Genomic DNA, 72,089 nt, shown 5'->3' on the forward strand with positions numbered 1-72,089 from the left:
ATTGTATTATATAACACGCTTGATTGGCTCCCAAACTTTGATATGTCCATTTAGCTATAAAAGCCTTACATGAAAGAAGTAATTAATGATTTATTGATTCTGTGTTGTCCTTAAACTTCAATACCTCAGTTACACTGACGTGACCAGATGACACGGACAAAAAAAAATACATCACCCCGAATAGCCAAGGGTTAGTCGATTCGGAGTTAGTTTTGTGTTGATTTGGCGGTGTGACTGGTGTATAAGCATGGTTAGTAAGTGCAGTTGCTATAGATCGAATCGAATTCGGTAGGAGCTGACGGCTCTGGAATATTTTGGTCAATCGCATCATAACCTTCCTCCTTGCCAACATTCCTATAGTCCAAGTTCGCGTAATCGTCTTCCGTTTTAGAGCCACCGCTGGAAAGACCGCCAGTATTCTCATAGATAGGTTGTTCTTCATCCAACGAAATCTGGAGGCCAAACTGATTTTCGTAGACGCCTTCAGCCTCAGGGATCTGTCCATTTGATTTCGTCTCGTATTCTTCATCCGCAGAATATGGTGTGTCATCTTTCTCAAACATCTTCAACGTCTTCTTCGATGTTCGGGATGCAACGCATCTGCCTTGTCGTCGGCTACCATGTATTTCAACGTGACCACCGTGTTGTGTAGTCCCTTCTTTCTTCCCAAAATCTTGACAGCTTTTAGATTTCGATTCTCTGGTTTTACGGCCATTATTTTCCAAAGGACCTAATTGCCCACCTGTGTGCATTCGGGATTCTGGTGCCCACCCGTCTACATCAGATTCCATTTCAGTTAAAGTACCATACACGTTGTCGTTATACATGGTGTCGTTTGCTGGGTCAGACAGATGCGAGGGCCTTTGAAGATCTAGAGCACCGTATACGTTCTTTCCAGTTTCCTCATCTGCTTGTCCGAATGAACTTTGGAGAGATCTTTTTGAAAGCCGTGATTTTAAGTCCGAGGGCGACCTAAAGTTCAATGAATCATATTCTTCTTCATCATGGAGAGTAATGTTCCTATCCATACTTTCACCGTTACCTTTCTGTTTGTATATCAAGCGATTCCATCCGAGCTCCCGGTCTACCGTATCACTTTGAGGGGCGATGTCATCATTCTGGCATTGATGGATGAATTCATCATCAAGTTTAGTCAGTCCGGATTCGCCATTAACTGGCGTTGAGGATCTTTTTAGGCACTGTCGTGTTCGAGAGCTGCGTTGCGATTCCCTTGCGGAGCTTTCTGCAACGTCAGGTCCGTTAAAGGAAGTTTCACCAACTTCTTGATAATCAGCAAAGTTATCATCTTCACCATCCGCCACTCGCGATTCAAGCGTGAAATATGCAGGCGTTTCTATGTCATCATCAGGTGACGTAGCAGGGTTGTTAAAGTCATTTCTATTTAATGACACGCGTGTGTCATAATTGGGGATTGCTTTAGCCACTGCCTCATATTCTTCGCAATTCTTTCCCTGGGCTGGATTCGCGGCGAGAGGATTGTATGGACCTGGAATCGGACTAGATATCTGGGTCTCATGCGACGCGTTGCAGGGTAAAGACATCCCACCAACGGCACCGTCGAAGCGGTTTCGACCATCGTCTAATTCCTCATATTCGTTGTCAAGAAAAGGCTCTGGTATGGGACAAATTGTTTCAGGTCTCATGTATGTATTGGGCCTACTCGATGAAGCATGGTGACTTGTGAGGAGATCTGGAGTAGGAGGTTGGTGATTCAATGCTCCGGAGTCTCGGCTGTTACCCCTACCATTGTTGTCAGCATGTGATACCTGTGGGCGAGTCCTTTTAGATGATGACCTATTGGTAGGATAACAGGTATTGGAAATAAAACATCGAGTTTTTATGCGCTGTAATATAAAGTGTTACTTATTATCACTGCGTACACATTTAAATGATAAGATGTTTCTAAAGGAAAATTTTGCATACGACTGTCGTTGATTTCTTTTGGAGAGGGAATGATTTGTTTGTATTCGCTCCTTAAAATTCCCTATGAAGACAAGGGCCTTGGTTTTGTTAACGTTAAATGTAACGAAAGATGAGGTGTAACGTACACAATGAGACTAATATATTTTCAGATAAAATGTGCATCGCACTATCTTCACCTTTTCCTCCATCTGATGTATCCAGCAACGCACACGCACAGAAGAACTGCCACTGCAACTAAGGAGATTGCCAACACCGGCTGATGAGACCTCGGGCTCTCTGTAAGATTCACAGCGAATTAGAAAGAGAGTGAAAGAGAGAGAGAAAGAGAGAGAGAGAGAGAAAATGAGAGAGCCAATGGAAATAAACTAGGCAGATATGAATGCAAATTCTCAAGGGTGACAAAGTGGACATTGCAAGAGATTACAACGGAAACAGGTTTATTATCTAATCATGTTAAAGGGATTGTGCTTCCCGATGAGCATATCAATTCAGATATTTCTCAGGAATGCTTATAAACATATGAAATTATGAATAATTTTTATTGCAAATCTTTCACTGGTAATGGGAATAAGTCGGTCTCATTTTCGTATCATTTTGCCAGTGATACATAACGCTGTCGGCTCACTGTTAAAAAGTCAATAACGCCATGTTAGTAATGTCATTTTGGCGGTGAGATGACGATGTCATGATAATAATTCACCTATGCTCATTCCTGTCTTATATTGTGTCTTAAACACTTTTAGAAAAAATATTTTGTATCAGATAGTTGCAGGCAACCCCGAACAAGGTTTTGTTAAATCTACAGGGTTCGTCATTCTGTGTCGACCCGTGTGTCTTTGCATACAGGCACAAACTTTCACACCCCTGCATTTATTCCCCTTGCATACGAGGTGCCATCTTGTTTACGTAGGACTGCATCATCGAATGATGTGGTGTTTGTCGGACCACAAGAGAGTAATTTTGGACAAAAAGTGACTGCTAGCTGAGCTGGCCAGATATTTCTGTGGTTTATTCTGTTTAGCCTATACTTTAGCGGACAGGTTTGATTAGCGCAGGTAACGAAGCAATCAAAATGATGCCGAATGTGTAACGTGCCAATTGTTTTCAACTCACTTTTCGAAGCTGATCCAACTTTTGTTGACGAAGAAGCAGGCTTAGCAGTTACAGTGGTTGTGTCGGATGCATGAGAAGGTATGTCGCTCGTTGACGCAGGTGTAATAGGTTGCCCTTGCGTTGTAGTAGGATTCGTCGTCGAAGTCAATGTTGTTGGCACTTTGAGAGTTTAGAAAATAAAATGCAACGTTATCGGAAACAATTATAGCAAATGGGTATTTGGGAGGGGGCTTTGGGGAGGGGGGGGGGGGGGGAAATTGTGCCTGTCTGGTCAAAGCCAACCAAGTCGAGTATAAAATAGAAAATGTACCCTATTTCTGCAACGCAACTAATTGAGACCCGGAAAGATAAGAGAAACAGTGAACACTTTTTTGGAGGGGTATATGTGTGGTCGTGTGTGTGCGTTTATGGGCGTGTAGTTGTGTGTAAGTGTGTTTTTTTTTGCCCCCCCTACCAGAGAATGCTGGATGTTCTAAATATTATCATACGACGAATAGGATTTGCAAGTAAGTTATATCCGTCATCATGCATGTTCCTTCACAACATACTTAAAGAGGTATGTATGTGTGTGTTCGTTTGGGGGAAAGCGTTGGATATGAGGACCTTTTAACTGATAATGTTATCATTTCAAGCAGAGGCACAGTAGTTCGCGATATAATGAAAGGGAACCTCACCCTAAAAAATAAAAATAAGTGCCCGTTGATGTACAAAACCCCTTAAGAAAATGTACGAGAGAAATAAATAACCAATGAAGACATTCTTGGCATGATGTGATGTCTTTTAGCATGAAATGGGTGCAGTCATTTTCTTGAAAATGTGACGTACCAATTGGAGTGGTATGTGTATCCTGCATCAAGCTTTAGTTGGAAAGACGTTTTAAATCAATAACAAAATCTTTAATTTTCAATGAGGAACAATGATAGCAGGAGAAGTTAGAAATTATATTTGGTGAAAAATATATGAGAGGGGAACAATAGTAACTAATTCATATACAAATACTGGAATATATCAGTTGAAAAATCTATTTCAAGAGAAACCTTCATCCCAGAAGAGCACCAACTTATTTATGCAATTGTATGCGTTCTGGCAATTGTAGTACAAAGGATAATAGCATGTGAATGAAATACTTCAACACCGCACACACATGGGAATACTTGATAACGACTTCACAAAGTACGTCACGTTATCAAGAAAATGCTCATGTCGTGCTGAGAAAATTTACAATATTCTTGCTTTATTCTTCTCTCATACATTTTGGTGGATAACCTTGTAGACTAATGGGCAAGTATATAATAAACCTCTTAAAAAATATACATTTTTTTTATTGGGTTGAGGTTTCCTTTAATCATCAATAGATCACTAAATCGGCAAAAGTATATAAGCTGCACGCAATTTAAAAGCCAATTATAGTGGACTAATTTCAGTTATTGTTCAGTCGCAAACTGAAATGTCAAAGCAGTGACCAAAGAATGGAAGGAAGAACAAAAAGAGTAAATACTTTCATGCGCCTTTCGATAAATCTTTACATTTGTGAGATCCTTAACTGACCTGGCACCGGAGTAGAAAATAACGAAATATTGAATCCTGTGTATCTATAACCCCCTTGTAATCCGTCATCACTCGTGAATCGAATCCAGAGAAATGGGCCAAGAGTTGTGATGTTGTGTGATGAATATGTTCCAGAAATATTGGGCCTTCTTAGAGTGGACTCCTCATATACCGATGTCTGCCCCTCATATAGATAGAGAAAGTCCCTAAATGTCTCGACTGAGAAATCGACGAAGTGCACGACAACTTGGTGGTTCTCCGGAGCGATCGCATGCCACATGAGGTTCAGATTGGTGCCATATTGAGCAGGGTAATTAGGTGACTGCAGGTATTCCGCATTCCCGTGGTTTAAATAGATGACTGTGATTTAAAGACAGCAATAAAAGTACATAATAAATAAATATAAATAATTATTAAAAAAAAGATAATTAAAAAAAAGATATTAATAATAAGAAGGATGAAATTGTTGGTATTTTATCTTTGCAGTTTAACATTAAACAAAAATAATATTTTTTCCCTGAATGTGTGAAGAGTGAAATCAGAAGAAAAGAATTAGGCTTTTATTCTAAACAACAAAAATGTATCGCATTCTGAAATGTTAGATACAACCTGTTTTTTTCTCTTTTAGGAAAACAGAACGGTTGAAAAAAACGTTAGCTTGCTCTGATCGTCACATCGGGAAGGTTTTTGAAATTCCCGTTGTGTAAAATATTCCCGAAAGACATCTGTATATATTTCTAAAATCAATTCATTTTATTTTTTCTATTCATTTTTTTACGGATTGCCTAACCTTCAATTGACGGATTTGTGAAAGTACAAACAAAGAGGTTAATATATTGTAATTAATTTCACATGTAGTTTGTTGTATGAAATGTATGGAACTCACCTGGTATTTTTGCATTGAGCAATGCCTGAAAACCTTTGAACCTTCTTCCTTCATTACTGGCGAATCTTATCCATAGGTAAGATCCAATTGATGTAATGTTTTCAGGGATAGACCATCCAGACAGAGACGCCCTCAATGTTGACCTCGAGAAATCCGATGTCCATCCTTCAAAGATGTATACGAAGTCTGAATTCTCCTCAGTTTCAAAACGATGAAATAGAATATGGACTCTGAAGCCTGAAGTCGCTATCACTTGGAAGGCGATGTCGATATTATTGTCATAGTATCCAGGGACGTTTGGAATAGATACGTATTCCGTTTCAATCGTATCTAACATTATAACTGTAGTTTCGATAACAGACGAAAAAAAGTGAACAATAAAATATGAAAACATTTTTTTTAGGAATATCATCATTCTCCTTGAATTACAAGATATAATGTCTGCTCCCCAGTATTTGTTTGATATCTATTACATAATCCTGCACTTATTCGGAAAATTGTATTCACTTAAAGGTCAGGTGGCATTCAAATATAAGTTGGTTCCTGCTGATGTGCAGGCCCGCATACAACTCGTATTTTGTTATCAAAACATCTAAATATATTTGATAGTTTCATTTTTAAAAATAATTTTCTCAGACCTGCTAAGCTCTACCCTTAAAGGCCCGGTCACACAGGGAGGACGCATGGGGAACGCACGGCCAGCGCATTGGAAAATTTGCAATTTTGGCCAGTGCGTTGTCGTGCGCCCAACTTATGTCGAAGCTACAGCGAGCTCACACCAAATGCATAGCGTGTTGCTAGCGCGCTGAGCGCATACAGGGCGCATACAGAGCGCATACAGACCGCACACACATGATAACAACTTCCACGAATGCACCGCGTTCTACGACGCACGCATTGGAAATCGGAAAAGGCCGTTTGCCTAACTTTCGTCATGATTTTAGAAAAGCTAGCTAGCTGACAAAAAAATGTACAGCGTGTAGCTAGCGCGCTGTGCGTATACAGGGCGTGTGCTCCGCGTATGTCAAGCGCTGGCCTAGCGCTCTCCACGCATGTCTGGTGTGCCTTTGGCGTGTCCATTCATGCGTCGAGCTCCGCGCACACTTTTGAGCATGCTAAAAACCGACGCACACAGCGAATGACGACGAATGCATAGCGCTGGTCCAGCGTTGGTCCAGCGCGCTCGACGAACGAGTAACGAATGATGACGCACGCCTAGCGAACGACAACGCACTGGCCCAAATTGCAAATTTCCAATGCGCTGGGCGTGCGTCCCCCATGCGTCCCCTCTGTGTGACCGGGCCTTTACACAAATGCTCCAGATCTCGTTCATCTTGTGACATCATCTGTCAATCATTAGTGAGCTGACAAGAGAAAGTGATATGTAGTTTCAACAGAGCTGACCACCTGTTTAATACAATAGACCATACAATGCCAACATAGGAGTTGCTATCTTAAACGTGCGCCAGAAAAGAAAGGTAATGTGGAGGTACTGTATGAAAGAATGCAATTCTTTTGTGAGCATGGGCTGAGCTGGGGGAGGTTTCTTACCACTGTTTCTTGTTAGCTCACTAATGATTGACATATGATGTTACAAGATGAATGAAATCTGGAGATTTCTTTAGGGTGGAGCTTAGCAGGTCTGTGAATTTTTTTTGTTTTAAATATTAAAAATCTATTAAATTAATTGTTAGATGTTTGAATAACATAGTATACGTTGTATACAGCCCTTTATATCACATGATTCAACTTATATTTGGATGTCACCCGGCCTTTATACCATTGGTGTCACACTTGATCAAAGATAACTAAAACGTTCCATTATCGCAGAATGCAGATGCGGGTTATTGTCATTTTGTCATGTTGGTGGAGGAGAGTTTGGCGAAGGAAAACAAAAATTCCTGTTTGAAATTGAAAACGTACCGACGGATCACAAAATATATTCAGAATTGTAACACCCTCTTGGAAAACAAATTTATTAATAAATTATCCAATTCTAATGTAGAATATTCTCAAACTTTTACACAAAATATTATTTCACAAATAAAACTGCAATGCAAAACTTCTAACAGTCTTAATACATTTTGCAAATAAATTGCATAATTTATTCAGATACAAGCATTCATGTGATTTCTGATATGTTATCTAAAGACTTCTTAATCAGAAATATAACATGAACCGTGAAACGCATGAAACTCACCGGGTGTCTCTACGGTCGTTAGCATGGCTTTGAAACCTGTGAAGTCGTAGAAATAGCTATACCAATTATCACTAGTAAAGCGAATCCAGAGGTAAGCTCCAACCGTGGTGATATCCCTTGGAAGAGATCGTCCAGAAAGAGTGTCCCTGGGATCTGAAGACCGGTACACTGATTTCTTTCCGTCGTAGACATATACGAAATCTCTGTCATACTCTGTATTGAATTCGGTGAAGTGAACCATAATGCGATATCCCGAAGGAGCCCTCACATGCCACACAATGTCAATGTTGTTGTCATAGAGGGATGGAAAGTTTGGTGACGTGAGGATTTGTGTCTCATTTGTCTGTAAATTGATAACTGTAACAAAATCAAACATAATATATTTAACTTATGCAAAGTTATCAGCTTCATATTTTCACACTAATACAATCATGCCATGGTAATCCGACTCGAACAATGTTTTTTCTTTATCTAATATTATAAGAGGGTGATGATGTCACCTTGCTATGCCTTGCAATATAGAATTCAATTTGATTCGAAAAACTGAATAAAACGACTTTGATTACTTTTTTCTCATACATGTACCCGTCTTCACCAAGTATAATATATCTATATATATAGGCCTATATAAAGGTGCGATAATTCATAACTCTGACATGACAACGGGTGTTCCAGAAAATGTAGGCGTGAAGAAAATATATTTTATTTTATTTTCCAGATGGATAGTTCATACACATTATGCTCTTTAATAATATGTCCATTTATATTGCGCAGCTACTACATATAGGCCTCTATACTCTACTTCGCCTAATACAAAATATCAGATTATTACTCAGGCTGTAGCTGAGCCGCCATGATAAGGGGCTAAAAAAACATTCAAGGATATTCTCCTACCAGGTGCCCATTTACTCGTTTTGAAATCTTTTCTCCTAATTTGTCTTTTTTTTAACAAAGCATAAAGCGAAGCATATTTCAATAAGCGTGATTTAAAAGTATTAGTAATTGCCTGCTATTGAATCTTATTGCACATTATCATTTCCCCTAAATTATAGGTACGCAAGAAGAGAAATGAGATCTTTAATAAACTCACCGGGTATCACCGCATAAAGTAGGGCCCGAAAACCTGTAAACACATACATGCTATTGCTCGTGAATTGAATCCACAGATGTGATCCGGCTGACGTAATATTTTCTGGGATAGATTGTCCAAATACAGACGCCACCCATGTTGACCTTGAGTAATTCGAAGTCCACCCATCGCACAAAATTACAGTGTCGTAACTCTCCTCGGTTGAGAAATTGATAAAACGAAGTAAAACTCGGTATCCTGCAGGAGCTCTCACATACCATATGGTGTCGATATTATTCTCATATACCTCAGGATAGTTTGGTGAGGTAAGAACTTCTGTCCCTTCCGTAGTCAAAGTTATAGCTGCATCATAAAAATATACAAAACTGTATTATTGATGATTACTGGGGAAACTGCGAACTTGCGTTAATAGTATTGCGAGGCATCTACGTGTTAAAGAAAGCAATAATGTCAAACAAACAGTTGAATTTACGAAGTCAATTACCCGACGCTGCTTGAATTATGCTACTACCCGCTGTAGTAAGCTTTTTATATCAGTTTTAATCCTTATATTAATAGTATCAATATTTTTCTTGATATAATTTTCATTATGATTATTGCTATTGTGAGAAATTTTAATGTTGTTAGTATTATTACCGTTATCAATATCACTTTAAATGTTATCTTTATTGCAATGACAAAAATCGTCATTGCCTTGTTATCATTATGATGATTTTAAATATTTTTAGTAATATGCCTAACAGAAGTGGTAGTAATATTAGTACTTTTGACTCTATTTATGTTTTACTAGGTTCCATATTTTTCAGAAACAATTATATGTTTTTCTTTGATAAAATGTTAGATTATCAAGTGGCTCCAATTTTCATAATAATACGCAGAATCACATTGAATTTTTTTGCTTGATCTTCTTTGGACTGATTTATTTTTACAATAGCCTTATTTTGTGGGTAGTCGTAATCTCATACACTCAACTTGGTAAACACATATCTCACCTTGTACAGCACTTAGCAAGGCCCGGAATCCTCTACATTGATTCCAGTTAATATCGTTATCACTGGTAAATCGAACCCAAATATAGGATCCTTGTGATATAACCGTTACGTTGGTTGGGATAGACCATCCAGACAGAGACGCCCTCAAAGTTGACCTCGAGTAATTTGATGTCCATCCTTCGTGTACCGCTACGACGTCGGTATTTTCCTCGGTGGAAAAATCGGTAAAACGAATCCTGACTCTGTATCCTACGGGAGCGACTACTTGCCACATTGCGTCGATATTGTTGTCGTATGCATTGGGATAGTTGGGCGAAGTGAGAATTTCCGTTCCTTCCGTGTTCAAAATTATAGCTGCAATATCAAAGGATTTGGATGAAAGTATAATTATTTACATTTGTGTTAAAATATAACCAAAGGTAAACTAATTAGACTAGATTAGGTAGAGAATTAGAGAATGTTATTGGGTGAAATCCTGGGATATATCGAATGAAAATTTGATGAAATGATGATATATAACTCACTTTCTAAAAAAGGCTAACATTTGAAACATCTATAACAAAATAGAGAGTGTGATAGATACTTATTTTTTTCTGTTACAATGGATAGTACGATTGTTATAAAATCACGATGATTAGGTTATGGGATTTTTTTTGTTGGTATTGTTAATCAGTATAATGGGCGTAATTATGTCATTTTCACACTAGTCAGATTACCATCTGATTCTGTTTCCCTTTTACTACAACCCAAGTTTAGTCTGACATTGAATAATTGAAGGCGAATAAAGAGAGGGCACTAATCCGCTTTGATATATGTGATGTGTTTTCCCTACATCATCGACTGGTTAACCATAAATCTCTCACATTCGTTTACGTAGAAATGCCACGTAAATGAACACGCATCCTTTTGTCCAAGTATTAAAGTCGCACTTGAAATCGAGTTAAAACTTTAGATTTATTTTTATAATCGCCATAAATTATGTTGTGGGTAGTTGTAATCTCATACACTCAACTTGGTAAACATATATCTCACCTCGTACAGCACTAAGCAAGGCCCGAAATCCTCTATATTGATTCCAGTTCATGTTATCACTGGTAAATCGAACCCAAAGATACGATCCTTGTGATATAACGTTGGTTGGGATAGACAATCCAGACAGAGACGTCCTCAAGGTTGACCTCGAGTAATTTGATGTCAATCCTTCGTGTACAGCTACAACGTCGTCTTTCTCCTCGGTGGAAAAATCGGTAAAATGAATCCTGACTCTGTATCCTACGGGAGCGACTACTTGCCACATTGCGTCGATATTATTGCCGTATGCATTGGGATAGTTGGGCGAAGTAAGAATTTCCGTTCCTTCCGTGTTCAAAGTTATAGCTGTATAACATCAAGGGATTTGGATGAAAGTATAATTATTTACAATTGTGTTAAAATATAACCCAAGGTAAACAAATTAGATAAGATTAGGTAGACAATTAGGGAATGTTATTGGGTGAAATCCTGGAATATATCGAATGAAAATTTGATGAAATGATGATATATAACTCACTTTCTAAAAAAGGCTAACATTTGAAACATCTATAACAAAATAGAGAGTGTGATAGATACTTATTTTTTTCTGTTACAATGGATAGTACGATTGTTATAAAATCACGATGATTAGGTTATGGGATTTTTTTTGTTGGTATTGTTAATCAGTATAATGGGCGTAATTATGTCATTTTCACACTAGTCAGATTACCATCTGATTCTGTTTCCCTTTTACTACAACCCAAGTTTAGTCTGACATTGAATAATTGAAGGCGAATAAAGAGAGGGCACTAATCCGCTTTGATATATGTGATGTGTTTTCCCTACATCATCGACTGGTTAACCATAAATCTCTCACATTCGTTTACGTAGAAATGCCACGTAAATGAACACGCATCCTTTTGTCCAAGTATTAAAGTCGCACTTGAAATCGAGTTAAAACTTTAGATTTATTTTTATAATCGCCATAAATTATGTTGTGGGTAGTTGTAATCTCATACACTCAACTTGGTAAACATATATCTCACCTCGTACAGCACTTAGCAAGGCCCGAAATCCTCTATATTGATTCCAGTTCATGTTATCACTGGTAAATCGAACCCAAAGATACGATCCTTGTGATATAACGTTGGTTGGGATAGACAATCCAGACATAGACGTCCTCAAGGTTGACCTCGAGTAATTTGATGTCAATCCTTCGTGTACAGCTACAACGTCGTCTTTCTCCTCGGTGGAAAAATCGGTAAAACGAATCCTAACTCTGTATCCTACGGGAGCGACTACTTGCCACATTGCGTCTATATTATTGCCGTATGCATTGGGATAGTTGGGCGAAGTAAGAATTTCCGTTCCTTCCGTGTTCAAAGTTATAGCTGTATAACATCAAGGGATTTGGATGAAAGTATAATTATTTACAATTGTGTTAAAATATAACCCAAGGTAAACAAATTAGATTAGATTAGGTAGACAATTAGGGAATGTTATTGGGTGAAATCCTGGAATATATCGAATGAAAATTTGATGAAATGATGATATATGACTCACTTTCTAAAAAAGGCTAACATTTGAAACATCTATAACAAAATAGAAAGTGTGATAGATACTTATTTTTTTCTGCTACAATGGATAGTACGATTGTTATAAAATCACGATGATTAGGTTATGGGATTTCTTTGTCGGTATTGGTAATCAGTACAATGGGCGTAATTATGTCATTTTCACACTAGTCGGGTTACCATCTGATTCTGTTTCCCTTTTACTACAACCCAAGTTTAGTCTGACATTGAATAATTGAAGGCGAATAAAGAGAGGGCACTAATCCGCTTTGATATATGTGATGTGTTTTCCCTACATCATCGACTGGTTAACCATAAATCTCTCACATTCGTTTACGTAGAAATGCCACGTAAATGAACACGCATCCTTTTGTCCAAGTATTAAAGTCGCACTTGAAATCGAGTTAAAACTTTAGATTTATTTTTATAATCGCCATAAATTATGTTGTGGGTAGTAAGCGGTCATTTTTTTTTTTTTTTGGTCTCGAAATCTGAAAACTTGACATTTTTCTTCGTTGGGAGGGGGAGGGGGTAAGGTCACCTGTTTTAGGTTAGCCGTGGGCATATTTTTTTTTTTTTTTTAATTTTTTTTAATAATAATTAAAAAAAAAAAAAAAATAATCCAAAGGGGGGAGGGGGGGGGGGGGGGGGTTAGGTTTTTTAAGGGGGGGGGTTTACACACATAAAAATACCAAAGGGGGGGGGGGGGGGGGGTTTGAACCTCCAACCCCCCCCCCCCCCCCCCCCCCCCCTGCGTACGCCCCTGAGTGAGTCCCTTCGTCAGTTTTTCATTAGGCATTTCTGGTCAGTAACACTGATAGATAGGAAATTGGAGGATGTTGCACATTGGATTTATTAGAAGTATGCAAAAGGAAAGAAAGAAGGAAAGAAAGGAAGGAGGCCAGAAGGAAGAACAAAATAGAGAAAACCAGATCACAGCGGGGACCATTTCCTGACACTGGGCTTTGGTATACTTCGGGCACAATACGTTTAGTTAGCCTGACATAACATTTAAGGCAAATCAAGAGTGGGCATTAATCGGCTTTGATATTTCTGATGTTTTATCCCTACACCATAACCCATAAACCTCTCCCACTCCTTTATGTAGAAATGCCATTTACGTTTATATTCATCCCTGCAACATTATGTTAAAGTCGCACGCAAAAAGTAAAACTGAGGATTTACTAATTTCGTTTTATATTATGTAGAGTGAGTGCCTTCGTCAGTTTTCCGTTTGGCACATCGGATGTAAAATTGACAGTAATGATATTGAAGAATGTTAAAGAAAGAGAGAACGGAAAAAGAGGAAAAACAAACAAAGAAATAATTAAAAGAAAAACAGAGCACAGCGGCGATCATTTACTGACACTTGGCTTTGGTATACCGTTGGCACATTACGATTTGATGTTTAACAGAATCTTAGCATTAAATAACTCACTTCGTAACTCAGCACTTAGTCGAGCCCGGAAGCCTCTATACCTAGTCCAATAATCACTGGTAAAGTTAACCCAGAGATATGATCCTTGTGATATGATAGCGGCTTGAACAGAGCTTCCGGATAGAGATGCCCTCTGCGTTGATCTTAAGAAGTCCGATGTCCATCCATCGCGCACGGTAACAATGTCATTCTTCTTCTCAGTTTTAAAATCGACGAAACGAAGAATTACTTGATAGGCTTGAGGGACTTTTACTAGCCATCCCACGTCGGCGTTTCGGGGGTAATAGGACGGATAGTTAGGAGACTGAATAAATGTCTGCTCCCCAACCTGCAAGTCGATAGCTGTAAAAAAAGAACAACAAAAGAAGATATAAATAATAACTGGGCTGTCTAGCAGTGTTGTGTTCGAGTTCACAACATCTGAATCCGAGTCCGGGTCTGAGCTTAGCAATACCGAGTCCAAGTCCGCTTGGACTCACGTCACGTCACCCAACACTGTTGCATACACTTGCACGAATGTCAACAAGATTATACCCTTTTGCATAAAAAAGTGCGTTTAATCGCAACTTAAACAATTAAAAGCAATTCCCAAATACGCGATATTGATTCGTTGAAAATCAAATTGGGCTTTATTTTTGAGTTGCGTGTAAACGCTACTTTTTCGCAACCTTTTGTGAAAACATTCCCTTCATTCAAGGTTTATTCAAAATGTCCGGGGTAATGCACGTGCAATAAATTCCTCTCATCTACAAACGTTCTAGTCCAATTTACCCGACACTTTGTGACAACACTACACCAAATCTACAAAAGGCCGCATCCTCTTCCGCTTTCGGGTAACGCGACAACCCGACCGTACGCGATGACGCGATGATTCAAAATAAGCTATATATTTATTAAAAGCAAAATGGCCCTATTAGATCTACCTATGATTTCACATTTGACTTGATCAAAAATAAATGATACAACGAACTATTCTTCTACATGTAATAATGTGGACGGCACATTAGCTCACTATATTTTTTCCCTCGCACTCCAGATCGCCCCTTTTTAATTATGAAAAATCCCCCTTTTCATGAATTTTTAATAAGTCCCCTTTGATCAATTCTGATAACCTGTTCACTAAGTGCAAAATTATATACTTCAATGTATTACATAACTATGCTATGCGAATCTCCTTTTGAAATTATACATAATAAATAACATAGTAATGCGTTTTGATTGATGAACATTTATTAGAATATTTCCCCAAAATAACTTTTCTTAAAATGTGGCTAGGAAATGTCAACCACATGTCTAAATATCATGTTCCCAAATAATACTATGACTTCATGGTAAAACATTATACTCCTATAATAACATATTGACGGAGCAGAGAATACGACTTACTTATCTCTTGCCTGGCATGTGCAAATGGATTGCTCACACATGTTGACAGAATAACTGCACAAACAAAAGTGAATATTCCGGTCATATTCGTCTTGGTTAAATCCATGTGTTGGTTAGGAGCCTCTTTATCTTGTAGATTTATTCAAAATCCAATCGTCAATCTCAAAAGTTGACCTGACGGTAGGAATGCCGAGTTCAATGTCAACATAAACACGATCGAGAAGGAATCTCCAAACTGTTCGTTTCTAATACGTCCAGTTGCCTTGAAAATTTACTTCTTAACTTCCTCTTCAGCTGTACCTTTTTGTATATAGGCCTATCGTACTGAAATTTTCCTTACAAGGAAATGCTTTCTCTGTGCAAAATGACATATTCATATTCACGTTTGAAGTGTTTCCGGTACTATAATTGAGCTTTTATTGTCATTTGAAATGTTTAGGTTCCTGGTATGTGGTATGTTCCAGATATCCCTTGATAACGTTGTCGTTTGATCATGTGCATCCCTTTCACTGCACTAATCACAACCACGGAATTCATATGAAAACAGGGTAAAAAAGATATTAGAAAAATCAACTTTCAATTCAATGTTGTAAACAAATTAGCAATCATATCTGGATTACGAAATACGTCATTGTTACGTTCTCACATTGTTCAGATGAGAGATAGTGGTACTAAGGCAGTGATTTCAATGCTAGATGTACAATCAAAGATAATCTGAACATTTGAGCGAAAACGGATCATTATTCATGGTACAAGTTGGGGAAAACTGATCCGATCGATTCCTTAATTCTCCCAACTATATTTTTACAATTTAATTACATCTTAGGTGAATGAAAATCTCACAAAGCAATAAAATGGCTCTACATTCCATTCCAGACATTTAAGTGTTGACAGATTTGTTATAGCCTGTTTTTATGTCTTTTTTTATGGAAAAACGGTTGGGAAAATTCAAAAAATGGTTGGGAGAATGTAGATTCAGAAGCGCCGCACATCGACACCCGTTCGAAAACCCGTTGAACTTCGGAATTTTCGGATTTGGGGCATCGTAGTTGGATAATCCATACATACAAACATAATTTTACGTGTTTTGCATCCTGATACAACAGATTTGTGAAATCAACCATCACAATTTTACTAAGTACCTTTAAAAGAAAAGGGACTAGGTTTTTGAACTTACATCGCGTTGATTTTTTTAAAGTCTTTTCGATCTTGTTTAAAGTAAACACATTTCACATACTTTACATATCATCATGATCACAAAATTGTGAATTGTATTCAATGGAATAGTAATACACTAAATAGAGATTTGAAACAAATCCAATAACAGGCGCGGATCCAGGATTTTCCAATAGGGGGGGGGGGGGGGCCGGAAATTTGAAAATTGCGCAGACCGTTTTTCAAATCAACATACCAATACTGACAAGGTCATATTAGAAGCACCATACCGGTAATTTTTTTTGACATTTTCATGGGGGGGGGGGGGGGGGCTGAAGCCTCTTGCCCGAAAAAGTAATTTTCTGGTTTCACAATCGGCTAGTGAGCGAAGCGAGCGAGCAAAAATTTGAGGATAATATGTATTTTTTGAAAGTGTTATTTATCACCAAAATATACGAGAAAAGATATAACAAATTCATATTCGGGTAGCTCGCTGTCCCCCCCCCCCCTATTACGCGCGAAGCGCAGAAGCTTTAATGTTTCATGAAATTATTAGAGAAGAAGAGGATTCGTTGTACCATTCTCGACTCCTAATCCTTGTTTTAATTTAGTTTTCCCTCCGCTCTCCCCCCTCCCTCCCGCGCGAAGCGCGGAAGTTTTGACCTTTCATTAAATGATATTAGAGAAAGAAGACGATTTGTTGTACCATTCTCGACTCTTATTCTTTGTCTAAAATTCAGTTTTCCCCCTCCCACGCGAAGTGCTGAAGCATTGACCTTTCATAGTTTAATGAAATTATTAGAGAAAGAAGATAATTCGTTGTTCCATTCTCGACCCTCAATCCTTTTCTGAATTCAGATTCCCCCCTCCAGCGCAAAGCGCAGAAGCTTAAAGTTTCATTAAATTATTAGAGAAAGAAGACGATTCGTTGTACCGTTCTCGATTCTTAATAATTGTCTGAATTCAGTTTCCATACCCCCTCCCGCATGAAGCGCGGAAACTTTGACGTTTCATTAAATCATTAGAGAAAGAGTACCATTCTCGACTCTTAATCCTTGTCTGAATTGAGTCCTCCCCCCCCCCCCCCTTTCTCGCGCTAAGCGCGGAAGCTTTGACGTTTCAATAAATTATTAGAGAAAGAAGACGATTTGTTGTTCCATTCTCGGTTCTTAAGCATTGTCTGAATTCAGTTTCCCTCCTTCGCGCAAAGCGCGGAAGCTTTGACGTTTCATTGAATTATAAGAGAAAGAAGATGATTTGTTGTACCATTCTCGACTCTTATTCCTTGTCTGAATTCAATTTTCCCCCTCCCGCGCGAAGCGCGGAAGCTTTGACCTTTCATTAATTGATATTAGAGAAAGAAGACGATTTGTTGTACCATTCTCGACTCTTATTCCTTGTCTGAATTCAGTTTTCCCCCTCCCACGCGAAGTGCTGAAGCATTGACCTTTCATAGTTTAATGAAATTATTAGAGAAAGAAGACGATTCGTTGTACCGTTCTCGATTCTTAATCATTGTCTGAATTCAGTTACTATACCCCCTCCCGCGCGAAGCGCGGAAGCTTTGAAGTTTCATTAAATCATTAGAGAAAGAGTACCGTTCTCGACTCTTAATCCTTGTCTGAATTGTGCCCCCCTCTCCCGCGCGAAGCGCAGAAGCTTTGACGTTTCTTAAAATTATTAGAGAATGAAGACGATTCGTTGAACCGTTCTCGATTCTTGATCATTGTCTGAATTCATTTTCCATACCCCTCCCGCGCGAAGCGCGGAAGCTTTGACGTTTCATTAAATCATTGGAGAAAGAGTACCGTTCTCGACTCTTAATCCTTGTCTGACTTGAGTCCCCCCTCTCTCGCGCGAATCGCAGAAGCTTTGACGTTTCATTGAATTATTTGAGAAAGAAGATGATTTGTTGTACCATTCTCGACTCTTAATCCTTGTCTGAATTCAGTTTTCCCCCTCCCACGCGAAGTGCTGAAGCATTGACCTTTCATAGTTTAATGAAATTATTAGAGAAAGAAGATAATTCGTTGTTCCATTCTCGACCCTCAATCCTTTTCTGAATTCAGATTCCCCCCTCCAGCGCAAAGCGCAGAAGCTTAAAGTTTCATTAAATTATTAGAGAAAGAAGACGATTCGTTGTACCGTTCTCGATTCTTAATAATTGTCTGAATTCAGTTTCCATACCCCCTCCCGCATGAAGCGCGGAAACTTTGACGTTTGATTAAATCATTAGAGAAAGAGTACCGTTCTCGACTCTTAATCCTTGTCTGAATTGAGTCCTCCCCCTCTCTCGCGCTAAGCGCGGAAGCTTTGACGTTTCAATAAATTATTAGAGAAAGAAGACGATTCGTTGTTCCGTTCTCGGTTCTTAAGCATTGTCTGAATTCAGTTTCCCTCCTTCGCGCAAAGCGCGGAAGCTTTGACGTTTCATTGAATTATTAGAGAAAGAAGATGATTTGTTGTACCATTCTCGACTCTTATTCCATGTCTGAATTCAATTTTCCCCCTCCCGCGCGAAGCGCGGAAGCTTTGACCTTTCATAGTTTAATGAAATTATTAGAGAAAGAAGATAATTCGTTGTTCCATTCTCGACCCTCAATCCTTCTCTGAATTCAGATTCCCCCCTCCAGCGCAAAGCGCAGAAGCTCAACGTTTCATTAATTTATTAGAGAAAGAAGACGATTCGTTGTACCGTTCTCGATTCTTAATCATTGTCTGAATTCAGTTACTATACCCCCTCCCGCGCGAAGCGCGGAAGCTTTGAAGTTTCATTAAATCATTAGAGAAAGAGTACCGTTCTCGACTCTTAATCCTTGTCTGAATTGTGCCCCCTCTCCCGCGCGAAGCGCAGAAGCTTTGACATTTCTTAAAATTATTAGAGAATGAAGACGATTCGTTGAACCGTTCTCGATTCTTGATCATTGTCTGAATTCATTTTCCATACCCCTCCCGCGCGAAGCGCGGAAGCTTTGACGTTTCATTAAATCATTGGAGAAAGAGTACCGTTCTCGACTCTTAATCCTTGTCTGACTTGAGTCCCCCCTCTCTCGCGCGAATCGCAGAAGCTTTGACGTTTCATTGAATTATTTGAGAAAGAAGATGATTTGTTGTACCATTCTCGACTCTTAATCCTTGTCTGAATTCAGTTTTCCCCCTCCCACGCGAAGTGCTGAAGCATTGACCTTTCATAGTTTATTGAAATTATTAGAGAAAGAAGATAATTTGTTGTTCCATTCTCGACCCTCAATCCTTTTCTGAATTCAGATTCCCCCCTCCAGCGCAAAGCGCAGAAGCTTAAAGTTTCATTAAATTATTAGAGAAAGAAGACGATTCGTTGTACCGTTCTCGATTCTTAATAATTGTCTGAATTCAGTTTCCATACCCCCTCCCGCATGAAGCGCGGAAACTTTGACGTTTGATTAAATCATTAGAGAAAGAGTACCGTTCTCGACTCTTAATCCTTGTCTGAATTGAGTCCTCCCCCCTCTCTCGCGCTAAGCGCGGAAGCTTTGACGTTTCAATAAATTATTAGAGAAAGAAGACGATTCGTTGTTCCGTTCTCGGTTCTTAAGCATTGTCTGAATTCAGTTTCCCTCCTTCGCGCAAAGCGCGGAAGCTTTGACGTTTCATTGAATTATTAGAGAAAGAAGATGATTTGTTGTACCATTCTCGACTCTTATTCCATGTCTGAATTCAATTTTCCCCCTCCCGCGCGAAGCGCGGAAGCTTTGACCTTTCATAGTTTAATGAAATTATTAGAGAAAGAAGATAATTCGTTGTTCCATTCTCGACCCTCAATCCTTCTCTGAATTCAGATTCCCCCCTCCAGCGCAAAGCGCAGAAGCTCAACGTTTCATTAATTTATTAGAGAAAGAAGACGATTCGTTGTACCGTTCTCGATTCTTAATCATTGTCTGAATTCAGTTACTATACCCCCTCCCGCGCGAAGCGCAGAAGCTTTGAAGTTTCATTAAATCATTAGAGAAAGAGTACCGTTCTCGACTCTTAATCCTTGTCTGAATTGTGCCCCCCTCTCCTGCGCGAAGCGCAGAAGCTTTGACGTTTCTTAAAATTATTAGAGAATGAAGACGATTCGTTGAACCGTTCTCGATTCTTGATCATTGTCTGAATTCATTTTCCATACCCCTCCCGCGCGAAGCGCGGAAGCTTTGACGTTTCATTAAATCATTGGAGAAAGAGTACCGTTCTCGACTCTTAATCCTTGTCTGACTTGAGTCCCCCCTCTCTCGCGCGAATCGCAGAAGCTTTGACGTTTCATTGAATTATTTGAGAAAGAAGATGATTTGTTGTACCATTCTCGACTCTTATTCCATGTCTGAATTCAATTTTCCCCTCCCGCGCGAAGCGCGGAAGCTTTGACCTTTCATAGTTTAATGAAATTATTAGAGAAAGAAGATAATTCGTTGTTCCATTCTCGACCCTCAATCCTTCTCTGAATTCAGATTCCCCCCTCCAGCGCAAAGCGCAGAAGCTCAACGTTTCATTAAATTATTAGAGAAAGAAGACGATTCGTTGTACCGTTCTCGATTCTTAATCATTGTCTGAATTTAGTTACTATACCCCCTCCCGCTCGAAGCGCGGAAGCTTTGACGTTTCATTAAATCATTAGAGAAAGAGTACCGTTCTCGACTCTTAATCCTTGTCTGAACTGAGTTCTTCCCCCCCCCCTCTCCCGCGCGAAGCGCGGAAGCTTTGACGTTTCATTAAATTATTAGAGAAAGAAGACGATTCGTTGTACCGTTTTCGGTTGTTAATCATTGTCTGAATTCAGTTTCCATACCCCCTCCCGCGCGAAGCGCGGAAGCTTTGACGTTTCATTAAATTATGAGAGAAAGAAGATGATTCGTTGTCCCATTCTCGATTCTTAATCCTTGTTTGAATTCATTTTCCCCCTTCCGCGCGAGGCGCGGAAGCTTTGACCTTTCATAGTTTAATAAAGTTATTAGAGAAAGAAGATAATTCGTTGTTCCATTCCCGACTCTTAATCCTTCTCTGAATTCAGTTTCCCCCTCCAGCGCAAAGCGCAGAAGTTCAACGTTTCATTAGACTATTAGAGAAAGAAGATGATTTTTTGTACCGTTTTAGACTTCTCAAAAATGTTTCTTTGTCTGCTCCTTTGCCTCTTACCTCTGCCTCTTACTGCCCCTACCGCCCCTAGCTACGCATGCTTTAAAGGGAAAATGAAACAATCATGATTGTAATAGCATACATGTACAATTAGGTCAGTAGAAATGAAAGGGGAAAAAAAGATCTATTTATACACCAACAATGAAATAATCGCGACCGGGAGCGTCATATCTTAGTTTTGTGTTATCGGGCGAGGGCCGGGGCGTAGCGACCAAGCGAGATTTTGCAATGTAGAATGCTGAAATTATGCATTCTAGAAAATCCTTCAGTCCAATATGTAAGTTCTTTCCGCTACATGTATATTTCTTTCTAGCTATATATCTAAATTTCCGGGGGGACGTGTCCCTCTATCGGGCCCAGGATCGCCGCCGCTGTCCATTATCACTACCAACATGAGTTCAAATATAAGCACAAGCGAGTTGGTATGAGCTGAATCCAAATGAAGGGCAAAATAAGAGTTGTGAAGTGGCCCTACCGTTAATTAAAAATTTGACTGTTTAGTATATAGCTTCTATTTGAAAGACATCCAAAATATTGTGCCCTTTTCAATTTTTTTTCAAAAAGCAGGGGCTGTTTGTAACGTTTAACTTTGAATCCGTGGCTAGAGATTTTATGCGGCCGGCCCGGCCCCCTCTATTCAATAACGTTTCCCAAGCCTTCTGGAATGACCCCAAATCTCCCGATTACAGTTTTTCCCTTATTCGTCGTTACTGTCACTTAGCGCCATTTCCTTGTCTTTCCCCTTTCTCACCCGACTTTTCTCTTCCCCTTCCCACCCCACCCACTCAGTGTTATCTAGGGTACGCGCATGTATGTTCCCTCTCTTAGTTTGAAAGCACCCCTTTATCTCCGGTGTGTAAAGTCAGTGCGGGCCGGATTTGTGTGTATTACGGGCCGGACTTTGTTGCGAGAAAAGTAACCCTTTATCGGAAATTTTGGGAAGACAAAACCGGTCCCTCCCGGAGTGGGAGTGAGGTGGGGGGGGGGGGGTATGTTCTTCTTTCTTTTTTTTTCTCTCTCTCTCTCTTCTTTCCTTTCTCTACTCTTTTCTCTTCTCCTTTCTTTTTTTTTCTTTTTCTTTTTGCGCCGCCAATAGGGGGGGGGGGGGGCCGCGGCCGTTTCGGCCCCCCCCCTGGATCCGCCACTGAATAATAAAAAACACCAAGATACCGCAACAAATTGTCGTTGAAGGAAACGTCACAGGAAATCGACCCAGAGGCCGTCCACCCAAAAGATGGCTTGACTGCATCTCAGAAGACTGCAAAGCAAGATCCATAACAAGGCCGACAGATGCAAACATAAATACCTGGCATACCATCATCATACACAAGCCATCACGAGGCCCCTTGTCTGCGTGGACGGCATAAGTCAAGTATGTCAAACAGAGATTTGATTATCAACCTGCAACTGGCACATGATACATTAATATAGATGGATAAAATATATTTTAGTCTGGAGCGTAGGATGTATACAAACTAATGTTTACAGGTTTGAGAAATGTTATATTGAGGTCCTGCAACGTAATAGTTTTCTGAGTCTTAAGTCAAGGAAAACTACCCCCTCCTCCCGTTTAACTGCCCCCGGACAATTAATCGCCGGACAGTTGCCTTCTTGACAACTACACAGTAAAAACGCTGTTTAAAAAAATGATGTTCACTTACAGTTGTACACTATCTTAAACAACAGTTGAACAAATTGTAAACAATGTTGCTCGGAACGAAAGTAATTTTGTTAAACATTCGTTGTTTAAAATTTAATGACTGCTATATTTACTATACGAGAGCTTTTAGACAGTGTTGTTTACATATGACGTCAAGTGTCTCGTGCCAGTAAAGTGCGCGCTGGCTAAAAGCTTTATTTCACATTGTTATGTTTAAAAACAGGTTCCTTGAAACTAACATGCAATTGAAATTAACATGCCACTTAGAAATGCAGTGCAGCTGTTCAGGCACAGCTCATTGTGATTCATATTAGATGCATACACACAATGCAAGTATATGCAAGGGTCTTCTGTTGACTACACAGATTGATACATATGTAAAAGCACATGGACATTGAGTCTGGATTAAACTACCAAAGCAACCACACGTGTTTCTGCAGGCTCCATTTTGTTTGTCTCTATACTTACATTTATTTAGCTTAATAGTTTTTACTTTCCAACCCACAACACAAAACACATCATGGCCGACCAAGCTACCGACGCGCTTCTAAGTGACTGGGCATTCAATGGCTTAATTGAAATCACTTTTCTATTAACCAATTTGAAGTTTTTAACTTATAGCGTAAGTTCACAGTAACAATTTTCAGTATCTGTACGCAAATGTCAGAATATAGGTAGACTTAAAATTATCGCGTCATGCAGTGCGGCACTGATCGCGCACTCGGTTATAACGTGTGCTAAATTCCTTGCTATAGAGATTGCATGCATCCCTATATATGCAGTTTATACGTGCGTGCATGCGCGCTCATGCAAAATGGGCACTGTTTTGGCGCTAATTCATGAATTGCAGAATTACCCTACCGTATTGTTAGTCTTCATATACCTATATAGAGACCCAGAAGTAGTGGTGCACTTATTCAGAGTATCAAACCCAAATTATACCCCATTATACAACCCTTTAGTTGTAAACAACCCCAACTTAACGAGAGCTCCTTTTTAAACAACTTTCTTTAAACAACCCAGTTGGTGTAAACAATCCCCACTGAACAACAGCTCCTTTTTAAACAACTTTCTTTAAACAACCCAGTTGTTGTAAACAATCCCCACTGAACAACAGCTCCTTTTTAAACAACTTTCTTTAAACAACCCAGTTGGTGTAAACAACCCCCACTGAACAACAGCTCCTTTTTAAACAATTTTCTTTAAACAACCCAGTTGGTGTAAACAACCCCCACTGAACAACAGCTCCTTTTTAAACAACTTTCTTTAAACAACCCAGTTGGTGTAAACAATCCCCACTGAACAACAGCTCCGTTTTAAACAACCGTCTTTAAACAACACCGGTTGTTTAAATTGTGATTTTAAACAAGTTGTTCAAAATGTTGATCAACTAAGTGTTTAAACTTTAAACAACTCGAGTTGCTTAACATTTTAAACAACTCTTAGATCAGGTCACCCGTTAATCAAGAGTTGTTTAAACTTTTAAACAACTTGTTCACAAAAATTTTAACTGTGTACTCCCTAAACGATATAATTACCCTTAGGATAATTATCCCCAGGATAGAACGATGAACGGCGTTAGGGTTCCCCATTCCACGGGAGGGACTTTTGATAAATTAAGTCGTGGTTCAGAACACATGTAGAAACATGAAATCAAATGTCATTGCTTTTAATAATTATTCAAAAACAAGAATGGGGCGAAGAGTCTGTCAAAATGAGGGGATGGGGAAACTAACGGAAACAAAAAATCACACTTTTGGAAACTAAATATACAAGGTTGAAAATAAAACCCATTTAAGCCATATATACGGCTAATAATCTGTTCTTAAATAGCTTACCGGTAGTTCTTTTTTAAACTATCGTACATCATAACTGAATAGAAGCAAAATCATGATCATCCGTTACCATATTCTAACATGTAGGAATAGGAAACATTGAACAAGGAACCAATATCGAAGAAGATTATTCATGATAACGTACTAAACGGGATTGTGTATTTTGAAAGTGATGCACCATCCCTAGAACGATGGTCCATTTTGTAAGTATGCATAAGTGGTGGGTTGGGCCTCTGAAACTATTTCCTTACCTGAAAATTCAGAAATTACCATATTTAGGCATTAGCCTCCACAACTTTAGGCATAGATTGAAGTGGCATATTCACATTTTCCGGTATCTTGTCACGTCAAATATATTTTATGACGAATTCCCAAATCCTCTGAAATGAAAATTTAATGAAGAAATACTCGGTTACTCTCTTTCTCTCTATCCCTCTTTCTCTCTATCTCTCTAGATACAAGAGTACATTTATATATATTTTCATACATTAAACCTTAAAAGCATCGTTAAACAACGATAAATCTGAGATGCATGACCCTACGTGTTATCAGTGTTTATGATTTGGTGTAATATTGAAGCCCTAACAAAATGGCGCTTTTAAATGATCATGAAGTGCCTCAAAAAAATAAAATTCTTTGATTGAACGGTTTTACACTTCTCATTTTCCCCAATGCAGTGTTATGATAACCGATTTCCAATCATAAATATCTTAATAATCAGACAGGCGATCGCCTTGTAAAAGTCATGGCATTCCTGACTGACTAAATGTTTATAATTATGATTGCAGCATGTGCTAAATCCAGGATTTTGTTTCAGAATCGGAGGCAATGTTACCGAGTCACTTTAAATGTTCTCATAACTTGCTCAGCAATAATATTCAATGGATCTATTTAAAGGTCGCTTTGAGGCCACTCAAATAGTAATTAGGAACTAGGAAGTAACCAGAGTGGATGGTGTATTAAACACAGTCTATTTCTCTATTGAAGCATCAACAAGACCTGTAAGGTTACATCCATGCTACATAAGTGAGATGATCCCCTTAAGTCGATACGGAAACAAAAATAAATGCTGTATAATATACTTTATTAAATTATATATTGTCATACTTGAAGCCTCTCTTATTCTTTAGAGCTTTGTAGATGACACTTCACAGAACTTTGGGGCACATGTTGTAAGTGACAGTAAGAATCACAGGAAGCAAAGGCATTCATCACACTTTTAATAATTGGAAATGGGGCACTTCGGGGCTACTTGAAAAAGTAGGGACCGTTGCTATACCCTTGGAGGTAGGCCTAACTGTCCTGAGGGAAGGAAGGGGGGGGGGGGTGGATGGGTACTTTTCCTATGGGAAATTGGCGAGGGAGTAAGGGGTAGGATACGATATTATTGATAATAGTATTCATAATGATGATGATGATTAAAGTCATAATAACATTCATAATAATCACAGTAATAATATTGAGGATAATAATGATAATGATAATAATGATAATAGTAATAATGATAATAGTAATAGTAATAAGGATAATAATTATTCGGTTGGTGAACAAGGAAATAAATACAATTATTATCGAACGCATACAAAGAATTGATGATAGAGAAAGAAATTTGGCAATGTTCCTACTGGTAGCATCTGTATGGGATCTCCCTTTGTTTGTTTAGTACACTGTTCTTGGTGGCGACTAGAACAATACAAAACCTGTTAAAGATTTCAAGAGAAAACTGGAAAGTCAAAAACTTAACTTTTTTGAGGAAAGATACTGCCTTATTATAATTTGGCTAAACGGAGAGCGAAAACTTTTAGGTAAATGAAATGGGAAAAAAAGACAAAAATAAGAATAGGTTGATAAGAGTGATACTATATTCTGTTAAAAGTACTTTAAAACTACCCTATGTTTCCACGGTCACGTAGGTTTGCATTTAAAGCGGATCCATATCTAGTTAAACGGAAACTAGAAAAACAGCCACTTCCGAAACACCGGAGTGTGGTTTTAACAATTACTCTAAACAATTTTCTCTCGCAATGCTGATGATATTGCACCAGTTCCCCATTAAAGGTACTATGTCCCTTTTGCAGCCAACCTCAAATGCTGTAGAACTTTGCAGGAATTATGCATATGTCATGTATGTCCTATCTGTGAAATTTAAACGTTAGCAGTGTCCTCATATTCAAATTATGCAAGGAAACCCGTTTACTTGCTAGACTTCACTGTCAGACACTATTGAGTGACTGACTGGCTTTTTCTTCTTTGGTAATAACATACATGAAAAGAGTTGTAAATGGTACATGAGCATTTGTCTACATCAATAACCCACTTCTTGTGATGGCCAAGATTAAACTGATTGAATCTTTGCGTAGCATAAAACGTATGACCATTCGGTACAATTGTCTGAAAATCAAGACTATTACTTTCGGGCTCTATAGCCCTAAAGTCGATTTGACAACTGATAGTCGTTGTTTTCCCACTTGAAGACATTTTTAAGCCTCACCTTTTAAGGGAAGTTCTAAATTAGTATTATCTTTCAAATGCTGTAGGAATTTAACTTTTTCATTTTTTGGCCTGCAAATTGGACATAGTACCTTTAAACCGTATTTCCATATATCCATTACAGATATAATGGGCAATTTATCGAAGAAATACAACTTCATTTTCGAAGAAAAAACAACTTTCGCAACTGCTTAAATACAAAGGAGACAAAGAAACAATGTCTTGAAGCTGATTGTAATGTTAATATAATTTGTAGGCTTTATTTAAACAAAAAAATGGTATCGAAACCCAAAAGCTAAATTGTACAATATTTTCATAATTAGTTGAGAGTCATTGCCCAAGGTCAGAGGGGAATCTCGAGTTCTTCTGAAAGTTGTCAACATATTTTTTTTCTTTGTATTATTACCAGCAGTTAAATGATCAGTATCGAGATATTACCGAGGAGCTATAGTTTTTAACTCTTTGTTTGCTTTGTTCGCCGATTTGCACGGACGTAGGCGTGCCAACTTCGCATTTTTGCACAGATGTATACGAGTCAATTAGACATTCATAATACCGCTCGCAGTGTGTAGCCACGCGTTGCGTTTACTATTGTTTACATTGTATACATCGCACACTTTCCGGTAAACTGTTTTTCTTCATAGTGTTACATTCGAAATTACCGTGTATTTAGCGGTTTTCTTTGGATTTTTTTTACTGATGTTACGATGGCACCTGCTGGAAAACGTCAACGTGTGTTTAGTGTAGAGGAGGCTCGAGATCTTGTTACTATGGAAGCATGGAGCATGGACTCTGATTCCGACGAATCGAGCAGTGACGAAGACTCTAGTGATAAAAGTGTTCCCTGAGAGTAGACTGATAGAATAAGAATGAATAAAAATTAATGAAAGAGCTAGAGATGACAGCAAGAAAGAGAGTAGACTGATAGAATAAGAATGAATAAAAAAAATGAAAGAAGGAGATAGAGATGACAGCAAGAAAGAGAGTAGACAGTGATAGAATAAGAATGAATAAAAATAATGAAAGAAAGAGATAGAGATGACAGCAAGAAAGAGAGTAGACTGATAGAATAAGAATGAATAAAAATTAATGAAAGAGCTAGAGATGACAGCAAGAAAGAGAGTAGACAGTGATAGAATAAGAATGAATAAAACTAATGAAAGAAAGATGTATCCTGTCTTGCCGTCATCTTTATATCTTTCTTTTATTATCTTTATTCATTCTTATGCTATCAGTGTTTACTCTCTTTCTTTCCGTCATCTCTATCTTATTATTATTATCATTTTCCTATCTATATGTACCCTATGTCTTGCCGTCATCTGTATATCTTTTTCTTATTATCTTTATTCATTATTATGCTATGAGTGTAATACTCTCTTTCTTGCCGTCATCTCTATCTCATTATTATTATCATTTTCCTATCTATATGTACCCTATGTCTTGCCGTCATCTCTATATCTTTCTCTTATTATCTTTATTCATTCTTATGCTATCAGTGTTTACTCTCTTTCTTTCCGTCATCTCTATCTTATTATTATTATTATCATTTTCCTATCTATAATTATGTACCCTATGTCTTGCCGTCATCTCTATATCTTTCTCTTATTATCTTTATTCATTCTTATGCTATCAGTGTTTACTCTCTTTCTTGCCGTCATCTCTATCTTATTATTATTATCATTTTCCTATCTATATGTACCCTATGTCTTGCCGTTATCTGTATATCTTTCTCTTATTATCTTTATTCATTCTTATGCTATCAGTGTTTACTCTCTTTCTTGCCGTCATCTCTATCTTATTATTATTATTATTTTCCTATCAATATGTATCCTATGTCTTGCCGTCATCTCTATATATTTCTCTTATTATCTTTATTCATTCTTGTGCTATCAGTGTTTACTCTCTTTCTTTCCGTCATCTCTATCTTTTTATTATTATCATTTTCCTATCTATATGTACCCTATGTCTTGCCGTCATCTCTATATCTTTCTCTTATTATCTTTATTCATTCTTATGCTATCAGTGTTTACTCTCTTTCTTTCCGTCATCTCTATCTTATTATTATTATCATTTTCCTATCTATATGTACCCTATGTCTTGCCGTCATCTCTATATCTTTCTCTTATTATCTTTATTCATTCTTATGCTATCAGTGTTTACTCTCTTTCTTTCCGTCATCTCTATCTCATTATTATTGTTATTTTCGTATCAATATGTATCCTGTCTTGCCGTCATCTTTATCTCTTTCTCTTATAATCTTTATTCACAGTAAAGTCCTTTCATTTCATATCACTATTTCTCTCTCATAATGTCTCTCACGTCCGTTCTCCATATTTTATTCATTGCATACTCCACTCGTCAATCATTTCTGATAATAAGCTCTCTCACAATAAAGTAAATGGAAAACAATGCAATATAGTTTATATTTTAAGATTGATTCATTCTTTCTTTGTATATCTATGGCTGTGATAAATGTACTTGAAATCAATTTTATTGAGGGGTAAAGAAGGTGAGAGAACAGATGCGGTGAACATTCATAATGAGACATTTCAATAAGATGCTGATTATGTCATGTATATCACATATAATATATTATGCCTATACCATTTTTACATGCTCATACCAGTGGGCAAAATCAATAACATTCTCTTATTTCTTATTGACTTATCATGGCACAACAAAGAAAAACATCCCCACGACGTCCCTTTTCATGCCCCGCTAAACCGGACATTGACAATAACCTGGGGTAATAGGGATTTCAATGGGCAGATTAGCCCATTGTCAAGGGTGGCTGAGCGGGGTACTTTCAAGTCTCTCCCTATTGAACTTCTTTTCTTCAACAACCTAAATACTAACCTTCTGAATTGTTAGAATACTTGAGCAAGGTATGTAAAGAAAGGTAAGAAGTCCACCTTTCTAATAGATTCGATTTGAAGATGTCTTATCATTGCTAAATAAGAAATTCTAGAGGGATAAAAAACTGCCGTAAATAAGAAAAATTAAACATTATATAATTATGATTATTATAAAAATGATAATTCAAAATATAACAAATGACGGTTCATCGAAAAGCACGTTTTCCGGTCTACAACTTTGCTGCACAATATTTTTCATCATGATCATCCAGTGAAGAGTTATAGCCTCTTGATTCAGCAGAGTCAATAAAGATTCCCTCGAAATGTGTGACCCTAAAAGAATGTGGCACAGGGGGGTTTTTTAAGTGGCGCATAAAGAGTTAACCTTGACCCGAAAAACAAGCAGTCACCATCTATTTCGTGAACCGTGCCCCCCCCCCCTCCGTATAAATTCTCAAGAGCATTGTGCAGGTCTTACTGCACGCATCCGTTGTTAAATTCATACGTGCAAGTATACAGTATAAGTATGCATCACGGTTCATGGTAAATATGTTTCGCTACACTACCCAGCATTCAGTAACGTTTTTTTTATACTTGCACTTTTTATCAATAACAGGCCTAGAACCCTCACATGTGGCACATTATAATTTGATTTGATTTGATTTGATTTGATTTATTGGTTTCTGCATCTTTTTTTTTCTTTTTCATCATACATTTTCATGAGCATAATATGGTTTGATACATTATTTCAAATGTATATAATTTTATACAGATAATAAACGAAATTAAACAAATATATTGAATGCATAATTAACATAAATTAGATGCCGGAGGGCTACAGAAATAAGCAAAGTAGCTTGACGTGCCCGCACCCCTCAACTTAGATACAACGATATAAATAAAACTTTATAAAAATAAGAGTGACCTGTAGAGAAGAAAAGGAAAGGGGAGAGAAGGAGCGTTGGTAATAATACAGTAAATCTCATGCATCTGCTGATTGAATGCAGGTTCATTCATGAATGGATAAACGATGCTAGGTCATGGACGATTACACATCATTGTTGAAATAATGAAACACACATTCAAACCCACTATATTAAGAAGCAATTATAATTGTATAGATAGATTACATTTGTATGCTAGCTCACACTTTTCTATTTACTAATTATTCAAACAGTATACCATTAATGATGGAGCACTGTTAGCGTGTTACTGCAAATGCCCACGTCCCCTTTTCTAATAGTCAAGACATTATTTTAAATGAAAGAACTTGATTTGGTTTAATGAAGTTATTTTTAAAGTTAAATATGATTTTTGTTTTTAAACATCTGTAACCAATGTATATACAATACATGCAATGTACCAGGCAGTAACAGGAGGTACTATATAAATAAAGTTAACAACTAGATCACTCATAGCTCTTGCACAAATTTCGTTTTGTTTGTTTTTGTAACTCAAGAATAAAAGGTGGCCTGGTTGAAATAGAGACTTTGTTGAATTTGTCTAAATGTAAACTTGAATAATTATGTCGAATTCTGAAGAAACATAAATAGGGACAAATCAATTTTTTCCTCATACGCAAATAGTACTTCTTCCAAAGGTGTTTCAACGACTTTGTGAACTATGCGTGCAATGAGACAATGTGGGCCACCACCTTCTCTTCAACACATTCGTAGTAAATAGTTAACGCGAACAACGCATTATCTTCTTTCTAAGAAATCGAATGCTATTAATGATGTACGACGCAAAAGACGAAAAAGAAGAAGAAACGGAACGAAAAATAACATGCACTAATACGCGCAAAGTAGTATGAGGTGAAAGATTTCTTGCCAAATTCACGACACTTTTCAAAAAACCACCCAAACCCCCTCAGAACTGACGAAAATGATCACACTTTCATTTATATTGCATATGTTATTGCATATGTTATCTACAAGATTCACTAATTTACCTTCTACAATTCTGGAGCGCTAGGAGTGTCAAGTCTGACAGACACGAGCGCTATACAAGAACCTACTATTATATTATACTCTAAATTGTCTAAAATGCGTTGTTACTCTGTACACATTTGTAGGGTTAGCAGCTGAATTTAATATATATTCATATACAATAACTGCGTACTACTAAAATTCACCATAAACTTCATCGCTATATATAGGTTCAAAATCGACCTCACGTGGCGCCTCAGCAGCACTTCGTGCATGTTCAGTGGAGGACTCGTCCTCGGGGCGAACTGGTAAAGAATCTTGGTAGCTGTAATATTCTGGTCCTTCTTCCATTTGATCTGCTGCGCTCGGAACTCCAGGTTCAGAGTTCTCATAACGTGGAGCTTTGGAATTCGCGGTTGACCTCTTAGGATCTTCAATGACCTTGGTTTTAGAGCTGTATTTACCATTCCCTAGTACTCCTGGACTTTCGAGGACACCATAATCAAATGTATCATCCGTGACCGTTTCGCTTGAGTTTTCAGGAAGGCTCGGTTTGTAGGTTTGAGATTTGGTACAGTTTCGGGTTGTTTTGGGAAATTTGTCGCGATTGAAGTCAATCGCGTTGTACTCTTCGTCATCGTAAAGAACAGCGTGCACAGGTAGATTTTTGTCTTTGATGTCTGTTGGGTTATCCCCGTCGCATTCGGTGTTACCCTGCCTGCCTGACTGTGGGTTATGGTCTCCTTCGAATTCTTCGTATGCGTCGATAGTTTCTTGAGCCTGTTGCGTCTCTTGAGAGAGGTGACCAGTAGGGGTGCCGACAAGAAGATCCGGTTGGGAATGTGCGTTATCGTATGAGGAGTATACTGGATTAGTGTACAACTTGTCTCCGTTGTCATCTGAGTCTTTTTCCTTGATAGGAGTTGGTCTGTATCTGTTGAAGCAATTCAAATAGTATAAATAAATCGTATTGATGTTGGTCTTGTGACATGCATGATGGTAAGATTGGTAATCGAAATAAGAATGAATAGCCCTGAATACAATTTCAAAGCAATGTTGTTGGAGAGGGGGTGTGGATGTGATGTCGTCTATATGATGTTAGCTCTTGACCATGGATCAGATGGCACGGAGTTCGAATGACAGTCGGGCACTTCTATTCTTTGGCAAGACATTTGCTACATTCCACCCATGTGTAAATTGTCACAGCAAGACCGATACGAGTACTGCATACGAAGGCACTATCATTATTACTTAAAATTAGTGGTTTCGATGCATATCGATTAAAAACACCAGAATATAAAGTAGCCAAAGGAAAACAATAAAAAAAAATATATACGTAAAGAGCATCACAAAATATCGTTTGAGTTACAACTGCCATCAATGTCAGAATATTTTTATTGCAAAATAATGTAATATTACCTTTTCCTCCAGAAGACGTAGCCAGTCACAATCAAGCAAATAAGAAGTACAATACAGATTGAAGATACAACAGGGAGAATCACGCGATCAGATCTTATGCTACCTGCATGATAGATTGAATACAAAAGAAAATATTTCGTTCGGTTTCGGTCGTTCTAGAACCATTCAAAATTGACATCTCCTACCTCAAGTATCTGTTTGTAAACATTCGCATGTCGAAACAGAAAGTTTCATAAATGGTTTCCACATGCGGCACAGTGTTTTACGGTACTTGTTTGTAGACATTCGCTCGAGATCACGAAAGTATACTAAAATTCCTATATTAGTAAATTGAATAACAACATTATACTAGAGCTCATACACACATTATTTAATTTCTCCTTAATTTCTCTTTTGTTCGTTTCATAGGATCCTTGTTTCCATATGATTGAACTAATGAAATCATCTTGAATCTAATCGAATTAAATGATAAAATATTATCGGTATTTATTGCACTAATCTGCCATTGTCGAATAAGCATCGATATGTGTCTAGGCTTACAAAATAATGAAAGTACTTGAATATGGAAATGAATATTGAAATACCTTTCCCTGCATTTTCAAGTATACTGCCTGTAGACATGTTATATCTCGTCGTAGCATCAGTATATATTGGAATTGAAGAAGATGTGAGTAAAGGTGTGATGGTGGGTTTCAAGGTCTGGCCCCTTGTTACCTGTGGAGTTGCAGAGGTCACGACTTCTATGTACACATGCAAGATACAAAGAGACACAATTTATGTGAAAATTCACTATTTGGACGACACGTCTGCTCCTCTCCACATTGGCAGACAGTGTCATCGTTCTCACTATGCATGGAAACTTTACGAACAAATGTGAATCTAGAGATGACAATCAATTCTGATGTTTTAATAAATAAAATGTACATTATGTATGACAAGAAACATGTTTAATTTTGTTGTATGGTTGTCCTAGTTTCCCTTTTTTTAGTCTGAAATTCGAATTTCGTCAACAACGGCTGATTATTTCAGTTTTTTCCTTGATAGGAAATTATTTTTTGGGGTAACGAACGTTTATAACTGTGTAGTGTACGGCCATGACGGATCTATATGTCGTTTATTTTTTAAGTAAATAATTTTCGAAGGTTCAAAATTTCAAGAAGGTAAGATTTATAGTTCGGAGAGTAAACGTTGGTATGAAGTACCGGAAAAGGAACAGGGTTCATATTTCCAAGAAAATTAAACACCGATTAGCTATTCCTGTTTGGAAATTATATATCACGAATATTAAATCTGATTTTCATGGTCGCAGCTACCATTGTACGGCCGTAGCCGCTATTTGAAATTTATCAACATTTTTCTCGAAAGCAGAAGTGTTTTAGAGGCTAATTTTCTAGTGCTTATAATACATCAACAGGGGCATCCAAATCTATCATATCCACCCAATCTTCAAAATTTCCCAAGACTTTGTGTTGTCCTGGTGGGCAAAAATGCATCGTAACCGTCTTAGCCATATCCCGTATATATGGTATGTATTACCTGCTGTTGTAGTTAGTATTTCCGTTACTTTGATATCATCAACTCCGATGTTGGTTCGAGAATATCCTCGGAAAGCGGTGAAAGAAATCTATATAAAGTCATGGAATAGATGGTAAAGGGTTTAATATAATTTTACATGAAAATGAAAAAATAATGGTTCCATGAGCAAAATTTTTACACAAAATGCTGCATCGAAATTTCGACCTTATTCGAAAGCAGATAGTTTAATAACCAGTAAATCAGTTTAACTCATTTACACTGCGGCCTTCTTATGTCTTGTCTACCTAGTTCATATTAATTATGCATTAAGCGTGTAATTATCTTTTTCCTTCTAATTATGCACTGCATTAAACTAAACGTATACACTTTACATTAAAACCAATAAATATGAATGTAAAAAAAAAGAAGAAGAAGAAAAAAAAAAAAAAGAGGGTAGAGAGTGTGAATGATGCTGCAATAGGTGTTGTCGTTATAAGCCTTTGGTTTATTTCTAAACATATTGAAAAAGCCTTACGGGACTGCACATGGGATTATGCAGAATATATTGAAATGTTTCCACCAAGCAATAGACGATAATGTAGCCGCAGACCAGTGTGGATATGTCACCGGACTGTGGATCACAAGGTTCGCGGTTCAAGTCCCACCGCGGCACTAATGTCCTTTGGCAAGACATTGATCTACATTTGCCACTCTCCACCCAGGTGTTAAATGGGTACCCTGTAGGATGCGAAATCTAATGTGGTTAGATTAGCAAGTGTGCGCTTGTAAAAAAGACGCCTGGCTGGAATGCTCCCCAGGGAGTGGAGAATGTGCACACATTGTGTGCGGGTAAGCCTGAATCCTATGACCGGGGTAATAATATATACATCTGTAAAGAGCTTTGAGAGGGCCCCCGGTCCTGAAAAGCGCTATATAAGAACTAGCTATTATTATTATTATTATTATTTGTAGTTTTAAAAATCGTCATCACACAAAGCAGAAGGCGATCATGTAGCCATAGTCACCCCTGTGTATTTTATTTTCCTTGAAATAAAATCAGGACGATCGCAAAGACGTTCCACAGAATCAACCTGGGTTGTTTTTTGCATGTGAGAACAAGGACAAGTCATTAACAAGTTCCTTGATCCGAGCATGATTTTTACAGGCATTTTCCCTGACTTGTTTCTTGAAAATCTTTGCGATCACATTACACATACCTTCACAGTATTAGACCCACAGGCGAACGGGATTTCTATGGAATACCAGGAGACTTTGTAACATATTAGTACTGGATCCCCATCCTCACACGTTGTGACGTTAATATATCCTTGATAACGAGGCTGGTCGACGGTGTTGAAGAAGAAACGGAATGACAGTATACCACGTCCAGAACTCGGATACGATGCAGGTGGAAGAAAGAAGGTGGCAAATGTTCCAGAACCGTAATATATACCACTTGCTTGGTTAATAGCTGGTCTGTAGTAACGGTTTCCATCTGTGAAGTGAGAGATGCAAATTGTTAATCAACATCACGGACTTGGTCATTCTTTGTGTTACTTTGGGGAGTGGGGGTGGGGGGTTGATTAGGTCTACCACACTTAACCAAAACATAAATATTTAATTTGATTCACTTCAAATAGATAACACCGAATGGTTGGAAACGGTCACCCCAAATTAAAAAAATAGAGTATATTTTCAAGAAAACAGATCATGATTTCTTCTATTAAACGAACTTTCCAAAATTTGAAGATATAATATACTCGAATTTTTAAACTTGACCAGAAAATGTATTTGTGCTGGCTGGAATTAACAAGTTGAGAACTATTAAAAGTTGGTTGTTGGACAAAAAATATCCCCAAAGAGATACGTCAACATATTTCAGGGTATTTCCATACATGAGAATATCTCATGGTCTCTTCTTTCAGTTATTGAACGACACAAATGAAACAATAATTTACTCTTAAGTGAGATAAAGCCACCACGTGAAAGGGTGGGAAATCAACACTTGACAACTATTTATTCTGGGTAGCATCAGCAAATGTTGGATGCCGTGAAAAAGCTGAGAAATTATCAACCAATACAAAACAGGCTTTGCTCTCTGCATTTCTTGGTATAGCCCATCAAAACGTCATGATGGAGTAAGAAAGCCGGTTGAGCCCGTTGAATAATGAATCTCACAAATTTCCATAGATTTAATACATGAATGACCCGTTTCCAGTAGGCAATATATTACTATATTAAAAACTTACAAATAAGTAAGACCCAATCGAGTACTGCAGTTTGTCACTTAGTTAAATTGAAACAAAAATTGTTTGAGCCAGTTAAATGTCATTTATCGTTAATTAAGGGTGATTTATAGATTGACTGAAAGACATATTATAATTTCATCGAAGTCAGTGGTTGAAATGAAAAGATTTTTACAAAAAGAAAATTCAAACAATTAAATTTCAACACTTGAAAATAATAATTGAGGCAAAACATAAATATGACAAATACATTCATATAATTTGCAGTTAGTCACCTACCGTTGTCTGGAATATACCAATATGAATCGTCTGCCAGGCTTTGGGAAATATCACACTCATCATCTTGGAAGGTGCAAATCCAAGCTGTAATTAGAGAAATTATTTGGTTTTATTAGGAAATGCTTGACATTATGAAGGTTGCATCATCTTTAAACAAAATATATATGACAGGTATAGTGGTTCATTCTTTTGACTCTCAATCCAAGGGATAATGGTTCAAATCTAAACTCGGACCTAACGTTTTTGCGTTTTAAGATTACAGGATTGATGCACGTCCTTTTTAAATTGTTATAAACATTATAGTCAGTATCATGCACCATATATGGCGAAATGCATTATTCTAATTGATAGCTCCATTGAAGTATATGGGGTCAGGCCTGAGACAAACAGGACGTTCTATAATACTGACTAATTTTCGTCAATGTCTAGATATTATCATCAACTTGACATTGTATACTTTCCGTTACCATTAGTTGTTGTTCTTCTTTTTCTTTCCCTTTTGAATGAGCCTCTGTGGAAGAGCGACCGGCTTCATTGTGAGAACATAATCTAAAATCAAAATAGAATAGCTGTATTTCATAATACCAACGCAGGTTTCGCTCATGCGAATGTCCTTTATGAATGTATCCCTTAATATTTGTGAAGATAACCTATTTTCCACACTCTCGGACCAATCAATAGTTTGGCCATTTTGCTCCCCACTCATGCCAATAGGCCATTTTCGTAATTTAACCAAATTTATTTACATGCCTTTGTGAAGCGCCTCGGTAATATAAATTATTTCATTCATATGTTCCAAATAAATGTATATCGATAGACTGAACTAAAATTGCATACATTACTTGTTGCTAGGTAGGACAAGCATTTTGGCTTGCCCTAACTAAAAACACATAATATTTGCAATTCACATTCTGACTATTAAAATACAATTATTCGTCATACTAATAGGTGAATGAAATAATTCGTATCAAGGCACTGAATTATAAATTAGGTTACATTTCGAAAAAGGCCCATCGTATTATTATCCTAGCCACAGAGAAGAGGGATTTGTATATACAAGACTGCTATTCTTTTTACACCAATCTTTAAAAGATAATAAGAACTACAGTCACGATACTTACGTTCAGGCTGTGCCTTTGCAAAATATAATAAGAGTAGCGAAACAAAGATCGCATAGTAAATTTCCATTTCGCCTCCTTGATCAAAAGGGTAGTTGAAAGTGTAACTAAAAATCAATTCCAATATGGCAATAATGTGTCGGTGTCAATGCCTTTCTCCAGGAAAATAGTTCCACAGGAAGTTTTGATATCGTATTGATGCACGTAGTTGTGGTCACGGTGTAATGCTGATATTGACTTTGAGGCGATGATGTTGATGGAAATTGGTATGATCCTTTCTCGTTGCAAATCCGGTATGCAAGGATACAAATATTAGATAAATTTCATAGGTGGATAATAGGCTTATCTTGATCAAACAGCTTCCTCTGTCCGAAACACACGCCTTTCCTCGCCTTCAATCGCGCATGATCAGAAAATATACATATGACTTCATCCTGCGGTGTACATTGTACTTGTACGGCGTGGGGAGTTTGGGGGGGGGGGGGGGTGGGGGGATTGGCACTAAAATCATTTGTTGGATCAATTATCAAAAACCGATAGTTCTACAACATAATTAATCAGTTGATTGTTTCAGGAATTTATATCAGCATTTTTACATTCCCCAACCAGTCTAATCCATATCATATCACATCATACCTCCCTCCCCCGGTTAACATTTGTCGACGGACCGTCTCAAATCAGTGATATCTGAACTAAGCATATCCGCGAATGAGTGACTGTGGTTTAAACACTTTGCATCCTCGACCATACAAGAGTGATAAAAGTGTTAGGTTCCGGATCTATTCGAATGAAAACATTGAAATTGAAACCAAATGGTATCATTAACGAGCTACAAATCCTTCCTTTTGTATCATATTTCAGTTTGGTTATTGAGTTTGCTGACAATATCTGAATCCCCGCTCACAAATCTACAACATATTTGTTTATTTATTTAAAGATATATCCAGTATAAAACATGATAAAAAAAAGTTTTTTTCTTCAAAAATAGGCCTACGTAATATTAATGGACGATTTAATAGAGTAGCAACAATTACATAAGCGTATCATGTTGATACCATAACGTGGAGAGAAGGATGGGGAGAAAAGAGATGCACTTGGAAAATGTTGGAAATAGAGAAAGCGCAGCGAGAGATAAATAGAGAGAGATAGAGATAGAGAGAGAGAGAGAGAGAGAGAGAGGGATAGAGATGAATAGAGAGAGAGAGAGAGAGAGAGCGAGAGAGAGAGAGAGGGATGCAATACAGGAAGAGAGAAAAGAGTTTTCAATTTGTTACAAATACAATTTTCATAAAGGGGAGTCAGCGAGGTCCGTGCATTGGTCTCGCATTTGCATTAAATCGAGTTATACAAAGGTTTCTATTAATGCTATTCTAGATCACTTTTTGAAATAAAAATGATTTTACATCTATTTGAAATTTGACTGAAAAAAGAAAGAATAGATTTGCACGAACAGCCAAACAATAAACATAATATTTGCAACCTATCAGGTTATTTACATGTGATATGAATATGATACCCTGCTTAATAGTTCCCACTTGATTACAGCCTTTTAAAAAGGAAGTTTACTTACTATAACCGGAAAATACGTCACCAGGAATGTTATGACCGCAGCTAACCTCCATCGTTTTGTATTTTGAAGGTAGTTTCCTCATTTGAAATAGTAGCCCAGTATTTGCAACTGACCAAATTGCTAGCAGCAGAATTGAGATTTGAGGTAGTAAATTGATGATAATGGTGATTATGATGACGATGATGCCGATAATAATGATGATGATAATGATAATAATAAAACTAATAATGATAAGAAAAATATAAATAAGGACAATTTTAACATCACCAACGAGATTGGACACATACACCCTCGCTCATCCCCACATAATTTCCCAAATGTAATAATCAGATGTTATTTTATGACACAATATATACTTGTTACAAACATGTACACGCACTCTCTTCCTCATCCATTTGATATACATACACGGCGTCCGCACGCGTACTTTATATACACATGCGAACACACACACACACACACACACAAAACACACACAGGCACATTTTGTTATATATCAGTTAAGAGGATTTTTAAATTAAATGTTGTACTTGCATTCACAATAGAAGGGGTTTCAAAGTAACGAGGTGAAACTAAATTAGAAAACGGTATCAAAATGACGTCATCCTAGGCCTCAGCCTCGTTCCATGGTTCACCAGTCTTTCGTGGCAAAATTATTGAGTTGATTTAGTCTCGTATCGGTTGCTTGTTGCGATGTGCAAATATTAAAACGATTCCGTTTCATACAAATTGTGTGATTATGAATACTTCTTTACACAAAAGTAGAGTTCCTGATGTGTTTTAACGGTGTGGGAGGATCTGGTCTGTCCTTGCGGTTGGTGTTCTTCGATTGTTATTTTCAGATATGGGTAAAAGGTCAATAGAAAAAAAATGTATGTTTCATGACAATTTTCCTTTAGGTGAAGAATTTTCAACAACACAACTATACTCATATTCATATAGTAGCTGATCAAAAGTGATTATTTATTACATGACAACGATTATAACAACGAGTTATGATATGGAATTGCTGAAATTCAGAATTAAAGATTCAATTTCACGAACTTCATTTCGAATATTACCATTACTCCCGTCACAATTACAATAGATACACTCACGTATGTTTCCGGTTATATTTCTTAATAAAGTTTATTATTTGTATCGCTGCTGATCCTAAGGGAACGAACAATTTAGTTAATAACGCGTCATATTGATGTCACTCTTCTTCGCATTTCCCCCACAATGATCATATTTTCAAGTTCGCTATATTAAATGGGTAATAAACAAATGGTAAGATTATTTTCAAATTTGACAGTGCATGCTACGTGATTACAGGCACAACACCCGCACCCCATGACGCTCCTGCCCGTACCTATGAAACTGCCTACATTGAAATAAAAGCACAAATGCGAAATGGCTTTATCCAATGCTAATGGTGAAAAGAAAACGATTAACCCGTTGACTACTGAATTCTGTAATTCCCATAGACTTAACACAGAGACAACCAGGTTCCAGTAAGCAATGGGCTCATATGAACAGCGGTGTATTGGAAATTATAACACTGAATTAACATCGCCTCAAGATCTTTGTTGTAAATTGTCTTACAAATGACAAATTGAAATAATTAAAATCCTATATACAAAGAGAATGTCGTTGTATTTATGTACAGCATAGTAAATTAATTCCTTGAAATAAAGATAATCAGGGTACTTAAAAATGTAAAAACAATACGACCGAACCAGATACATGCTAATACAAGCTACTTAGTGCATACACGAGTCTGCCATTAAAACACAGGAAAGTGTATCACTCATATGAAAAACCTTCTACTTAAATATTTTTTCTCGGAATTAATATTTTTCTCACAAAGAAAGGATTCTGCATATTTTCCCTCATACAAACCATCTACACACACATCCAATCACGCATACACAAGCACACACGCTCACTCGCATACATCCACCTTCACATTTGATATTACATAAGCTGACAATATTCGCACGTATAGGAAAATATTTAAGGACACTCCGCACCGGACATATTTTGTTTCATGTAAATCGTTAGTCCTGAATAATTTACGTGAAATAGGGCCTACGATATAATGCACATTTCAAACCTCCTAGTTTACTGCTATATTTACAAAGCTTGTATTTCCCGAAAAGAACATTATTGTGGTAGCACATACATCACTCGCTTGTTTATCATACAGTGTTAACAATGAGGCAATGACCTTTGTCATCACAGCGCTTCTACATGTTTAATCATACACTAGTGTTTTAGCCAGTTGAAGGCTGCCCTAAGTTCACTGAAATTCCGAGTACACTTCATCGCTATATATCGGTTCGAATGTGGCATTATCTATTGTCCAGGGCGCGTGGTTTTGGCTCTGATCTATCTCAGAATATTCATCCTCACGACTCATCTTGGAGTCTAAATTTTCGTAATTCACTTCATCCACACCAGTATCATCCGTCGCTTGGTAGACATGGTAATCTCCAACTTCTTTTCCAGAATTGAGAACATTGTACTTGTTGCTTGAGAAGACATCCTGCTCTGTAGGTGTGCGAGCAGATCCATCCTGGTTCATTTCACTCGGGTCTTGGTAGCCATGGTAATCTCCAACTTCTTTTACAGAATTGAGAATATTGTAATTGTCACTTGAGAAGACATGTAGCTCTGTAGGTGTGCGAGCAGATCCATCTTGGTTCATTTGACTCGGGTCTTGGTAGCTATGGTATTCTGATTCATCACCCGGTTGATCCCCTTCGTATGATCCTGCCTTAGGTCCTGGACCTCTGGTGCCTGGTGAAAGACTTTGGTATCCTCCAGTGGACCCATCGTCTGTAGATCCCATCTTGAGGTTAAGAACTCGGTGAGATATTGGAATGTTCGATTGTCCAAGCTTAAGAGCTTGGTATCCGGAAGATTGGTCTGTAGCTTGTTGTTTTCCGTTCATTGGCTCTTGTGGACCCTCCTCAAGGGTATTATACACATCGTCGTTGTGAAGTTGGGGAGGGTTGACAGATACTTTAAAGTCTTTCTGCTCTGGCAGGTCAAGGACACCATAGCCATTGTTCACATTCTCACCACCAGAAATTGGTTTCTTCAGCGCCCGCGTGATATCTGACGATTTATTGAAAGTAAGCGCATTGTACTCCTCCTCATCGTCGAGAACAGCAGAACCATCCGATTGTCCCTGTGTCCCACCATTATGCAGTTCTTTCTTGGGCAAACCGCTGTTCGGACTAGCAAGGGAAGAGTATGGATCAATTGATAGTGACGTATTGTTCAACTCCTGATAAACGTCATCGGTTCCTGTTTGTCCCTTGTTTATTCTGCCGGGCTTCTTTGAGGTTTGTGGTCCTTGGGCTTGTTCATAAGTATGATAGTCTCCTTCGTCATGGGCCTTAGTGTTTCCACCCTGATTGGATGGATCTTCGAGTGTATAATATGGATTTGAGTTCAGCGTGTTACTCTCTGCCGTGGTGTCTCTAAGGGCATCCGGGTGTGACGCAGAACCATCTGCGTTGGTTACAGGGTGACGATCGCCTTCAAACTCTTCATATTGATTGTCCATGTAAGTCGACGGATGCCGTGCTTGGGATAAACTGCCGGTGTGGGAGTTCGTACTGATGATAAGATCTGGAATAGGAAGACCGTCATCTTTAGAACAGTAGACTGGGTTGTTGTACAAATTAGGGTCGTCGTCCTCTTGATCCACTGGCTCAGTCACCTTCGGGTCTCGGAACCTGTTAAAGAAAATGTTGCATTGGATAAGTCACTAATCGACAATCTACGATCGCAGACCGTATACATGGATACCAAAGCCAGCTAGACCGACAATATTAGTCTCATTGGTCTTCTTGTCACCTTCTCGAAAGTTACTTTGACCGAAAATATGGATCTCTAGCCTATCGGTCTAATACCCCCTTAAAAGTGACTCTAAAGACCACGAGACTGAAGAGAAAGATAGACGTGTTCAGTTTCATAGGATGTTGATCGCTACGTTTCAGTGTCTGACTCGTATGCCTCCTTGTCATTTTAAATCGTTCCGAATACCAACAGCCAACGAGACCAACGTTCTCTCTTTTTTCCCTGTTTGATTTTTCTCTGCCTTTCTCTTTTTATATCCCTTTTTTCCCTTTCAATTCGTCTTGTTTATTAAAAAAAAAATCTCTTGAAACATTCCTTTTTATTTTCCTTCTCTCATCTTTGTGTCCCATACTTCTGAGGTATGTGTTCCACATTCTAACTACATAAATACATTAATACATTTTGGTTGTCATACCATCGAAATCGCTGCTACTCGTTACAATTCAGATCTTTGCAGACAGGACTTGAGATTTGTAAATTATGAACATTTCTTTAGATTTAGGAGTTGTACAATTGTGAAACTTTTTATTTTCACCCGTTGAACTAGTCATTATAGGCTACTGTTTTTTATATGTCTATGTTTCCTATCTTATATTTGAATTATGCACACTACATACCTCCTGCGTCTAAGCACAAAGACAGCTATTATAACCATGATGATCAGGATTAACACAATGGCCGAAGACAATGCTGGAATTAAAGATGGGTTGGAGCCTCCTATAAGATTGAAAATTAAAATATAAAAAGTCACGTATCTTCTTGTTCTACATCTCAAAAATAACACTTGAAATACTTTCTACCTAATAATATATACGTTGAAATATAACCATCACCATAGAAAGCTTTAATGTACACATCAACGATATTAGGTTAATTCTACAAAAAAAGTTGTCACAGATGTGAACAAATCCTGATCCTTTTAACAGGTTTCAAGTAAACGAAATCGAAACGACGAAGACTTTTATGATGATTCTGACCCCCAAACGTTGTTAAAGATCCGGAAAATTAATAGGAAATCGAACCTCCTAGCTCTTCTGCAGCTGGTAGTGTAACCGTTGGCGTGGTAGGAGTCAAGGTTGATGCTTTGTCATTGGTTCTGGGATTATTTGGGCCCTCAGTTCCCGGAGAAGTTGGTGCGTTGCTCGCTTGTCCCTCAGAAGGGTCCACACTGGTTGGGTTTGTTGGGTTTTGAGTTGATATCCCACCCAAAGTTGATGCGCTTGGTACGAAACCGGTAACAGTTGATTGCTTGGAAACAGAGTTTGGAGTTGTAGTTCCGGGTGGCACTGTTTTATATATTAACATGATTGATGTAGTTAACAACTCAATAATTAATTCACTACATTATTTTACATTGGCGTATAAGAACTCTTTATTTGAAAGATTCAATGAATATAATGCGGCACTTGAATTGAATGAATAAGACGAACAAATAATGCTAATGAAAGTGTCTTCAATTTGTTTCCACCCTTCCGTTCAGCACATTATGTGAACAAATAATAGGAATTAAGACATGACATGTTAAAGCTATAAATGTAAATCATTTATCGTGGAAATAAATATATGTATACAATTTTTCACATCTTTCAAGAGGCTAAGACGTTTACAAAAAACATATATAAATCGTCACACAATAAACGTGATATTTACGTGTCATATAATCATCTGAATTTAATCATAGTATTTACCTGGGCCTTGAGTTGATGCATCTTTTGGTTCAGATCCGGGCATGGTACTTTGGAATGGTGTAGCATTCGTGCTTACTCTTGGTGGTGACGCTGTTCAGAAAAGAATCATGAATGCAATTATATAAATTGTGTATGACTCAGGAAGTAAGATATACCCTGGTCGTCTTAGAAAAAAAAAAGGCCGTATTAATTTGAAAGCCAGCGCTGTTAATCATAATTCTAACAATAAAATTCGTGTTATAATCTATAGAGAAAGTTAAAGTACAGACGTTCAATGAAGTTCCATTTGGTGGTCTACAAAATATGTTTACGTAGTCAGGCTACTCTTAACTTACACAAGGCCTTTAGGTTTGTGATTATTCTTGCTGTTTGATGGCCCATTGGTATTCTAACTTACCAAACATTGAACACTGAGTGTTAACGAAAAATGGCGGTACATGCAGATCTCGGATTAATACAACAATCTAAAGGAAAAGTTAAAGAATCGGGACGTCAAAGGAAAAAGTCGTACGTTCAACTTATTTTTTATTCAAATCGTAACACAGCCTACCGGCAGGCGTGCAAAATCACGTTTATTCTATTAATACGGCGTACTCGGACCGGTTTGACCTGTGCCGTAGAGCTCTCCGAGAAGGCACATTTTCAAACGACGATATCTCCTTCATTTTATCACTTTTTTGCGCTCTGTTTTTTGGCAATATCATGGTTAATATCTGAAAGATAAAAACTTTGAAAACAACTTGATTTTTGATACATAGTTTTATTTTTGAGCCCAAATAAATTTGGTGTCAAAATTTGCGCAACAATATTGGCTTTCCAGTGCACAAACAATTTATTCAATCCATGTTTAATATGGGTCAGGATCCAGCAAAGTTTGAGAGCATGCCAAGTCTTTTTTTTCTTTCCTTTTCAAACCCTTCGTTGAAGCAACATAAATTTGAACAAATGCATAATAATTGTGTCAGAAAATGAACGAAATGATACATTGATAACTGTTCTTCAAACTTATCATTACATGTGTCGGCAGGAATCCTACTTGGTGTTTCAGGCCAGCGGTAATACACGGCGTGCATATTCCACTATTAAACAACAACAAGACTTTCCCCTTTAGAACGCTAGAGGGCATTATGAATGAAATCCCCTCTACCATGCAGGGCTGACCTCCGCCTGCGGTTAGGCTGAACCCAAAGGGAGATGTTTCAGAGTGATTTGCAATGAGGATTTATTGATTATGGCCTATTTGTATAGTAACTCTAGCGTAGCGATTTTGAAAAGACAGCGATTCCTTTGGGTTTTGTACTTGCTATTTTTACTGCAATGTGTTTACTACCACTTTTGTTCAGGAAAAAAAAAAAATCATTCAGAGGTTCGAGGAAGGGGGGGGGGGGGGGGGGGAGGACATGACATGGATTGTAATTATGCCTCAGTAAACATGCACTTAATACCTAAAAAGGAATTCAATTCATAGTTATACTACTGAATATGCTCAAAACATAAGAATGCTCATTTTCCAATTGTATGCAACTTTGTCTTTGTTCTACATTATTTTGAGAAGTAATAGGACGATAATGATAAAAATAGCAACAAAATAACAACATATAGAGCAGCGACATCAGAAGCAGCAACATCAGCATAAAAAAACACCCACCACAACAACAACAATGTTTTTAAAAACAAATGATGAAAATAAAAATATGAATAATGATAATTATAATAACAAGACTAATACTACTACTACGTCATTTCATGTGAAAACTTTGTTACCGGTGGAGAGACCAGGTTTTTCATACAGCTGGATATCAAAAACGCGGATCCTTGTAAATTGTGAGCCTGACTCGGTGAATTTTACCTTAACAAAAGGGGAAGAAATAAGTGCAAATTATAATGCAATAGCTTAAATAAACCATTGTGACAGTCATGACAGTGTAGTCTTAAAAGATCTCTCATTAATACTGAGGTCGATAATATGATAAGTATTGGTATTGCCTTGAGGGACATTATCGTTTACTTCAGTAATGAAAAATGACGATAATAATCCTGAAATTACATGTATAGTTGGAAGGGTACAAAATGAAAGTAATGAAATAAATACAACTAAAGATATGTTATTACAAATTGAATATGAATTATTTTTACAATTTAACTCGATTTTGAAGATTTTACAGAGCATTCAAGCGTAAATAATACAGAGGTCGTACAACGTCGCAATAATAAAATCAAAATAAATGTATACACGGAGTATTAAATAAAGACATATTAGTTATGATTTAACGTTGCTTATCCAATTAAGAGAATAGAGGAGAAGAGGGTAGAAGAGGAGAAATAAAGAGAGAGAGAGAAGAGAGAGAGAGAGAGAGAGAGAAAAAGGGGGGTGCGCACACCTGATGAGACATAGATTTACCTGTGAGAAGGACACCAATACAAATTTATATTGACAAAACACAAATTATTTATTGGTGGAGGAATGTGCACTCTTTGTGTGAATGTGTATGTGTTTAAATAGGAAATAAGGGGGGGGGGGGGTGTCAAAATCCCTTATAATACCTGGTGCAAAAATAATGCTTTATTGACTGCTCCCCCCCCCTCCTCTTTGATCATGGCAAGAAACCCCCATCTCTATGGATAACACATGTACAAAAAACGTCGTTATGTTGTGTAAAAGGAAACCAATAACTATTTTAGCACCTCAATATCTTGGATCCCGCTACAAGAATACTGTATATATTCATATACAACACGTCCAAATAGGATGCTAAATGATGAAGGGTCTTGGCTCTTGCACACTGTCACACTGACACCTCCACTAAGTGTAGATGCCTGGTAAAGACCAAACGAGAGCGATCCCTCCTCTGAAGTGAAAACATGGAGAATTGTGAAACTGGACCCACTTTCATTTGCCTCAATATAATCTAAGAGAGGGAGAAAAAAACAACAAAACAAATATATTAACAAAATAATGTGTATAATAAAAAGAAAAAGGAGATGAACCCCCGACCCTCGGAGCTTACCTGGGATTTCTATAATGAGGTAGCACGTACACTTAGAGCTAAATACGTGTACATGGTGTATTGCTACATTAGTTCCTACCCAAATAATAAAGTGTATTAAATTATAAAAGTGGAAGGTGTAAAACCTTTAATACGTGTTTGATAATGCGGTAACGGATCAATAAATAATAGCGTACTCCCAAAGATAGCGCACGCAACCTTTCCCTCTTCTGGATCGTCCAATGCCCACAATTCAAGACAAAAATATACTGGCACTCAGGTACATGTATTAAATAATTAAAGTAACATCAGTTTAATGGCCTTAATATCTGTAATATAGTTTTTTTGAGTACCGGTGACAGGCTTTAGCGATATCAACATGACCAAAAGAAAATCGTCTAATCAGCGAACCACAACAGGATGTTAAATACTTATAGCGTTTCAATGCAAGACAAATTAAACTTCGTAAAGCTGAAATATACCAAATAAATTCCATACTTTATGAAATATAAAAAATACTTTGACTTCTAATGGAAAGAAATTTATTCTCCAACCACTCATGAATAAAACAAGTGACGAATTTTCTTCTTCCTCTTGCTTTTTTCCCGTGTCATTTAATTTTACCACGTTTCAGCAAAGTAATTAGCACTGCAAATACACGTGCCCATGCCTTGAGCCATAATGCATGGCCGTACAGAGAATTTGTTTATGTTGGGGACTGGGGTAAAATGCAATAAATTATTGAACATTTATTGCATGTTCTTTTTAAAAATAAATTTATGGAAACTGCCCCCTACCCTAGGCCCGCTGCGTACAGTCATGGCTCAGTGACAAAGCAATGGCCTCGTCACTGTGAGGCCCCAGGATCAAAACCGTGTCGATGTGCTATATGAGTGCCCTTTTGTGGGGCATTAATCCTCATTACTGTCATTTATGACTTAAGGACGTAGGTCCCCTAGTTGATAAGCATAGTAGCATACACATGCTTTAGCAGTCACGCAAAACACACATTGGCAAAATTATTATTCAATATAATCTGAGAATGTATACTATTATCTAGATCTATTAGGAATAAATTATTTTTAAAATAATTCCAAAAATTTGGGTAAAACAAAAATATTCCAACTATATGAGCGAAAGTGTATGTTACATTTGTGAAGATTTGAGTGTAATCTAAGCACGTAATGACATATTTAATGTATCTGTAAAAATCATTGAAAATTAGAGTTTACTCCAGTAAACGCTTTTAAAAGGGCGAACAAAAATATGCTGCTCTTTTGAATTAGGGCTTCTATATCTATTTGAGTATATCCGTGGAAGAAGAAAGATAAACAGGCCCACGTCCCTGTCATAACTTGATAGGTCTATCAAGTTAAATATAAGATGTATGTAATACAATTTTATATACCTTACTTGAGAAATCCAGCCATCTGATTGGTCGAAATTGCAGTCGTGATTTTAGCCATTCCCGTAAAGAAACGAAAAATGCCCAAACCATTTATTAGTCCAAGAGTAAAATCCCGGCAAAATTCCAGTTACCGGGAAAATAGTAAAATCTTGCTGCGATACCTATTGGTTTACGTGTTAAAATGTTCTTTGAGCGAGCGCGGACATCATACAGTGCTTTTTTGTCTGCGATTCTCAACTTATCGCAAATTTCAGTCATTTTTCGGGCGGTGATAAACAGACAGATTATCAGATTTTTCGTGATGTTTTAACCAATCTTCACTAGATAAAAGGATAAGGTAAGAATTCTTGATAAATTTGTTTTGTTTCGATTCGGCATATAAAAGGGATATCGACTGTTTTAATACTCGAGGACTGACTGTTTTTATACGCTCAAGGGAAATTTTCCTCCGCTGATATCACCCCTCGGCGCGCCACCCACCCAGGGGCGCCTCGGGGTGATAGCAGCGGAGGCAAATTTCCCTTGAGCGTTTAAAAACAGCCAGTCCTCTAGTAGCAGTCGATTTCTCTATAATACAATACATAGGCAATGACCTTATACAGTTAACGCAATCTAATTGTGTTAATATACTTACAATAATTTGCCTGCTCACCGCTGATCCAGCTTCCTTCATTGATTATTAGTCCACAGGTATCATTTTTGAAATCGCAAGCCCAGTCTGTAGAAGAAAAAAAAACTAGACTTTAATTCGTCACTTTGACGAATTAGGTGATACGTAATTATACTCATGTGTAACATAATGAAGAACGCATTTTCACGATTTCATCTTTCGTTATAAAATACTACTTCCATTATGGTATATCCATGAGTCAAGTTTCAACTGTGTAGAACAGAGGGAGACAGAGCAATATAATAAGAAGAAGGCAAGGCAAGAGAAAGAGAGAGAGAGAGAGAGAGGATAAAAGTGTAGAGAGAGAAAGAGAGATAGAGAGTGAGAGAGAGATGCAGAGACAGACCAAGTAAAGGAGAGGGGCAGAACATGAGGGGAGAAGGGAAACACAGCAAGAGAGAGGAGAGAGAGAGATGCAATTGAGAACAATGCCTTTCATATTTCTAGCATAAATAAGTTCTTTTGAATACTGGTCATGAAAGTGTTGCCGATAATCAAAAAACGATTATGTTCATGAATACGATGATGACGATATTAAAATGATGACCATGATTGAAAGTGGCACAGCGCCCCCTTCATGTTTTCGATTGAGGAGCGTTATATATGATAACTGTTAACTATTACCAGGGAGAGTGCCCTGCTATTACTAAACATTGCAGAGATATACTTATATCAATCATTGAAGTGATATTTCGACGCACTAAATAGGCAACAATGACGTCAATAGAGCTGATTATGACTAATAAGGACTATATCTTAACTACGTTTCATGCTGCTTATTGACCGTTCCGTATTGGAAAGAAAGATCTACCGTTTGAATAACGTTTTGACGCACTAAGGATGTGAATGCTTCCGTGTGCCATCTGTCAAGTCTTGAGATAACATGCAAATAAAGTTTTTAAGCCCTTTTTTTATCAATTAAACATGAACACAGTGATTTATTTAGTCCTGATTCAATATAAAATATGAGTAAGATATTTATATTTTACCCATCCATAAACCAACATCTATAAGATGTTAATTCTAGAAATGATTGTTAGTTTGCATGGCAGTGAATGGCTAAACGATGGAAATTGCCTCAAATTTCCTTTGATTTGATTTGTATACATGTAATACACTAATAAATGAGACACTGGGATGATGCAGAGAGAAAGGGGGAGACTATACAGGAATAGAGAGGCAGATCGAGACAGAGCAAGAGATAAAGAGGAAGGCAGCTAGGCATCTCACCCATCTCCTTTTTTCTCAATTCTCTTTTCCCTCTTTCTTCTTCTACTTTTACTTCTTCTAATAATTCCCCTTTTTTTACAGTTTGGATAAAACATAACCTTTTTCTTGTAGTAGCTATTACCTAGAGGAAAATATAAATGTGTACAATTTGTCATATAAGTATTCGCATAATAACTTCGCCTCTATCATTTGTAATTTGTATAATGTGTAATGCTTGAATATTGATATCGATACCTTAGGATAGTGTTACTATACCCTCTGTCTATCCTCTTACCATCTTACCATCAACTTTTCTTTTCTTTCTTTGCTTTACATCATCATCATGTTCTTCTTCACTTTTGTGTATCTCCTTTTTATATCAAATGATTTCGGAAGATCAAAAATGAAATACAAATTTCGAAGTTGAATATTGTTTTTAACAATTTAGTCATTCAGGTTCAATTCTTTAATTTCGATGTTATTTGATATGAATGTTTGTATATATTGTATTTTAAATTTGTAAAACATTTCCTAATTCATCCGTTTATGCCGCAATGCATTGTTGTTCTTTTATTTTTATTCTCAATAAAACCATCATCAATTCAATTCAATACTAGGACACTGCTAACGTTAAAATTTCACAAAAAGGACATACGTGACATCATAATTACTGCAAAGTTCTACGGAATTTGCAAATCCGACTTTCAAGTGAAAATTGTGACATGATACCATCATCTGATTAAAAAACTAAAAAGCACCGTTTTTATAGCCCATGGTCTCAGCTATAACCTACCCAAATTTGGGAGAAAACAGAGCACAAATAAGAAAGATAGTGCTCATAGATGAATGCCATGTAGATTCATGATGTGAACAAAATTCACCTTCCATAGACATAACACGCAAATGACGAAAATTCTGACATGTGGCCTTTAATCGAAGTTTGTACTATGATGACGTCATTAAAATGAAAATTAATGTGTATTGATCTTGTGGACAATTGCCTCGACTACAACATATTTAAATCTAGAAGAGAATCGATGAATATCGAGAGAAATACACTACATTTTCCATAAATATAATGACGTCATAATATGCATTTTTGTATTTTGACTTCCAAGGCCATTATGATGACGTCAAGATGGACTTAAAGTCCAAATGAGATATGAAATCATATCTCCGACTCATACTCTATCTAAATATGGACAAAAAAATAGGCACTCCTTATTCATCTCAATGGACTTTTTATGGGCATGTTTTTGCCCATATATGCTATGTAATACAAAAATCACGCGTACGGACGGTTATCTTGAACGGACGCTCATTCCGTTATTAATAGTGATAAAGAGATAAACATGGTATCAAATTGTTCGGAAAAATATGAGGAATGTTCTGTCAAAAGTTTTTGCGGGGGAATTATTTTTCGTTCGGCCGTGACGAACGAAAACGTGCAAAAATGCGTGTTTTGCGTGATTTTTTATGAAATGCTTACAATAGCCTGAAACGTATGCAAAAAAAAATTAGGACGATTTTGAGCAATTAAAAATTTTACGCGCGCATTTACGCGCGCACGTAAGCGTACGCCCATTTTTGCGCGCATTTATTGATCGGAAATTGACCGAACCAATATTGACCTTGATCGTGATAAATATGAATGAGAAATTGCTTTCTGTTATGAAGTTATGGTCATGAGTTGATTTTCACAAAATGGCGCCTACATGACGTCATGATGATCTTGAGTCTTCGAAAAGTCAAATAGTTCTAAGTTAGATTAAGATCTATCATCATTGAAAGATTCATGACAATGGCTTTATTCAGTCTTGAGATATCCTGCGAACAAATTCGAGGAAGAATAAATAAATAAAAATCTTGACGAAATCAATAGGTGATACGTAGACTTCGTTACGTATCACCTAATAATTTTCTTAGCTACACCGTATCAAAATTTGGGAGAACATAGAGCACAAATAAGCTAGATAGTGCTCAAAGATAAATGTCATGTAGATTCATGATGTGAACAAAATTCCCCTTCCATAGACATAACACGCAAATTAAGAAAATTCTGACATGTGGCCTTTAATTGAATTCTTTACTATCATGACATCATTAAAATGAAAATCAGTGTACACTGATCTTGTGGACAATTGCCTTAACTACAAAATTTTAAAATCTAGAAGAGAATCGATTAATATAAAGGGAAATACACTAAACTTCCAAGGCCATTATGATGACGTTAAGATGTACTTAATGGCCAAATGAGATAAATCTCCGACCCATACTCTATATAAATATGGAAACAAAATTGGCAGTCCTTATTCATCGCAATAGACTTGTTATTGTCATGTTTTTGCCAATATATGCTTTGTAATACTAAAATCGCGCGTACAGACGGTTATCTTGAACGGACGCTCATTCCGTTATTAAAAGTGATAAAGAGATAAACATGGTATCAAATTCTTCGGAAAAATATGAGGAATATTCTGTCAAAAATTTTTGCAGAGCGAATTATTTTTCGTTCGGCCGTGACGAACGAAAACGCGCAAAAAATCCTTGTTTTGCGCGATTTTTTATGAAATGCTTATCATGGCCTAAAACGTATGCAAAAAAAAATTGGAATGATTTTGAGCATTTAAAAAAAAAATCGCGCGCGTTAACGCGCGCACGTAAGCGTACGCGCATATTTGCGCGCATTTATTGACCTGAAATTGACCGGACGGATATTGATCTTAATCCTGATAATTATAAATGAGAATTGCCTTTCCGTTATGAAGATATGATCATGAGTTGATTTTCACAAAATGGCGAAATCAAAAGGTATATAAAATTGTATTACATACATCTTATATTTAACTTGATAGACCTATCAAGTTATGACAGGGACGTGGGCCTGTTTATCTTTCTTTTCACAAAAATCTTGACGAAATCAAAAGGTGATACGTATATTTCATACGTATCACCTAATAAATAAATAATAAAGAAAAATCTTGACGAAATCAAAAGGTGATACGTATATTTCATACGTATCACCTAATAAATAATAACTAGACATATAATACTTGTTTGGAACAAGTATAGGTGGGCTGGTCAACTAAAATTTGAGACAAAATAGAGCAAAAATAAGCGAGATACTGCTAAAAAACAATGTCATGTAGATTAATATGAACGAAAATCACCTTCCATAGGCATAACACGCAAAGTAAGAAATTTCTGATATGTGCCCTTTAATCGTAATTTTCACTATGATGATGTGATCAAAATGAAAAATAGTGATTACTAAGCTTGTAGAGAATTGTCTTAGCTACAACATATTGAAATTTGGAAGAAAATCGATCAATATTTACAGAGATACAATCAATTTTCCATAAATATGCTGACGTCATAATATGCAGATTCTTATTTTGGGTTCCAAGGCCATTATGATGATGTCACGATACACTTAATGGCTCAATGAGACATGGAATCATATCTCCAACTCATACTCTATCTAAATATGAACAAAGATTGAAGGTCACGGTTTATTCCAAAGAGCTATAATGGATTTTGTATAGGCATCTTTTTGCCCATATATGCTATGTATTAAAAGAGTTCGCGCGCACAGACATTTATCTTGAATTGACGTTCATCTTGTTATTAATGGTCATAAAGAGATAAACATGGTATCAAATTCCTCGAAAAAATATGAGAAATATCATGAAAGAAAAAAAAAAATGATTCTATGTTTTGTACTGGTGTTACGCGCGAAAACGCGCGCGCATGCGCATGTGCGCGATTTTTTATAAAATGCTTAACATGGCCTGAAACGTATGCAAAATAAATTTGAGACGATTTTGAGCATTTAAACATTTTGTGAGCGCATTGACGCATGGACGTACGCGCACGCGCCCGTTTTTTGACATGAAATTGACCGAACTGATATTGACCTTGACCATGATAAATATGAATAAGAAATACTTTTCCGTTATGAAGATAGGATCATGAGTTGAAAGTACCAAAAAAAAAATGGCGCCTGGGTGACGTCATGAAGACTTGATGACCTTGAAAATGTTCCTGTCACGTCTTGTGGCAATGACCTATGACTGTTATAAAATTGAACGAAATTGACTGAACAGATCTTGAGTTATTATCTGAACAAAAAAGTGTGGAGAAATAAAAATAAAGAAATAATAAATAAATAATAAAGAAAGAAAATTCTGACGAAAACAATAGGTGATCTGTCGAAAACGACAGACCACCTAATAAAGAAAAATCTTGACGAAATCAAAAGGTGATACGTATATTTCATACGTATCACCTAATAACTAATAACATCATTAGGGCCTACAAATTCCCCAGAATATTATTATACTCTATTTTCGGGAAAGTAGAAATCAAAACATAGTCCCGATCCCTAATTACAAACTGCATTTTCCTCTTACAACTAAAAATAAAGTAAAGAACCAAAAAAATTCTCCTACGACCCTCACCCCGTGGACTTTGTCCTTTTTTATTATTATTATTTGTTCTTATTGGCACGTTAAAGTGACTCATTAACATTCTTGAAGGTTGATGAAAAAATTGCTTAATTTTTTAATAAAATGTTTCTTACTATATTCCTTCTACTGTACTAAGCCTCTGACATTCAAAAAATCCTGAACAAATTCTCAAACCACGAAGATATCTATGGTTTTCTTTGAAGGTGTCAATGTATGACACCCTCTAACAGTGATTAACAGTAAATTCTCCCAACCATTTTTGAATTTTCCAAACCGTTTTTCCATGAAAAAAAACACAAACCAGGCTATAAAAAAATCTGTCAACACTTAAATGTCTGGAATGGAATGTAGAGCCATTTTATTGCTTTGTGACGATTCACATTCACCTAAAATGTAATTAGATTGTAATTATATAGTTGGGAGAATTAATGAATCGATCAGATCAGTTTTTCCCAATTTGTACCATGAATAATGGTCCGTTTTCACTCAAATTTTCAGATTATCTTTAATTGTACATCTAGTATTAAGTCACTACCTAAGCACCACTATCTCTCATCTGAACAATGTTACCAAGTCCCTTAAAAGGACAAGTCCACTCGAAAAATAACTTACTTTCAATAAAAGCAGAAAAAATCAGACAAACCAATCAAAACAAGTTTGAGCAAAATCGGATATAAGAAAGTTACGAATTTTTGAAAAAGTATGTAAAACTATGGGACAATGAGAATCACAACACAAATTGCCAAGATGGTTATCAGTTTGTGACGTCATGTTCTCACTATTTATCAATTGCTCTATATGGTTTAATCCCATTAATTTCCCTTTTTATTCCCAAAAACTCGATTTTTCCCATGCCTTTGCCCAGGTTATATGATTTGTATCATATTGCGTGCATGACATTTCACAAAATCTTTTATGAACTTTGAAGAATTTATACTATTTTTCTGAATATTGTATATTCATAATTATTGATTTTTATATAAATAGTTTATCAAAATTCACATTTTTCATGATTTAAAAATTACTCTATATAAGTGCATCCACACAAAAACATATTACTATTAATCTAACTTGGATGCTGGTGTGAAGAAATAAGATTCTTAAGGAGAAAATAGGAAATTTATATCATCAATATAAAGAACATAAATAGTGGATAGTGAGGACATGACGTCACAGACTCATGAGTGAGTTGCCAATTTGTCTAGTGATTTTCAAAGTTTTTGATGTCTTTACAAATTCATAACTTTTGTTTTAGTTATCCGAGTTTGCTCAAACTTTTTTTCGATCGGTTAGTCTAATTTTTCTGCTTCTATTGAAAGTAAGTTATTTTTGGAGTGGACTTGGGATTTAATGGTTACCTAATGATCCAGATTTGATAATACGTTTTGCATTTTGCAGGTTAAAAAAAGACTTCCTAGGTGAGCTATGTCTGTCATTTTTTAGTCCCATTTTTTAGATTTGGAACATTATTTTATAGAGCACGTTCGATCACACAGGGATTGGGAGAATTGTGGGGTTTCTTGTCTAGAACTTGTAAAACCCAGGTGAGTCTGTGCCTTTGTAATGTCAACGGTTTAGCAGTGATTAGAGATCTCCTACTGTTAGTTTTACGTACAAATCTTGGGAATTATTACAGAAGGCGTAAAGACGGAACGAGAAATCTCTACATTCTAAAATGTGAAAGTTTGCATGTTACAACACTCCAGAACCTAAAAAGTATAGTCCATATTTCTTTTTTTTTTACTCATTTTGCGAATGGATTCCAATTTTTTGAAGATCTGCCCCAAGGGAAATATTTAATTTCGTTTCCGGTTATTTGTAGTTTTAAACAAATTGAGAATTACCAAATCTGTATAGAAAAAAACATGTTTTAGAATTGCTATAAATTGCCTTGTTTTTCGAAAAATACATCAACAATAAGAAACAAGCAAGAGCTGGCTTCGTTGTAAAAGATAAACCTTTCATCATTCATTAGTATTATCTTTCAAATGGCCTGGAAGTTCCAGGCCATTTGAAAGATAATACTAATTTAGATCTCCATCCCAAACGGCTTGAAATGTCTTAAAGTGGGAACATAACGACCACTAGTCGTCTAATCGACTTTAGTGATTGCAATCCATTAATTAATAGTCTGATTTTAGAGTACTAAATGGTCGTACTTTTCGTGCGGCGCAAGGATTCAATCAATTTAATATTGACCATTACAAGAAGTGGGTTTTTGATGTAGACAAATGCTCGTGTGTTATTACGAAATTTTAAAAAGTCAGTCAGTCACTCAATAGTGTAAACGGATTTCCTTGGATAATTTGAATATTAGGATACTGTTAATTAATTTGCAAATACATCTTTCATTTGCTACACGACGTTTTGCTGGGATTAAAGAACGGCCCGAACGCGCAATTAACTTCCCGACAAAATGTGGTGTAGCGCTATGCGACGTTTTGCCGGGCAACCGGTAATATTATTACGTGACATATTAATAATTCATGCAAAGTTCTACAGAATTTGATGGTGGCTGCAAATGGGACATACCAATAGTACCTTTAAGGTAAACTTGTCCAGGAACAACTTTCACACAATCGGGGGTTAGCTTGTTGCTGCGGCATAACAATCTTTCCTGATCATTGCACCCACGTCCAATATCTTTTAAACCTTCTACGATACTCACCTGGTTCGACTGCTCTGATCGATAATGAAAAGCCCTTCTCCGTCTTCCTTCTATCAGAGGTGAACCGAAGCCACAAATAAGATCCGATGGTTGAAATGTTTTCTGGGTGTGATGATCCAGAAAGATACGCCCTTAATGTAGCGTCGGACTTTGAATCTGTCAACCCGTGATAAACTCTCAGGGAATCATAATACCTGCCATCATTCCTACTGCCTTGCTCCAGATCGAAATCATTAAACAGGACCATAACCCTGTAGCCTGTAGGAGCTATCACCTGCCACTTGATGTCCTCGTTGTCGTCGTAGTTTTCCGGATAATTTGGAGAAGTTATGTTCACAATTGTTTCCTCACTTATCAAGTCGATGACTGTTGAATTAATGAAAAGAGGTACATGACTAATCGAAAATTCCTTCCTATTAACTTTTGTTTACATTATACCTAATCAATCCTAATATCCATTTCAGGGAATGTTGAAACATATCGTCTCCTATTTCAAGAGCAAGGAACATGAGGATGGGCGAATGTGTATACAAGAGAGAAACAAATCTTTTTTTGAATTACTAAAAGACCACAGTAGCAACTACTTTCGTGTTTATGAAAAAACCTCTTGTCTTAGATAAGCACATATAGATAGCCTCTGACACTGATAATAACAACAAAAAATCCCTTATACTTAATAATAGCTAAAACAGGTCTTTTTGAGACCATCAAAACCACTTTCCTATCAACCTCTTAAGCTATATTATACATAAGCTTGATTAGATCTCTAATTGTATTACAATTGATTTACAATCCATGAAGGATAACTCACATAATGATATTTGATAGATTAAAAAGCCTTAAAAACATTGACGTGATGAATACATACATTGAATCCTTCGTATCTTCAATAGTTACAACTCGTTTCTCGAAGGTCTCATAGTTCCAGAGATTCGTTTAAGCAACGATGGTTTATGTGAAGTTCATTTTCTAAATGATTCTTTACCGCCGAATGCTAACAATTCCGCAAAGGAATTAGTATTCATAATGCCGAAACTAAAATGTTGTTAACAATCCCGATTGACAGTTGAAGATTTGATTATTATTTCATTTTGTGTTTGATTCAAATACAGGAAATTCTTAGTTGTTTGTACGAACATTTGAATCCTCTAAATAACGAACTTCGGAAATGAGGCATCTTCGGAATTACGACAACCTATTATCCATGTAGCATGATATTAAACAATATATAAATTACCATGAGAATATTGATAATATTTCCTCTGAGAATTGTTTTTAGTCTGATTCTCTTTTGTCCAGATTCATTCTCTGAATTTCCAAATTAACTTCCAAATTCATGCCAACTACTGTGTCTTTAATAGGGCCTAAAACAATTAATCTGCATAGTTAGTCTTCGTATAACTATCATCGTGTTGATGTCATAAAGTAGGAGAACGTTCCCACATCATGCTGTATTGTGGCTATAAATGCATCAAGGACATAGAATCAGTGGCCCGTGACTCCCAACGTTATGACTGAATGGGCCGATAATAGGGACTGTTAGATTCGCACGAAGACAACAGGTCTATGCTACGATCAACGTCCTTTTAAAGCACTGACTTGAATGGAAGTACCACGTATCAGTCCATGCAAATCTAAAAGTCCCTAATGACACCAACTGAGACTACTACAATAGCATGTTTATGAGCATACTGTTGGAGTGGATATTAGGTCAAGTTCGAAATTGTTGGTCAATATTAAACTAATGTAGAATTGTGAGCATGAGTTGACATGAGATAAGGCTATTCAGTTCATATTTAGCTTGCTAAAAGTTGTGGCTATTAAGTTCAGTAATCAGATATACTAACATATCAGATGTGGTCTGTGACGTACTATGGGACGAAATAACTTTAAAATGCCCGTAATCATTCGTGTAAGTCAAACACAAACTGTATGCGTAGTGGTTTATTCACTTGACATCATTATGGGAAGATAAGGATTCAATACCTTTCCTGAAACAGCTTCCTGGTCTCAGTTACACGAAGACTTTTCATCAACAGATGGTAGGTCAGATACAGTTTGTATAAAGTTTCCTGATAGGAGGGAATTCTTTGAAATAATTAAACATAACAGAAATGTAGCTTGGCAGAAACCTATATGATGAGAACACACCCGATTCACATATTAAATCTAATCTCTACGCTAGTCCCTAATAGACATGGAAAATGATATAAAAAGGGAAAGAAAGAAAACACGAAAAGAAAACCAAATACAGCATAACTTACTGTAATTTTGAGACATTGTGCTACAAGGCACCAGCAGGAGAACGAAAAGCACAATACATTTATCCATCTTGACTGTTGTATCATCACTTTAGCATGTGGATTAGTAGGATAGCAAGACGTTGGCAGAATACAAACACTGTGAACCATATCAATACATGATCTCCTGTTCACCACAATAGGCAGTGGTTTGAATGAAACGTTCAGTTATCAACGCAATCATACTGCATTCAGGCAGGTGTGGATATGATGTTCAGCCTTCCAACAGGTGTCACTTGTTTCGGTCCATAGGACTTGTTTTTACGTAGTCATGCCTCGGCCACACTGCTATCCCGGCTCCAAACCGGCATGTCCTAAATTTCCCCATTTGGGGTAATATATTGTTTTGTTCGGTCTGTTCTTGGTCTAGTCTCGGTGTGGTTTCAGTGGCGTATCTGGGATTTGACGTCAAGGGAGGGGGCGTGAGCGACCGAGCGGATGGCCCCCCTCTCTCACTGTAAATTATAATCAGGGAGATGTCAGTACAGGGAGATCTCCCTGTTCTAATCATGCAATTCTTTGTATATTTGTGGTATGTTTTTATAGATTTTAAAAGTTCTTGATGATTTAGAAAAGGGAGGAGTTTTGTTCCATCAGATATAGATATATAATATACATGTATAACGACCATAACTGTCAACAAAATAAAAACACACGACAACAATACAGTGGACATTTTCAATAGTCTTCTTAAGCATCACATCTGTCTTTCCCTTTACATTTTTCTCGAAAAGGTTTTTTTTTTCTGCCTGGGGGGGGGGGGGGGAGACTGCCAATTCCCCTTTGTGTGCACGAGTGTATGGTCTGTGTGACTGGGGCATGACGGAACGCTGGATTTCTTTGTAAACTTCCTCGTTTATTTATAGCAACTCTGCCACTTGAATATAAACTTGGTATACTAGCACAAAGAGGAACTCACTGGTATAAAATCGATGGCCTGTGATCGGCGAGTATTACATAAACCCGTAGAACTAATTTGCACATGACGGTATAAAGGTCATTTCTACAAAAGAAATGTAATTCTCATGGAAATGAATACTGCATGATATTTTATTTCAATTAGAAAGCAAGCATTCAAGTATTCCATAACACACAGGTGGAAGTATTCGTATTGCAGCGGGTAAAAGGGTTAATTATCAAGCATCACCATCAATTTGGGAGGAATTAGTTTTTTGTAAAATGTTCGCAGTGTCACCTCTCCATGTTTAAAAAGTTTGTTCATGTTCCATGGCTTTTGCATATCTTGTGTCATTTGCTAACTTCAAAATAGTCCGTTTGACAGAAATCTGTATTTCATCGCACTTATGATTCCCTTACCCCTCCCCCCTTATTTGAAACTACTGGATCTACAGCACCACTTTATTTATAAGTAAACTCGACAAAATAAATATCGGTCTGCAGATCTGAATGCTGGGTTAGTAGCAACTGAGAGCAAACGATACGTGGTCATGGGGGGGGGGGGGTGGGGGTAAACAATATTACTTGGTTTCTCATACATGTCTGAGCATGATAACACAATATGAGTAGAGTATAAATGAGCATCGAGCCTAAACAAACATAATCGTCATTGCTTCTGACGACATTGACAAAAGACTATTAGGCTTACATAAAAGGAATTTGATTCCTATTTATTTTGTCATTGAACGCTGATAATGGTGACTAAAGACCTAAAGATTATTGAACGAACAATTGAGCTTACAAAAAGAAAGAAACTGATATCCCTTTGTCTCTATTCATATATATCAGTCTGTATTGCCAACAAATATTATTTTGAAATATGTATTATGCTTAAATAACACCAACAGAAACAAAATCACAGAACCTACGAAAGAATACAGACGTTATACGGCAAAATACAATGTAACCTTAGTGTCCCAATTAAGGCGTAGATGTTATGATTTTGATATCGATGTCATTACATGTATGTTCGCTAGCGAGTGAAGTTAGATATCAATTTTGTTTTCCACAATTAGTTTTCATAGGCAGTTTTTCTTGCGTATGTTCATATGGTATAAAGTATCTTTGAGTTGTCTATTTAAGAATAGGTTAGTTTTGACTTTTGAAAATAGAAAAGCTACATTTGTTTCTAGTCCACCATATAACACAGAGCTACGTGCACATCCACCATTCGCTACACACACACATACACACACACACACACAACACACACGCGCGAACACACACGCACACACACACGAACACATATTCACACACGCGCATAGGCACATATTTGTTATATATCAGTTAAAAGGAGTTTTAAATGGACTGTTAATAGACAAAATGTTGTACTTATATTTACAATAGGAGGGGTTTCAAAGTAACGAGGTGAAGCTAAATTAGAATACGATAATGACGTCATTCTAGGCCTCAGCCTCGTTCCATGGTTCACCAGTCTTCCGTGGCAAAATTATTGAGTTGATTTAGTCTCGTATCGGTTGCTTGTTGCGATGTGCAAATATTAAAACGATTGCGTTTAATACAAATTGTGTGATTATGATTACTTCTTTACAAAAAGGTAGAGTTCCTGGTGTGTTTTAACGGTGCGGGAGGATCTGGTCTGTCCTTGCGGTTGGTGTGATTGGATTGTTACATTCAGATTGTTTTTGTATTTGTATTTTATTTATTTAATCACTGTTAAAAACCTGCTATCAGTTAGAAGTTGCTTCTCATCAAGATATGGGTAAAAGGTCAATAGAAAAATGTTGTATGTTTTATGACAATTTTCCTTAAAGTAGATATTTATTGATTTTAAAAACTAACTTTATTTTCATTATTGCAAAGTTGAAACTTTGATTCGACAAGTTTATCAAAATTCAATGCTTGGAAACATTCGAAGTAATGATTATTATAAATTACAAAACGCTTAAATACGGCCCCGGCATAGCACCTGAAGAGCTCTCCGAACGCTGCTGAGATGTGTGAGATCACAGTATGGACTTGACTTGCACAAGCAGACGATGTCCCATGACATCTCACACATTTTCAGTGCATATGTTTTCATCTTCTCTTGAGTTCTTTCTCTTACTTCACTACCGTCAGGCTAAATGTATAATCTATTGCCTCACTCTAAACCCCGCGCATGGTTTTATTTTGATGACAAATGCAGCGACACAAAAATAAAGGAATCTGTTGCTTGTAAACAAAATAAGACGCCATTGTATATTCAGCTGCACACACCGGGGTATGTTCGGCGGTTTAAGAGGGAACAAATGCCTTCCTTAATATCATTCCGGGGCTTTTCAATTTGAAAGTCTGGTTTCTTTGATTGTTAATTAACCCCTATCCTGTGTATTTACAAGCAAAAGATTTTAGTTATCAGAATCGGGTCATATCCCCTTTTGAATGGTTTGACATGCCATTACATTTATATACACTAAACTCATTATAATTTGAGAAATAATAGCTTTGAAATTATGTTCATTCTCTATGGGATGTCGTCTGCTTGGGCAGTGTTGGTCCATATAGTGACGTCATTAAAACATCGTTATGTTTCCGGCGAATCTCTCGTATATCCCAGCTGCTATGGAGGTGGTTGTATTTTTATTTTTTATAAATCACCCGATATGTAGTTGACCTAAAACTTGTCCGATGGCCATCTGTTAGCTTACCAGTTTCTAGTGATACATTAGTTGACATATTTGTGATCTTCTTTGAATTTCACCTTTAAAGGTAACACAAAGCTTTGGTAAAGGGTAATGAATTTGGTTAAAATGAACATATTGGAAGCATATGCGATCCTACAATATTTAGTGATCGTTGTCGCGGTTGAAATCGAGTCCAAAGTTATGAAATTGTAAATAATAAACTCTTTATGTTGTATAGCTCCCTCTCAAGGTCAAGATAATAATTAAGTATCAAACAATATTTCTTGACTAAAATCGTCCAATTAGCTATTCCCATTTGGAAATTATGTATCACAACTACATCTTCTGAGATTTTCATGGGCGCAGCTACCACTGCCCGGCCGTAGGCGCTATTTGAAATTTATCAAAATTTACCGGGAGCACCGGTAAATTTTTATACTCAATTTTTCTCGAAAGCAGAAGTGTTTTAGAGGCTAACATTTCTAGTGCTTATAATACATCCACAGGGGCATCCAAATATATCAAAATTGTAAAGAATCAATATCCACCCAATTTTCAAAATTTCCCAAAACTTTGTAATACCTTTAAGGTAAAGAACTTTCAACATCAGAACTGTACTCATATTCATACTCAGTAGCTGATAAAAAGTGATTATTTATTACATGACACCGATTATTACAACAATTTATGATAATGAATTGCCGACGTTCAGAATTTAAAATTAAATTTCATGAACTTCATTTCGAATATAACAAATTTCTGCAATAATTACAATTTATACACTCACGTATGAATCCGGTTATATTTCTTAATAAAGTTAATTTTTGTATCGCTACCGATCCTTAGGGAAGGAAACATTTAGTTCATAATGTATCGTATTAATGTCACTTTTCTTCGCGTTGCCCCCACAATGATCAAATTTTCAAGTTCGCTAAGGGCAATAAACAAATGGTAAGACTATGTTCAAATTTGACAGTGCATGCTACGAGATTAAAGGCACAACAGCCCCTCCCCAGTGCCGCTCCTGCCCATACACTTGAAACTGCTTACAGTGGAAACAAAACTCACAAATGCGAAATGGCTTTATCCAATGCTAGGTGCCATTATGATAATGGTGACAAAACGATTAATAGGAACAGTGTTGTATGGAAATTATAAAACTGAATTAACAACGCCTCAAAATCTTTGTTGTAAGTTTTCTTAGAAATTATCAATTGAAATAATTACAATCCTTATATACAATGGGAATGTCGTTGCATTTATATACAGCATAGTACATTAATTTCCTTGAAATAAAGGTAATCGAGGTACTTGGAAATGTATAAACAATACGACCGAAACAGATACATGCTAATACAAGTTACTGAGTTCATACACGGGTCTGCTATTATAATTCAGGATAGTGTATCACTCATATGAAAAGCCTTGTACTTAAATATTTTTTTCAGAATTAATATTTTTATCACAAAGGAAGGATGCTGCATATTTTTCCTGATACAAACTATCCACACAGCCATCAAATCACACACACTTAAGCACGCACGCTCACTCACACGCACCCACCTTCACATTTGAAATTACATATGCTGACGATATTCGCACGTATAGGAAAATATTTATGGACACTCCGCACCGGACATATTTTGTTTCATGTAAATCGCTAGTCCTGAATAATTTACGTAAAATAGGGTCTACGATATAGTGTGCATTTCAAATCTCCTAGTTTAGTGCTATATGTACAAAGCTTGGTTTTTCAACAAGGGAAACCTATTGTAGTAGCCTATCCAGGGGCGTACGCAGGGGGGGGGGGGGGTTCAAACCCCCCCTTTGTTTTTTGTTTTTGTTTTTGTTTTAATTATTAAAAAAAAAAAAAAAAAAATACCCACGACTAACCTTAAAAAGGTGACCTTACCCCCCCCCCCCCCCAACGAAAAAAAAGTCAAATTTTGAAATTTCGAGACAAAAAAAGAAAAAAAGTGTCCGCTTATCATAATATACAGTGTTAACAATGACGCATTGACCTTTGTCATTACAGCGCGTCTACATATCATCCAAAGGTGTTAGTTATGGCTGCCCTAATTTCACTGAAATTCCGAATACACTTCATCGCTATATATCGGTTCGAAAGTGGCCTTATCTGTTGTCCCGGGTGCGTGGTTTTGACTCTGACCTATCTCAGAATATTCATCCTCACGTCTCGTCTTGGGGTCCAAATCTTCGTAATTCCCTTCATCCACACCAGTATCATCCGTCGCTTGGTAGACATGATAATCTCCAACTTCTTTCCCAGAATTGAGAATATTGTACTCTTTACTTGAGAAGACGTCCAGCTCTGTAGGTGTGCGAGCTGATCCATCCTGGTTCATTTCCATCGGGTCTTGGTAGCCATGGTATTCTGATTCATCACCCGGCTGATCCCCTTTGTATGATCCTGCCTTGGGTCCTGGACCTTTGGTGCCTGGTGAAAGACTTTGGTATCCTCCAGTTGACCCATCATCTGTAGATTCCATCTTGTGGTTTAGACCTTGGTGAGATATTGGAATGTTCGATTGTCCAAGCTTCAGAGCTTGGTATCCGGAAGATTGGTCTGTAGCTTGTTGTTTTCTGTTCTGTTGCTCTTGTGGACCCTCCTTTAGGGTATTGTACACATCGTCGTTGTGAAGTTGGGGAGAGTTGACAAACAGCTTGGAGTCTTTCTGTTCTGCCAGGTCCAAGACACCATACCCATTGTTCACACCTTCATCACCAGACGTTGGTTTCTTCATCGCCCGCGTTATATCTGATGACTGATTAAACGTAAGCGCATTGTACTCCTCGTCATCGTTGAGAACAGCAGGACCATCTGAGTGTCCCTGTTTGACACCAGTCTGCAGTTCTGTCTTGGGCAAGCCGCTGTTCGGACTAGCAAGGGAAGAGTATGGATCCATTGATATTGACGTACTGTTCAACTCCTGATAAACGTCATCGGTTCCTGTTTGTCCCTCGTTTATTTTACCGGGCTTATTTGAGGTGTGTGGTCCTTGGGCTTGTTCATAAGTATGATACTCTCCTTCGTCAAGGGCCTTACTGTTTCCACCCTGATTGGATGGAATTGCGAGTGTATAATATGGGGTCGAGTTCAACGTGTTACTCTCTGACGTGGTGTCTCTAAGGGCATCATGAGGTGATGCAGAACCATCTGCGTTGGTTACAGGGTGATGATCGCCTTCAAACTCTTCATATTGATTGTCCATGTAAGTTGACGGATGCCGTGCTTGGGATACACTGCCGGTGTGGGAGTTCGTACTGATGATAAGATCTGGAACAGGAAGACCGTCATCTTTAGAACAGTAGACTGGGTTGTTGTACAAATTGGGGTCGTCCTCCTCTTGATCCACTGGCTCAGTCACCTTCGGATCTCGGAACCTGTTAAAGACAATGTTGCATTGGATAAATCACTGATCGACAATCTACGATCGCAGACCGTATACATGGATATCAAAGCCAGCTACACCGACAATATCAGTTTCATTGGTCTTCTTGTCACCTTCTCGAGAGTAAACTTGACCGAAGATGTGGATCTCTAGCCTGCCGGTCTAATACCCCCTTAAAAGTTACTCTTAACTGAAGAAAATGATGGACGTGTCGGGTTTCATAGGACGTTGATTGCTACGTTTCTGTGTCTGACTTGTATGCCTCCTTTTCATTTTAAATCGTTCCGAATACCAACATCCAACGAACCCAACTTTCTCTTTTTTTCCCCTTTATGAGTTTTCTCTGCCTTTCTCTTTTTATATCCCTTTTTTCCCCTTTCAATTCGTCTTGTTTATTAAAAATAAAAAAATCTCTTGATAAATTTCTTTTTATTTTCCTTCCCTCATCTTTGTTTCCCATACTTTTGAGGTATGTGTTCCACATTCTAAATACATGAAAACATTTTGGTTGCTACACCATTGCAATCGCTGCTACTTGTTACAATTCAGATCTTTGCATACAGAACTTGAGATTTGTAGATTATGAACATTTCTTTAGATTTAAGAGTTGTTCAATTGTGAAAACTTGTTATTTTCACCCGTTGAAATAGTTATTATAGGCTAATGTGTTTGATATGTCTATGTTTCCTTTCTTATATTTGAATTAAGCATGCTACATACCTCCTGCGTCTAAGCACAAAGACAGCTATTATAACCATGATGACCAGGATTAACACAATGACCGAAGACAATGAAGGAATTAAAGATGAGTTTTGAGTCGATATCCCACCCGAAGTCGATGCGTTTAGTACGATACTGGTCCCAGTTGATTGTTCGGAAACAGAGTTTTGAGTTGTAGTTTCGGAAGTCACTGTTTTATATATTAAAATGGTTAAAGTAGTAAACGACTCAAGGATTATTTCGACTTTTCGATCGTTCGTCGTCGAAAAAAGGTTTAGAACGCTTTATTTAAAAGATGCAATGAATATAATAAATTTGGAACTTGAATTAAATAAATAAGACGGACAAATAATTTTTAGGGAAATATGTTTGATTTATTCCTTCCCATTTGCTCTGCACGTTAATTGCAAATAAACATCAGGATAGTCAAAGATTCATTAAATAATTATTATTCAGTACAGTGTGTGATGGATCCCCTATCCACTATCCCCCCTTCCCGCCCCACTGAGTGAAATATCGGTCGGCTTGATTTTTAAATTTCAGGCCCCCCTTTATACTGGAAAATCCTTAATCCGCCGCTGAGGGAAAAAATGGTTATTTTAGACGAAAGTTAAAAACAACAGTATTAATTTGAACAAACATTGAAAATTATAATCATATTTCTTAAGATGAAAAGTTATACTACTGTTTTGTTTTCTCAATGCATTAGAATGCTCATTTACCAATTATAATTATGCAACTCTGTATTTGTTCTACATCTAGAAAATAATGATAATAATAGCTGCAAAACAACAACATCAACAAACATTAAAACTGCAATAATACTACATGTATTACTACTTTAACTACTTCTAATACTATTGATGGTTGTAATTAATGTTGTAATGATAATAATAATAGTAATAACAACACAAATTACAATAAATAATCATATATCTATAATCATAAAGATATCAGTCAGATTTCTATATCGTTTAATTTCATGTCAAAACTTCATTTACCTGTGTAAGGACCCGATATTTCATAAAGCTGTATATCAAAAACGCTGATCCTTGTAAATTGTGAGCCTGACTCGGTGAATTTTACCTTAACAAAAGGGGATGAAATAAATGCAAATTATAATGAATTACTTAAATAAACCATTGTGACAGTCATGACATTGTAGTCTTAAAAATATCTCTCCTTAATACTGAGGTAAAAAAATATGATAAGTATTAGTATTGTGTTGAGTAACATTATCGTCTACTTCAGAATGAAAAATGACGATGATAATCCTGAAATAACATGTAAGAAAAAATATTAGATGATACATCACACTCTTTGTATTATGTATTATGTATTATGTTTGTCTGTTTGTCTTTTGTCTGTTACTTGTTATTTGTTATACAAAATGCCAAATAAAATAATAATAATAATAATTCTAATAAAATGCAGAATTTCTTTAACCTACACAACTACCAGCATGGTAGCTATACTCTCTTACGTTATAAAGTGTCATTCGAAAAAATAGCGAAACAATTTGTAAAATGCCGCTATAATTTAGACAGGGGTCTATTTTCTACTTAAGAGAGCAAATTAATGCATAATTACAATAATATGGTTCGAGGTGGAACCGACAGTGTGTGTTTATAATGAGAAGATGGACATAGAGGGCGCCCCTTAATTTTCAAAAGTCGTCATAAGACATTTTAGTTTGATTTGAAGTTGTCTAACCCATTGAAGGCAGGCATTGTTTAACAATGTTAAATATGAGGTACATGGCCGTATCTGTGATATGGTGTAATATTAAAACCCTAAACAAAGTGCGCTTTAAAATGATCATGAAGTTCCTTTAAAAAAGTAAAAATCTTTGAATGACCGGTTTTACCATACTCATTGTTCCCAAGAGACTGTGGTGTTATATAAACCGTTAGGAAAACGCAAAATGAAATTTCGATATCCAATCATAAAAATCTTGAAAATCAGACAGGCGATCGAATTGCAGAGAGAAAGAAAAAAAGTGTGGGTGGGGGGGGGGGATGCGTACACCTGATGAGACTTGGATTTACCTAATAGAAAGAGTCCAATACAAATTTAAATTTACATAACGCAAATTCTTTCTCTTTCGGTGGAGGAATGTGCACTTTTTGGGTGGCTGTGTCTGTGTGTGTAGGGAAAGGGTAAAATACCCGCCTAATACCTGGCGCAAAAATAATGCTTTCTCGACTGCGCCCCCCCCCCTCTCCCTCCCTCCTTGATCATGGCAAGATATCCCAATCTCTATGGATCACAAACGTGAAAACGTCATTATGTTGTGTGAAAGAAAATCCATGAATCTCTTTAGCACCTCTATATCTTGGATCCTGCTACAAGAGTATTGTATATATGTATATACATCACGTCCAAATGGGATCCTAATTGATAAGGGGTCTCGGCTGTTGCACACTGTCACACTGAGAAATCCATTATCTTCAGATCCCTGGTATAGACCAAACGAGAGCGATCCCTCCACTGAAGTGAAAACATGGGGAATTGTGAAACTGGACGCACTTTTATCTGCCTCAATATAATCTAAGACAGGGAGAGAAATAAACAACGAAACAAATATATTAACAAAATAACGTGTAGAATAAAACGAAAAAGGAGATGAACCCCGACCCTCGGAGCTTACCAGGGATGTCTATAAAGAGGCAGCACGTACACTTGAAGCTAAATACGCGTACATGGTGTATTGCTACA

General features: G+C 37.1%; 4 protein-coding genes across 4 annotated transcripts; all 4 read right to left on the reverse strand.

Annotated features, from left to right (window-relative positions):
- Positions 1-4,579: 4,579 nt before the first annotated feature.
- LOC105446885 (CUB and sushi domain-containing protein 3-like) lies at positions 4,580-15,223 on the reverse strand. Its single transcript, XM_030983689.1, has 6 exons — positions 15,220-15,223; positions 13,797-14,234; positions 8,782-9,123; positions 7,692-8,048; positions 5,492-5,833; positions 4,580-4,965 (listed from the first exon to the last, which is right to left on the reverse strand). The coding sequence occupies exons 1-6, from the start codon at positions 15,221-15,223 to the stop codon at positions 4,580-4,582; spliced, it is 1,869 nt and encodes a 622-aa protein (XP_030839549.1).
- Positions 15,224-31,341: 16,118 nt separating this feature from the next.
- Positions 31,342-34,296, reverse strand: LOC105446875. The gene is made up of 3 exons (XM_030983690.1): positions 34,260-34,296; positions 33,676-33,778; positions 31,342-33,190 (listed from the first exon to the last, which is right to left on the reverse strand). The coding sequence occupies exons 1-3, from the start codon at positions 34,294-34,296 to the stop codon at positions 32,452-32,454; spliced, it is 879 nt and encodes a 292-aa protein (XP_030839550.1). The 3' UTR covers positions 31,342-32,451.
- Positions 34,297-41,885: 7,589 nt separating this feature from the next.
- On the reverse strand, positions 41,886-47,786 carry LOC105446884. Its single transcript, XM_030983321.1, has 4 exons — positions 47,708-47,786; positions 45,944-46,033; positions 44,873-44,972; positions 41,886-44,131 (listed from the first exon to the last, which is right to left on the reverse strand). The coding sequence occupies exons 2-4, from the start codon at positions 45,984-45,986 to the stop codon at positions 42,685-42,687; spliced, it is 1,590 nt and encodes a 529-aa protein (XP_030839181.1). The 5' UTR covers positions 45,987-46,033; positions 47,708-47,786; the 3' UTR covers positions 41,886-42,684.
- A 19,447-nt stretch (positions 47,787-67,233) lies between these two features.
- LOC586876 lies at positions 67,234-69,480 on the reverse strand. Its single transcript, XM_030983791.1, has 2 exons — positions 69,372-69,480; positions 67,234-68,643 (listed from the first exon to the last, which is right to left on the reverse strand). The coding sequence occupies exons 1-2, from the start codon at positions 69,407-69,409 to the stop codon at positions 67,320-67,322; spliced, it is 1,362 nt and encodes a 453-aa protein (XP_030839651.1). The 5' UTR covers positions 69,410-69,480; the 3' UTR covers positions 67,234-67,319.
- Between the last annotated feature and the right edge of the window lie 2,609 nt (positions 69,481-72,089).

Source organism: Strongylocentrotus purpuratus, unplaced genomic scaffold (genome assembly GCF_000002235.5).
Source record: "Strongylocentrotus purpuratus isolate Spur 01 unplaced genomic scaffold, Spur_5.0 spur5_scaffold_13, whole genome shotgun sequence".
Lineage (NCBI taxonomy): Eukaryota > Metazoa > Echinodermata > Echinoidea > Camarodonta > Strongylocentrotidae > Strongylocentrotus > Strongylocentrotus purpuratus.

Excerpts from the sequence above, each read along its gene's own strand:
- LOC105446885 (XM_030983689.1), bottom strand. Across the intron at positions 9,124-13,796 it reads ACTAAGTGCTGAGTTACGAA|CTATAACTTTGACTACGGAA; the intron begins GTGAGTTATTTA and ends TTTATGATGCAG. Across the intron at positions 5,834-7,691 it reads AACGACCGTAGAGACACCCG|TTATAATGTTAGATACGATT; the intron begins GTGAGTTTCATG and ends TCGAAACTACAG.
- LOC105446875 (XM_030983690.1), bottom strand. The coding sequence starts at position 34,296 with ATGTCTACAGGCAGTATACTTGAAAATGCAGGGAAAG. Across the intron at positions 33,779-34,259 it reads ACTTGAAAATGCAGGGAAAG|GTAGCATAAGATCTGATCGC; the intron begins GTATTTCAATAT and ends TCTATCATGCAG. Across the intron at positions 33,191-33,675 it reads TACGTCTTCTGGAGGAAAAG|ATACAGACCAACTCCTATCA; the intron begins GTAATATTACAT and ends TTGCTTCAACAG.
- LOC586876 (XM_030983791.1), bottom strand. The coding sequence starts at position 69,409 with ATGGTTATAATAGCTGTCTTTGTGCTTAGACGCAGGAG. Across the intron at positions 68,644-69,371 it reads TTTGTGCTTAGACGCAGGAG|GTTCCGAGATCCGAAGGTGA; the intron begins GTATGTAGCATG and ends TGTCTTTAACAG.
- LOC105446884 (XM_030983321.1), bottom strand. The coding sequence starts at position 45,986 with ATGCCCGGATCTGAACCAAAAGATGCATCAACTCAAGGCCCAG. Across the intron at positions 44,973-45,943 it reads TGCATCAACTCAAGGCCCAG|GAGGCTCCAACCCATCTTTA; the intron begins GTAAATACTATG and ends TCAATCTTATAG. Across the intron at positions 44,132-44,872 it reads TTTGTGCTTAGACGCAGGAG|GTTCCGAGACCCGAAGGTGA; the intron begins GTATGTAGTGTG and ends TTTCTTTAACAG.